The sequence below is a fragment of the Notamacropus eugenii genome, chromosome 5 (assembly GCF_028372415.1).
Source record: "Notamacropus eugenii isolate mMacEug1 chromosome 5, mMacEug1.pri_v2, whole genome shotgun sequence".
Lineage (NCBI taxonomy): Eukaryota > Metazoa > Chordata > Mammalia > Diprotodontia > Macropodidae > Notamacropus > Notamacropus eugenii.
Window position 1 is genome coordinate 283,062,756 of NC_092876.1, and position 72,089 is coordinate 283,134,844.

The window sequence follows — 72,089 nt, forward strand, 5'->3', positions numbered from 1 at the left end:
TAATAACAAGTAAAGGGACTAAAGGAGCCAGCAATAGAAAATTAGGCAAGGTCAAATGGTTCCTACTGCAGCAATAGAATTGAAAGAGAAAGGGGAAACTGGGTAAATGTAATACCGCCCTACCCTCATAAAGAGTGTATTTGTCTTAAATCACAAACGTGCAAAGGTCCTAATTTAGCATAGTCTTGACTTTACTTTTAGTACTACGGACAGAAAAAATTTGGGCTACTTCCTCTGAGACTGGGGGAAATATAGATAATGGGTGTGAAGACATATATTTTGAAGTATGGAGTCTTGCTCAGTCATGACCCCCATGGTCAGCCATTTCAACAATTCAAAACTTATTCCCACTCTACCAGTCCTTAACCCTGAGTAACTATTTACTAGTTCATCTCCTACAAATTCTTGATAGCCAACCCCAGATTACTTGCTGCTTTGCAACCTTTTTATTTAAATCAAACTACCTGTAGCATCCTCCACAATGATCCTTCCAAACATTTTCCTCACCAAATTCTCAGTCTCACCCTGTCTGTCTGTCACTCATAAGCAGATAATCTTTACTGAGAGGGAACCAATCTTGTGTGATCTACGTCAAATACCTTTCTTCCCATTTCTAATCTCTGTCTTTACCCATTTTTCCTCTCTTTTTTACCTTCTGCCTCCATAGAAGAAATATACCAGCTTCTTAGTAAAAAGATTTCTGTGCCTGTGTCCTTTGTACTAAACCTTCTTTCCCTCCTACTTCAGGACTTCCTTACTGTATCAATCCTCTCTCTCTCTCTCTCTCTCTCTCTCTCTCTCTCTCTCTCTCTCTCTCTCTCTCTCTCTCTCTCCTTCTTTCCCCATCTCCCCTTCTGTAATGGCTCTGTCTTCTTCCTACAAACCACTCCTCTGCTACCACCACCCTCAGCCTTCTCTCCACTCTTTTTACCTGCTTGAGCTATTTCCTATCCATCTTTCTGCTCCTTAGCTTTTAGAAAGAATAAACAACACTCCATCCTTCCACCTGCCCACTTCCCAAACCTCAGAAATCTTCTGTTCATACTCTGCTGACTTGAAAGGTCATTGAAATCTGATAGCTCCTTTTTTAGTCTTCATTGCCCTTGATCTCTTTGAAGCATTTGACACTGTTGACTACTTTCCAAAACTAACATATTCATTTTATGTATATAAAACAGTGTGCTAAGCTCTGAGGATATAAACAGAAAAGCACAACCTTCCCTGCTCTCAGGGAGCTCATATTCTAAAAGGGAGAGACAAAATATATGAGAACTTCAACTACAGGACAAATGGAAAGGTACCATGGATACATGGAATGTACAACAGCAAAATATTAGATTATGAGTCTTCATTCATGTCATTTCCACTGACAAAAATTGTAACTTCTTCTGATGTTGAACCTTTCCATAGTGGCAATGACTTTGGTGGTAAGAATTTTCTTTTTCAAATCTTTAGTAGCTGTGGCTGTTGAGGCAGGGACCGTGACCCTTGTACAAGAGTTTGCCACATTAGCACAAGGGTTACTTTCCTGAAAAATGACTTCAGAGCTGGGCTGGAAGCAGAGCAGTTGGTTTGAAGGTGCTGCTATTCCTTCCTGGATGGCAGGGACTTTCACTTTTTACCTCTGTATTTATCTCTGTAATTAGCATAGTACCTAACACATAATAAACCCTTAATAAATGTTGTAGATTGATTGCTAAGTTGACTACTTCCTTCCTTTTTGGTATTCTTAGTGTGTGGGATGGCTCAGGTCCCTACATAAATCAATTACTCAGAGGCCTCTCAAAGTGATGACAGAAAAGTGATTTATTCGATTCTCGAGAAGCGGGGCCCACCTGTAGGAGTAGGAAAGCCGAAGACAAAGAACAGGACAGTGATTTATATAGACCCTAACACAAGTCCCTCCTCCCCCCACTGACCGTTATCCTCATTAGCTGAGAATATGGTCTTACATTCTAGACATGAAATCTAACCAATCCCTTTTGAAATGAAGACATCGAGGAATTATGTAAGTTTTGTCCAATCATTGAGACCCTAATACACTACACAGTTTTATATCCTTATATGGAACTATTCTATTCTAAAAATATTGTAACCTTGAGCCTTTAGGCCTTACCTCACCCCTGGGAGAAAAATTACAATCTGAGGAGTCTTCACTAAGTCTATCCCACTCATTAGTATCACTAACACATGATTGACATACTTCATGTTTTAGATGCCTGGACATTTGACAGATGATAAATACAACTAACACTAATAAAATGTTAGAACTGGAAGGGACCTTCTATCATTTAGTCCAACCCTTTCAATTTTTAGATGAAGCAACTGATATCCAAAGGGGCTAAGCAATTTACCTAAGGTCATGCAAGTAGTGACAAAGCTAAGATTATAACCCAGGTCTTTTGACTCAAATTCTTGGGTTTTAAATATTATATCACACTGTCTTCTTAACTACATACCTTCAGTGAAAGCAGAAGAGTGGAACTCCCTTGGAAAAAGGACCTATTAGTCTGTGTTTATCTGTGGTCAGTAGGAAAGAAGTAGGAAATTGACTTGAGCCAAGCAGATTATAAAGTGTGTAGCCACTGCTGATGAAACCTGACTGTAGATTAAGCCAAGTTAACCTCTTAAATCTCTGAGACACCTCTTGTCTGTCTACACATCATACCTGGGAGAGAAGTATTCTCAAAATATACTTCCTTTACTTTTGCATTTCTCCCTCTGCCTCTCTGATCTCTTTTCTGTGTCCTCCATTTAGCTCATTTCACAACTTCCTAAGCTTACTGTATGCATTTTCCCAATCAGTTTCCCCTCCTCCATGCTTTGACCCCTTCAATTCATTCTTCACATCTTTACCAGACTAAATGTCCTAATGTGTATCCTCAATCTTATACCTTTATTATTAAGAAATCTTCAATAGCTTTTCACAACTTCTATTCAATAAAAGCTAAACCTCTCACTTTGGCATTTGAAGTTGACAGTAAGCTGGATCTAACTTTCCAGTTTGATTTCTCACTGTTCCCCTTTATGTACTCAATGGCTTTAGCAAGACTGGACTACTTACTATTCCATAAGCAGATCTGTAGATTATCTACTTTTGTGCCTTTGCCCATACTATTCCTTGTGCTTCTATCACTACCTACTAAAATTCTATAAATATTGCAAGACCCACCTCAAATGCTCTGTATTCTATGAAGTTTCCCTGATTTCTCCCAATTGTAAACAGAAATTAACTTTCTTTCTTTGAAATTGTCATATCATTTTCTTTCATCCTTTTCATCCTTATCATTTATAAAATTACTTATTTTATAAAGAAGGCAATATACATACAGTATTTCAGAAATGTTTTTAGATTATGTGAGTTGAAGCTATATGTGATTAACAAATTCAGACTAATGTATAATCTAAACATTTGCTAGCTTTTAAAATATGTACACAAAAGGGATTTATACTTTAGCCACATAAGCATTAATTTAAAAAAAATTCTACATGACATATTTCCAGGAATCATGGCTTCTTAATGCATATTTCCCAGTTTTCTCAAGTTTAGCTATAATGAATTCTCTCACCTGTGTAAGCATGAAGATTAAAAGAAAAAACCTAAATGTTCTTGATTGTATTCCATTTTCCCTTTAACCTGAAAATTTTAATCAAAAACAGATTCTGTCTTTTTTGGGAAAAAATCCTTATGATACCTTTAACCAGTAAAAATAATTAGTATTCATAAAGTCTGACATATAGCTCTCTTATATTCAGAGTTTGTTAGTTACTATCTCTCCCTACAAATACGTATTTCAGCCCCATTTTACAGGTGAGTAAACAGAGAAGTTAAGTGGTTTGCCCAGAGATACAGACTGAATCAGCAGCAGACCTGGTATTATAAGTTGAAACTCCTGAGTCAAAAATTAGTCCAATGAGCCATGCTGTTTCTAAAGTAATAAGCATATTAATTGTCCCTTCAAGCAGTAAGCAGAGCACTAAATAGAGCATGTCACATCCAGAAGACCTATGCATCTGAAGAGACCTACTTCCTTCAATTAGGAAAGGAGAATATGCCAAAAATTGCCACTCACCTTTTATTAGGGAAAAAAAGAATGTTATGGCCCAAACAAATTTGTGCAAACAACTAATTTTAAAGGCACAGAATTTTTTTTTACAGGACTAAGTGGTGGGTATGTTAATTTTTTTTCCAGTAGTAACTGTAGACTAGGTCTACATAAAAAGATAAGTGAAGTGAAAAATGAGTGAAAAATAAAATTGGAGGAGGGAACAGGAAGAGCCACCATGTTTCCCTCTTTTCAGGTTATTCAAAGAAAAACACGCCTCATTACCTATGTTTACATATATGTACATAGTTACATGTTTAATACATATTGGATTTATATGTTTACATATTACCTTTTAATTCTAATAATTGTTAGCTACATGTCATAATGTAGTCCCCCCCTCTGGGGTCATACCTGAAACTTACACTTATGGGTTGGGTTCCCAGAGTGCAAATTCCCTATTCTGCTCTGGGTAACCCACTTCTAATATGATAGCTCACAGGCCTCCATAGGTATACTTCCCATTAACAATCCGACAGTAATCACAATTAACTCTTACCAAAGGCATTCACTAAAATTGCATAGTAAAAACAGTTGCAAAACAATCCCCTTCAGAAACCTGGGGCACATTCACGATAAACACAATGTTCTTGGGAAGAGTAGGTTCAAACTTAGAATAAAATGATTTTTAAGTCCACATATAAGATATACATGTGTCAAAGACATTTCACATGTCTTTGAAATAATACTGATACAGCTTCTGTATGACCTGAAGTTCCTGGGATATATTGACACTGTAAACTTGGAAATTCTTTTTCTCTTCGTAGAGGTAACTCCTCTCAGATATATCATCTCTCTTGGAAGGATTGCACAGCTAGATTCCCAGGGTTTGCTCATCTTCATAGCTGGCTCTCTTCTCTGCTGCCAAAAGTCATAATGTTTCAAGTTGCTTCCTCCCTTGAGTGACTATCTCTCTCTGTATGTTGTGTTCATCTTTGCTCTTAGCTGAAGTATCTCCTTTTGATTGAGTAGCTCTGCTTCAAGTGACATGCCTTGTGGAGAGTAGGAGAAAGGAGAGAGAAACCCTGTCCTCCATGCCAAGAGGGATTTCTTCTAAGGGCCCTGTTTCTTCCTCAACTTTTGGCTTAGAACAGTATACCTCTAACTCCCCAAGGCCAAGCTATTTAAAACCCCTAGGGTGTGTCTAATTTGTTTGCTCAGTCAATCACATTGTTCCCTTCTGTTTTGTTCTAGGAACTTGTTCATACCTCATAAAGGCATGGTAGCAATTTTACAGTTAGTTTAATGCCTTGTTGCCACATTAAAACCTCATCATCTATGACTGAATCTTGTGACTCTATAACTGAGTTAGAGGGGGAATCATATACTCCATTACCCTAATAATACCTAAAGACTCTAAAGAGGAAGCTGCCTATGTATGTCCATGAAGATAGATACTGAATATCTACATTGTATGAAAAGAATACAGCTTTGTATGCTGGGATGTGCAGAATACACATATGCAAATATGCAGCTAGGATAACCAGAAGCTCTTAAGAGATATACTCCAAGAAAGCACAGGCAACAAATAAGATGAATTAGAGATGCTCACAATGAGAGAAATTTAATGTCATAGGTATCACTTGGTGGAATGAGATCCCAAATTGGAATATGGCTCTAGATGGTTATTCTTTATTCAAAAGAAAAAAGATAGATTAAAAAGGAGTGGGATGTCATTACCTATTAAGCAGATATACACTTGTAAGGAAATCTAGGGACGAGAGCAAGGAGGAATGATGGAAAGCATTTAAGTGAAGATCATTCAAGAGAGAAACGTAAAACAATTTTGTCATTGGAGTATACTGTAGAACAGCTGGTCAGAAAGAGAAATTAGTTGAAAGTTCAGGAAATATACCACAGACCTGGCAAAGAGGGATAATAAAATTTTGATAGGTTACTTCAATTATCTAGATATCTGATAGAATTTCTCTTCTCTCCTGTCTCTTTCTCCCTGCCTCCCCCTCCTCCTGTCTCTGTCTCCATCCATCTCTCTGTTTCTCTCTTCTTTGCACCTGTTTCTGTCTCTGTCTCCTCCTGTATCTGTTTGTCTCTGTCTCTACCTCTCTTTGTCTCTGTCTCTCTCACTCTCCTAGAAGAGAACAACTAATAAACTCTTAACATTCCATAATGATAATTTCATCCTTCAAAAGCTGAATATACAACAAAAAGAAGAAATAAAGGAAGAGAAATTCTATTCTTTATCTGATTCTTGCCATTAGGAAGTTGCTTTTGTAAAATTAATTTTTTTTCAATCAGTAAAGCCTGTCTGTCCCTCTTATTTCCTACCACCATTTGAGAAAATCAGGAAAACAAAACCCTTGTTACAAATATGTATAGGCAAGCAAAACAAATTTTCACCTTGGCCATGTCCATTATAGATTTCATATAGGTGTGTGTGTGAGTATGTGTATATATATATATATAGTGTGAATATGTGCATGTGTGTATCTTTACCATACCATTGTTGTATATATTTTTCTCGTATTTTCTCGTATCTGAATTCTGATCAGGAATGCCAAGAAAAAGTCACAGTAAGTCATTTTTCTAGCATAAGGAAGCTTAGGGAGACAAACAGGTTGCAGACTTCAGAGATGGGGGTCTGATAAGAGCATGCATAGCTTGGAGCATTCCAGTACACAGGAACAGAAAAAGTTCCTGGCAGAACACCAGAATAGGAAGCATCAGGATAGAAAGAGATCCCAGGGGATCCTTTAACTAGAGATGGGTATGGGAACAGGTGCTATCTGGCAGCTCAGTAGCCCTCCCAGTTCCAGGACACAAATGCTGAACAGAGAACAAGTTTGTGAAATGTGGCAGTGTGGCTCTGGTCCCAGGAACAGAGTATAGCAGAACCTCCCAATGGGCTGACAGTGACTGAGTCCAACAGTAGTAGCCTGTTGAAACTCTTAACTATGCACAAAACATAAGACTCAAATCTGGGTCAAGAGTTTGCTGAGTTCAGATTATGAAAATGGTCAACAGACTTCTCCCTGGATCATACCACTTTGTGAAGACTGAAAGCTTGTGAAAACAACCATAACATGTAAAAAGACAAAAATCTCACACCAGGTATTCCCGCCTGCCCTGCCCCAAGAAGTGTGCAGAGTCCAGTACTAATAAAGTCCAAATTCAAGATGGCTAAAAGAATGAATAAACAAGAAAAAAGAACCTAACAATTAAGAACTAGTACGGTGACAGGGAAGCTCAAGATACAAATTCAGAAGAGAATGACTGAAAACGTCTACATTTAAAACCTTGGAGAAAAAGTTTGTACACAAATGCAACACAAATTTCTAGAAGAGTTTTTTTTAAAGAGTTAAAAGTAATTTTAAAACCAAGTGAGAACTATGAAAGAAAGCTATGAAAAGAGAATCAGCAATCTGGAAGAAGAGCATGCAAAATCTTACTGAAGAAAATGACTCCTTGAAAATTAGAATTAGCCAAATGGAAGATAATAGTTCTTTGGAACATCAAGAAATAATAAAACAAAGTCAAAAGTCTGGAAAATGGAAGAAAATGTGAAATATCTCATAGGAAAAACAATTGGACTGGACAACAGATCAAGGAGAAATAACTTAAGAATCATTGGATTACCTAAGAGTCATGAACAACAAAAAAAGAAAACCATCATATTTCCAAAAATCATAAAAGAAAACCACTCAGATATTTTAAAACCAGAGGGCAAAGTAGAAATTGAAAGAATATACTAGTTACCTGTTAAAAGAAAATGCAAAATGAAAACACTTGGGAATAGTACAGCTAAACTCTAGAATTCTTAGGTAAAAGAAAAAAAATACTGCAAGTAGCCAGAAAGAAAGAATTCAAGTACTAAGGAGCCAGTCAAGACACAGAAAATTCAGCAGCCATCAGTTTAAAGGAATATGATATTCCAGAAGTCAAAGGATTTAAAATTTTCCATTGAAGAAATAGAGGACTTCTAAGCATTCCTGAGTAAAAAATTTGACATAAAAACACAGGAATCAGGAGAAGCATAAAAGGTACATATACATGAGAAATCATAAGGGGCTAAACAAGATTAAACTGTTCACATTCTTACATGGGGAGATTATATATATGTATATATATATGTATATATACACACACATACACACATGCACACACACACACATACACACACACACACACACACACACACACATATATATATATATATATATATATATATATATATATATATATATATATATATATATATATATATATATGTACATATCCCTGCAGAACTTCAACAGCAGCAGGAATCTTAGAGAGAGTCTAATTAGGCAGAGACTTTGCTTGTGATTTTATCATGCTTGGATGATCTCAATAGAAGAATGGAAGGGTGAAGAAGAGGGAATGCATTGGGAAAGGGGGAAACAGGAAAAGGGAGAGGAAGAATAGGGGAAATTATCTTACATAAAGGGGTGCATAAAGAGGAGTTTATACAATGGAAGATGCAGTGAGTGGGAGAGTGGGTGACATTTGAACCTCATTCTTATCTGAACCTGTTAAAGGAGAAAAGACTACATACATACAGTTGGATATAGTAATATAGTATGGGATATAGTAATCTTACCCAACAGGGACACAGGAAGGAAAGGAGGCTAAGGTCAAAGGGGGAATTAGAAAGGGAGCAAAAAAAGAAAGGCAGTCAGAAGTAAAATAGACTCTTAAAGAGAAGACTGGGGGGAAAGGAGAAGAAGAAATACAATAGGATGAAGGGACACACAAGTCTTTCCAGGTTTCTCAGAAATAATCCTTTTATCATTTCTTATAGCACAATAGTATTTCAACATATTTAGATACCATAATTTGGTCATCCATACCCTAATCAATGGGTGTTCCTCAAATTCCAGTTCTTCGCCACCTCAAAAAAAAAATCTATGAATATTTTTGTACTTCCTTAGTATTTGTTTTACTTAAGCCTAATTCCTCCCTTAATCTACTCTCCCTCTAACTCCTCCTTCTCCCTTCTCCCCTTTCCCTGCTATTTCCCTATTGAGTGAAATGTATTTCTGTACTCAGCGGTGTGAGCTCTTCCCTCCTTTAACCAATTCACATATGAAGGGTTATTCAAGTGTCACCCTTCCTATTTCCACTTTACCCTCTGGTTCTAGATCTCTATGCAGTTTTCTTTTCAAGTTTTCTTGCAATATGTCTTTCAGATGGGCCAATGATTCTTTTTTTTTTTTTTTGCCATTGTAAAAAGAGAACCACTTTGAAATCTCTTTAGACATTTCTTAAATCCACAATTGCCTTTCCTGAAAATACAATTTTCTTTCAAATTCTTATGCTAATTACCTTTGAAAGAAATCAAGTTAGTTCAATTCAAAATATACTTTGTAAGTGTAGCCAGCTGTTATTTCATAGAGAGTTCAGGTGAAGCCTGAACTATCTGTCTGTCTGTCTATATCTATATATGTAAGTTGGAAATCACTGGTATTCCAGCATATCAAAGTATATTACAACATGTTCTACTTTCATATAAAGCAAAATGTTTAGAATTGAGACATTGCTCACATGTTAATGACACTTGATATGAACTTGTAATAACCCCAAATATTTATTCATATTCATTTTCATTTTCCACATTTAACCTTTGTAAGAAAAAAGCTGAAATAGGAGCAAAAAAAAATATGAATGCATTTTAAAAAATATATTTGACAATGGACTTTACTCTTATGACTTTCTGTGGTTGACAAGAATGGCTTTTGACATACCTTCCCAGCAAAATGTCTTTGCTGGCCTGGCAGCTTCTTTATGTTTTGGAGCATCCATTGCAAAGTTTCTTCACAATTTTCTCTCAAACCCTTTACAATCTCCTGTTGATGAAATGTGGACATACACAGGTTTTCAGTGTTAAAGCCATTGGTGTTAAAAATCACCTTCTGGTTCTGAAAGAAAATCTTTTGGAAAATAAATTGTGAGTCTTCTGTTCCAAATAGTTTACCTCTTAATTTTACAAATTTGAACAGCAAAGTAATTAATTGTGTCTTGAATATTTTCCTGATGATTTGCAGATTGCTGAGGTGAGGGATTATTGGATAGAAAGGGTTAAGGTACCTTCTGTTGAGACATTTTTATCAGGCTGGGAAAGGCTGGCTTTTAGATAGAAAGGGGTAGAATGATGACCACTACTATGAAATTCGGGGTTGCTGCAAAGAATCTAGGTGGGTTGCATGTTAGTGGAGATCTGAGCTGTGTTGAGCCTCCCAACTTGCTACCGTGAGCCTCTCCTCCCATTTTTAGTCCAGTAATTCTTAATTTTTCTCTTCTTAATCTATTTTCTTTTTTAAAAAAATGTTATATTAGATGCAAATGCCAGAACACAAATACAGAACAAAGAACCAAAACATATCATAAATTTAAATATTGTAACAAATACAAAGTTAAAAAGAAAAAAGAGCATATCATAGTAGAGCATGAAAGGATTCAAATTATGTAACAATAAATTTTCATTTCAAGAAAACCTGTATGCTAAATAATACTTATGCTGAAAATTGTCCATCTTTTATTTGCTTTGTTGTGAGTTCTTTTGTTCTCTATTGTGCACTTTTTTACTTTGTTCTTCCCCCCTCCCCCAACCCCCTAGAAGGTTATAATAAAGTTTAGATATATTTCCCTATAACTATAGATATATACATACACATATGCATATACATATATATGTATATATAAAAGACATATATATATATACAAAAGACCTCAATCTATTTTCTGAGTCATTTTTATTTCCTATGAGATACTTTACATTTTCTTCTGTTTGGGTTTGGTTTTTTTTTTTAGTCTTTTGATTTTCTTTTACTATTTCTCATTGTGTCATGAGAATACAGTCTTTTGTTTGGTTTATTCTGGTACTTAGGAAGTTTGTTGCTTGAGCAAAGTTTTGTACCTCTTGTGCCAAGCTGTTAATTCTCTTTATAATTTTTAATAACTCACTTATTTTCCAAATATTTTCCTCTAGTGTTCTCACTTTATTTATACAAATATTTAACTGTTTTAAACAATTTCCTCCAAGCTTCTTCTAGTTGAATTTGTGCCCAAGCTGTGTTTTTCTTTGAGGCATTTCTTGTAGATGTTTTGAAACCATTCTCTGCTATATTTGTTTCTTAAGTGTCCCTATCAAAATAATAGCTTTTTTATAGTGGGATTTCTTTTTTTTGTTGCTCATTCTACCAGCCAACTTCCTATTTTATGTTATGACTCTGTGCACTTTTGGAAGGAATGTTTTCTGCTGCTTTCTTGTGATAGTGAGCGTTTTATTATTCCTGGTTCTCAGGAACCGCTCAAGCTGAGAATAAGCAAGCTCTCAGTATTTCCAAAGTGGCCTGATCTAGGACAAAGTTTGATTACTGTTCCCCTGGTTTGAGTTCTGCAAGTTCCTGGTCTGAGTTTGGGTCTGAGCGAGAGTAAACCTCTGCTAGACTTGTCTATATCAGTCATTTAGAAAGCTCTGCTGATTCAGAATGACAGAACTGTAGGATGTAGCAGAAAGAAGGAAGAAGGTGGATTTTTATTAATTTAAAAAATTATATAGACATCATGAAGAATGAAAGAGCTGACAGAAGACCGGACCAGTTTTTAAAAGGAAGAGAAGAGAATGGAATCTGTAAACCAAAGGTCCATGATCTTGTTTTCAATTCCTAGCATAATTCCAGAAAATAATTTTAAAGAAGAAAGGAAGTAGTGATCATAAATCAAGAACAGAGCATGCCAAGCTAAACTTACTTCTTTTTTATGAGGTTACTAAACTGATAAATCAAGGGAATGATACAGATACAGTTTACCTATATTTTACCAAATATTTGGCAAAGTCTCTTATGCTATCGTGGAAAAAATGGAAAGGTATGTGCTAAATGATGGTAAAATTATATAAAATTGGAATTGGTTGAAAAGTTAGACTAAAAAATTAGACACTAATTGTTCAGTGACACATTTCCAGTAGAATTACACATAGACTTATGCCCAGACCCATACTGTTTAACATTTTTATCAGTGACTTGAATAAAGTTATAGCATCCTTATCAAATGTGCAGGTGACATGAAGCTCAGTAGGATTTCTGGCAGACTGGATGACAAAGGAAGGATATTAAGAGAACCCTGTCATCATAAGATAAAGATAAAATTTAATAAAGACAAAGTACATTTTAGTTAGAGGAATCAACTTCATGATTACAAGTATGGAATACAAGATAGAGGGGATATAGTTAAAGAGAAGTAAAAAAGGTAGACTACAAGCTTTAAATTAATCAACAATGTAATATGGAAGCCAAAAGAGCTAATGAAATAATGAGCTATGCTAAGAAGCATGATTTCCAGGAATAAGAAAATAATAGTCCCACTGTACTCTGCCTTAGTCTGACTACATTTAGAATATTGTGTTCATTTCTGAACACTATAACTTAGGAAAGACATTGCTATGCTGAAGAGTATCCAAAGGAGGGAAACCAGGGTAGTGAATGATCTTGAGTTCATTCTGTATTAGGATTGATTAAAATCTCTAGTTTGGTTGGCTGGAGGAGAAATTCTGGGGAGACGTGATAGCTGTCTTCAAGTATTTGGAGGACTGCCTTGAAGAAGAGGACTTATACTCCTCTGTTTGACCCATAGGACAGAACTGGGAGCAGTAAGAGGGCTCAAAGGATAAGAGAGGCAAATTTAAGTTTGATTTCAGAAACAAAAATTTCATACTAATTAGATTGATTCAAAAATGGAATTGGTTTCCATTATTGGAGGTAAGATAATATGACCCTCCCCATAGGTCTTTATGGATTATTTGTGCCTGACCTGTGGTAGAGCTTTCTAAGCTCATATTGGTCTGAGCAGTCACAGTCAAACACATTGTTTTCTTGACTCAAACATAGTGTTGTCATTTTGGTCCTTTTTGAGAACGAAGGACAACAACCATTACGAACCATTAAGGAAAGACTAGATGACCACTTCTCAGTCTGTCATAATGGAAATTCCTTTTAATTTGTGGTTTGGACTAGATGGCTGCTGAAGTGCTTTCCAGTTCTGAAAAATCATTACACTTTGAGGACATCCATTAGTCCAACTCAGATAAAGAACTTCCCCAAGTTTTACTATGTAGCTTAAAAATAAAGCTGCATCTCTGGGTTACAAGTGAGGCCCAGAAGAGGTTGTAGAGATAGGTCTCTGGGTACCAACTCTCTCCTTCCTTCCTGAGTTTAACCACTTTGCAAAATTTTATCCAAAGACAGAAAAGCTGCACATGCTCAATTATGAGATCATATGAAATATCTGCTCGACTGTCTCACTAGCAATATATTAATTCAAGTGTATAACTAATTCTTCTACTGGTACGGTCTTATGTTGTTCTATTAGCATGACAACAGGTTTAGAGCATTAGTCTCTTCTATTGCTTCCTATACTTTCATTCCTCTTTCAATTGCTGCCTACTTCTTCAACCAAACATCTATATAAAGTTTTAGCTTTGTATCAAAACAATTTCCAAAGCCACCTGAACCTCCAGCTTATTTGAACTTTGTTCCTAGTGCTCAATGACTAGTATTTTCTTTATTCTGGGAAGTTACCTGAGACCCTTTGATCTGAGATTATCCTTGGTTTTCTGCCTTCACACCCTTCTGCGCTACAGTGTTGTTTCTTCCTCTAAAAGTCTGTTTACTCTCAATTTTCCTGGACCTCTACCCTCCCCCTAACTCCAGCATCACTGTCCTATTTGAGTAATCTAACTTTTAACCAAACACTTACTTCTTTCCCACCCCCACAAAAACAACAACAAAAAACCAAACACAATACACCTCTCCTTCTAAGCCATTAAAAAATAATATCACAGAATATATACAAGGCATTTTAATTCCTATGCTTCTAACAGTACTAGATATAACAAAAATGGTTGGAGAGGAACAAGTTTTGTTTTGACCATAGTGATCCAGATGAATTAGATGCCAAAAGCACTGGGAGAGCTGGTAAGATACTTCCTCAGGGAAAGGAAAAATTGTTCATCTTTTTAAAATTCATTTAAAACTGTATTCATATTAATTCCTCTTGATCCAGATTCCCCAAGACCATTTTCTTCTCCATTCTAAAGTAGACTTTTAGAAAAAGTGAAAGAAACATGAAGACTTTCAGTTTCCAAATTGTTCTTCTATACCTTCTCATTTGGCTACCCCCAAAAGGGCAAGTCTTAGAACAAGGTGCCCTTTGAAACAGTTGCTGAATGCAATACTTTAGTATAGGTAAATAGGTATGTTCTTTCTTTTATCATAGTCATGATATATCCTTCCATTACATTTATATGTAATCAGTTCATGAAATCTCTGGAAAAAATTTTAGATGTCTCAATCCAGCCAGATTAGGGTTTGGATGAGTGGAGTAGCAGCATTTTGGATAGGAACTTCTCTTCTGTTGCCCAGGTAAACAAGACAAAAAGGTATGAAAAAAATTGACTATACTACTGTTGCTTAGTTAAATGGGTAGTCAGGGTTTATAGGTGAGAAAATTACATCAATGGCTCATGTCAGCTTAGGAGGAGGAATGTAAAAAGTGTTATCTATCTTAAAAGAACTAATCCTCAGGCCTTTTCTATAAAATATTGATAAACTAGATAAAGCAATTTTTAAAAATTCTCATTAAAGCTTCCTTCTACAATTCAAGGCCCTGGGGGTGAAGCCAAGATGGCAGAGTAAAAAGATGCATATACTCTAGCACTTCTCCCACAGCCCACAAGATACCTGTAAAAAATGACTTTCAACAAATTCTACAGCAAATTCTAGAAGCTACAGAACAACAGAGTGAAAGAAGTATCCAGCTAAAGGTAAGCTGGAAGGCTGACAGGAAAGGTCTATCTCATGGGATGCTGAGCGGAGCAGAGCCCAGCCCTGGCTGCATGGCACTGGGAGGAACAGGACCTGAATAGACCTCAGGGCAGAACTCCCAGCAGGGAGGGTCCCAGATCCCTCAACCCATAAGTGACAAAGAAAGCTTCAAAGGTCAGTGTAGGAGGGCTTTCCCAGCTGGGTGAGAAGGGAGCGGGGTCCCTCCAGCAGAAGCAGCAGCAGCAGCACCAGCCGGTGGCTACAGTGGCAATGAAAGCAACCTGGGTCCATTGTCCAGGCAGCTAAGTGCTAGGAATACAAATGCAAGCAGAAGCAAAGACAATGCTTGCACTCAAGGAACTTACATTCTAAAACAAGAAGAGGATACATAAAAGGGAGTTAAAAAACCTGTGAGGGGAAGGAGAAGGAAACCACACAGGGGCACAGTAGAGAAAGTCTGGAGTGTCAGGAAAACAGCTCAGGGGAATGTAACACGGTTAGCCTAGGTACTTTCCTTAAAATGGAGGTTCTGGGAAGAATATACTAGTGAGAAGTGTCACAGGACAGAGTGAAAAGGGGGACCTTTTAGGGTGAGAAGGCTACTGTGGAATAATAGAAAAAGTTTGGAGGTCAGTACAATAGTAGAGGCCAGAGAGGAATGTTTTTCCCTTCAAGACCCAGATCAAGTACTGACTTTTCCATGAAATCTTCTGATTTCTCCATTTAAATGTGGTCTCTCCTAACATTTTTTGAGAATACTTTGATTTAAGTTTTTCTTTGTCTTTATCATATTCTAACTTGTATATATATTTAGATATAAATATCCTTTTCCTTTTTGAGATCAGGGACTGTTATTTTTCATCTTTATATCCCCAGTTCCTACATGTATCATACACATAAAACTTATTTAATAAATGTTTGTTGAGGAAAATTGATAAATTGTATTTTTAAAAGGGGTCCTACTTAAATAGTATGGATATTTAATATATAGATATAGATAATAGTATAGGGACAAGTGGAAGGTGATACACTTAGATACAAAGGCATAGATAGCATCCTGATCAAACAGAGATGACAGAATTGAGGAGGATTGCTAGCACTCTGAATGACAATAAGGATTCAGAATAGAGGATGTTAAGTAATCAGATGGTTTTCATTAGTCAGAACTTGATTAAAATATCACACTCAGTTTTGGTCATCAAACTTTTAAGAGAGTGAGAATAAACCACAGAATTCCAGAGGAGAGCAACAAATAGATATAGAAAATAGCTCTCATTAGGGAAGATGAAAGAATTATGGTGATTTAGCCTGGGTTAAAAACAGCCAATTATGAGATATAGAGAAACGATTTCATTTCAACATAACTGACTTTTTTTTGTATTGTTTTAAGGTTTCTAAAACTTTATATCTATCAGAGCTGTAACTTAGATGAGGTGGTTGGGGCTTGGGTACAAGATGCATGAACTTGGAAAGCACTAACAGCACTTAATGGAACACTAACAGTTGAGTTTAACACCTCATTAAAAAGAATAATTGCTTAAAATAGGAAGGTATCAGAAGTCACTCTTCCTTATTCACACCCTGAACTGAACTTTTCCCATCCTTCTTTTCTCACTTTGGATTTAATTCCTCTTGCTCCAGAGTCCCCAAGATCGTTTTCCTTTCTGTGGCCCTGCCCCCATGACCAAAGTCTTAAATTTTTTATTTGAATACACATTCCCAATGCTCATAAACTTTATCCTTGACATATGATGATAAACTGACAGAAATTCTATTCACAGATACTCAAATGGATCTGTGACCTCATCAATAGACATTTTCCCTCCAACAATGAAGTGAGCCATGACTGTTCATCTTTTGCCACTTGTGTTCATATCTTCTCATGTATTCAACACAGGACCCAAAATGCTGGGATCTTCTTTGCTTTTGTATTGTTAACATATTTTTTGCTTAATTTGAAGCTCTTTCCCACCTATTTATAGGTCCATGTGACCTGCTTAAACCACATGGAAGCCAAAGTCACATGTGGTGGGAGGAGCTTGCTGAACAGGTGGAATAAGAGCAGGGTTGAGCAGGAAGGGTAGAACAGGAAGAGGCAGAGCTGGAGCAGAGCTGAGACCAATCAGAGCTGGAGAGGACAGAGGAAGCAGGCAGCTGGCTGTGAGTGAGAGAAGGGCATTTTACTTAGGGGAGCCTGTTTGTGGGAAGGCCTGATAATGTGTATAGACTTTGTTGCTATGATGAATTTGGTTTTCTGGTGTTGGGATTCAGCTTTCTGATGTCTGAATAAATGTTTTTCTTCTGTCTTCTATGTGGAGAGTCTGTTATATTTTGTGAATCTGAACTGTGCTAGTATATACATAGCCACTATAGGCTCTGTGCATTGGTATAATGTTAATGTAAGGTTAATGGTGGGTAGGGAGGAGAGTTAGAGATTTTCCCCACACGTTAATAGGCCTCGGATACCTTTGGTTAATTTCTAATAAGGCCCTAGGTCATAAGGGTTGTGCCCGCTAGCTCTGAGGTGAGGTTTTGCTTTGGGGGTTATTTTTTGGAAGAAAGTTCATGTGCTAGATGAGACTCTGGGCAGCTGCTAAGGAGCCCCCCGGCCTTGAAAACCCAGATGTTGGTGCTTCTGTCTCTGGTAACTATGTATGTGTTGTCTATGATGAGACAGTTGGGAGCCCTATCTTTTGGTCTTTCTGTTTGTAATTTCTGCTTGTAACTTCTGTTTGTATTTTCTCTGAAGTTCAGGGTGCTGATTTTTTTCCCCTGAACTAAGTGAATGATATATGTGCTTGATTAAAGTAGACTGTTGACCCCTCAAAAGTTGCTTTCCTTTTCAAAAAGCACATCTAAGAACCTGTACAGCAGGCCCTCCTGTGTATCCTGGGGTCCTTGCTGTTACAGTTGGTGCTACAGCTTTCTATTGTTATTACAAAGTTACAAGTGGAGTATATAGAGCGTCCATTGTCTCATTCTTGCCACTCCATCTTCTTTTCTAATTATACATTTCTTTTAAAATATCTGTATACAAGAAAAGGACTCAACCATCACTTTTGTGGTAGAATTTGTATTTACTGTGCAGAAGCAGATTTCAACATGTTTGTGGCAATAGCATTCATTTCTGTAATCTCTTATCACTCTTTGACCAATAGAGATATCCTTTGTTGATTTTTAGGACAGGAGTTTAGTTTGGCTCTTAGTGTGACTTTCATCAACTTGGTTGCCTAGTTCTTTCCCTTTTCCTATTTTCAACTCTGTAAGACAGTATAATTCCTTATCTATAGACATGTATTTTTAAAAAATAGTATATATTGGGTTGGATAACATAGCATAATTTCTACCAGCAAATGGAGATGCAAATTTTTTTACTTTTGAATAATGTCTTGCTGACTTTTGAGAAGGGTTATCCAATTGCCTCCTGCCTGCATATACAGACTTCTGATTGCTGAATTCTGCCAAATATATATACATATATCTCAAATTTATTTGAGACAACTAACCTTAAATTATATTGAGACAACTTGTGTTCTTTAGGTGCTTTCTAGGATATTAACACTTTTTGAGGCTAGTAATAAGAAAGTTACACCTGTCATCTAAAATCTCAGTATTGTGCTAAGAATTAAATATGAATTTTTTGAATATTGTGGAATCTTCATATGTTGGGTATATCACAAATTATACTTTGTCTTTATCTGTTGATAAAATGAAAACCACATGTAATAAACAGTGTGTTGATGAAAAGACAATAAAATACAGCAAACTAAACATAATAAATTATAGATTTACAACTAATATTACTGAAACCTAGTCTTTTATTAAAGAAAGATAACAGTGTTCAATATAAAAAAATTAATTAAAAAATTTGAATATGGTAACATTACTGTGGAATTAATAGATTCTACAAACCCAAATCCTCTTCCACCTTAACTTTTTGTCAAAAAATCCCACAAATTTTTAAAATATCTTGAGGAAACTTTGAGGGGTCTTTTGTGCTTCCATTTCTATCTGAAATTTTATAATGCATCACAATGAATAATGTAAAACGTATTGGAATCTTAAGATAAAAGGCATTACGTACATTGGAAACACTGGGAATAAAAGATAAAGTTTAGCAGGTTCTATTCTCGTCTATGGTGCCTTTAGCCACTTAGGGAAGACTGTTGCTATGGAGAACAATGAGGGCAGTGTTGGTGGGAGCTATCCAGCTGAAATGAAGTCAGAGGAAGCTGGAGAACAGTGGCCACATCATTACAACAACAGACATCAAACTAATAGAACTCTTTGTGGTCTCCCTCAATATCAGATGTCGATGGCCTGAGCCCAGGCCCTGTTTCTCACTACTCTTTTCATAGTCACTTGATCCTGGTTTTGACTAGACTTCTACTACAGATAGGGTCTTCTGCCTCTGACCATGCATTGCCACACTCTGAATTCTAATGTCACTTTTCATACTACATTCCTGTGCTCCACCTGCATGAGAACTTTTTGGTTACCAGTCAGTTAGTCAGCAAACATTTATTAAGTGGCCACCATGTGCCAGGCACTGTGCTACCATCGTTACCCACTTTCCAACCCCAGAAAGTTTCAACTGTCACCATATAAGAGCTAAGCTGTAAATTGTAATAGGTACTCCAGCCTGAGGATAATGTTAGATGGAAGAAAACACACACTAGAAATACATATAATTATTCCAAGTATATTATCTAAAATATAAACATAATTTGCTTTCCCTAATAATAGGGAAATGTTTATAGACTTTAAAGCTAATTTACTAACTTTATTAAAAATTATTTTGTTATATATTTTAGAAGTTTTCATGAGATAGAAACCCTATGGAGATGATCTGATGCACTGATTATACCTTATTTGTTAAGATATTGGAATATTTAACTTTTTAAATTTGTTTGTGTATGCTCATTTTTTTAGCCTTACTTGTGATTTTATTATTATAGGGAATATATGATAAAGTAGGTTTCTTTACTAATGGAGACTGGCATTTGTCCCAAAAGGTACTTGGGACATTGAGATAAGTAATTGGTCCAAGGCCACAAAACAAATCTGTGTCCAAAGCAGGACTTGAACCTACATTTTCTTCCCTAGAAATCAGCTCTCTCCACTACAACACAGTTACATTCCAGTCTCTTGCTGATGTGATTTAAAAAGCAAAAAAACAAAACCCAATAAATTTTCTGTTATCGTTTTGGAGATGTTTCCTCAAATTTCAATCCGTGTATTTCATAAACTCATACAGTTGGAAGGAGCCTGCTACCATATCTCTGACGTATGGAGCATGAGCTGACTGACCACTTTGCTTCCATCTCCATCATGTTTATAGATTTTATGTGGTTAAATATCTTTGTGCCATATAGTGATATTATACTAAACCTTCTATCAACTATTTATCTTGGATAAATTATAGCTCTTATTGCCATATTATGGACATAAATAGTATCCCATCATTACCTATGAAGTAATATTTATCTTATATTAAGACCTCAAATTCTCTTCATTTATATTACATATATCCTGAGAGAGGGATTATTGTAGGGTAGGAACTTTGTGCAGTTCCATAGCTGTATTGATGCAAGACCTTATTATCCAGGAAATTCTGCTTTGCAGTGTCTGTGATGTCCTCCTCAACTGGACCCTTGTTTGAGTTTATGTTTCTCCCCATGGATCAGGTCCTCCTGTGCTGGTGATAAGTCTTTGTGGTTTGGGGAAAATGGATATCTCAATATAGGATTCAGGGGAGGAGAAAGGAGGAGATGCTACACTATGTCTAACTTTGTATAGGATGAAGGAACCGGCGAATTGATATGAGCTGGTCATGATTTCAGGAATAACAAATATTGATGAAACTCAGCCACAAATTATGTCAAATTCTTGCCTGAGACCATTGGTCTGAGGTTTATCCTGTCCATTCTACAAAGGGAAAACACCTCTGGAAAAAGATAGAACCCTCTCAATAACTACCTCTCTACTTCCCATATCCTCCTTTCTTTTTTAAAATTCTGATCTTCAATTAAAAAAAGATATAAAAATCCTGCCTGTACTCTGTCCCCCACTTTCGGTTTCCTGCTCACAATTCCATTGTTGCAAGGGATGCTTTGCACGTTTGTTCCAGTAGAATAATTCATCCCCAAACGAATCTTTTTAAATAGGCAGCAGTACATTGATACACTGCTGGAGTATCTGTGAATCAATTCAGCAATTCCAGAAAGCAATTTGCAACCATGCCTCCAGAGTTCCTAAACTATGTATACCTTTTGCTCTAGCAATACCACTGCTTTGCCTGTACTTCAAAGAAAGAGGAAAAGGACCTATTTGTATATAATTATAGTAATTCATTTTGTAGTGGCAAAGACCTAGAAACAATGGAGGTGCCCATCCACTGTAGAATCACTGAGGCAACTATGATATATGAATGTAATGAAATATAATTGTGCTGCAAGAAAGGATGAAGGGGTCAGAAACCTAGAAAGACTCTTATGAACTGATATGGAATGAAGATAAGATATATACTTTATATGACCAATTTATAATCTAACAACAACATTGTAAAGACAACTTGTAATATGTAAGAACTCTGATCAAAGCAATGACCAAATACAATTTCAGAGCATATTTCCATGAAACCTGCTACCCACCTCCTGACAAAGAGGTAAAGAACTCAAGATGCAGAATGAGACAAATTTTCTGACATGGCCATTTTGGGAATTTGTTTTTTCTTGATTGCATATTTGTTACAAGGGTTTTATTTTTATATCTCCCACAGATAGGAGGGAAAGAAAGTGTTTGCTAATTCAAAAAAAGGAGCTTAATTTAGACTAAGTGGCAGCCAGAAGATTTAATAAGTTTCGACAGACTCTCCATCTTTCCATAGTTATACCTCAGAAAGACAGTACACTCCAGTGGGCATCTTATGTCTACCTATTATCATGTCTTCTAACAGGAAGTTATCTCTTTCTTCTGGATCAAATGAAATAATATTTGCAAAGCACTCAGCACAGTGCCTGGCATGTAATAGGCATTTAGTAAAGGTTTATTTCCTTCCTCCCAGTAATATATTTTCACACTTTGCCATTCCAGAACACAAGATGCTATTTTTTCCTCAGAAGGTCCGAAGCCCCATACATATTCTTTAATTCCAATTGTTCAATTTCTTCTTTCCTTTTCCTTTTGTGTAAAGTTCTCATACTCAACTAGAGTCCTATTGACTCTAGTTTCAATTATGCTGTACCTCCACAAAAATATTTTTATTCCTGAATTATTTCTTACATTCTGAGAACTCTCCATCCTCTTTGATAAGCCAAATCATAGAAGAGTGAGCCTCAGAGTCCTCTCATCTTCTTCTCAAGGGAGATGAAACTATGTTGGTCAGTGTCTCTGGCAGGAAGACAACTATAGCACAATCAATCATTGGGCTGAACCACTTCCTTTGGTTTACATAAATCCTTGTATGAAAGAGTTAGAGTTCTCAGGTGAGACCACATTCTTTATGATTCCTGCTGGAAATTAGCCTTTATAAGTGTTGAGGCAGTCTGCGCACGCCTCACACTTGTCAGCTACTGCCTATTTCCAGTTGCATAACACACCCAGACTAGAATTCTATTGGCTTTTCCTAGGGCCTAGTATGTACTATAACTTTTGCACTTTTTTTGGCCCTAAGCAGTTATCAATCATTTTAAATAAAGATAATTGTAGTGAGATTTGCATCTTGCAGGAATGTCTGCAGGTTTCTAGGGAAAGATGACTCAGGGAAAGAACATAAATGTTGCCAACTCCAACTCTCTCCACATGGCCAGCAGAAGGGAACAAGCAGCTGTCTACTTTCATAGCAGGCAGACACTCTACTGTGTTGTAGTTTGTAGAGCATAGCGAACCACATCCAATAATGGTACAAAAGACCTTGGTTTTTCCTTAAAAAACAAAAACAAAAGTCTTATGCAGTTCAATCTTTTGGCCAAATGTTGAATCAGTACAATAAATACAAGTCAGACATCACCCTCACCCCCCAACCAAAACACACACACACATTCTTTTTGCCCTGCCTTTTTTTGTGTAAGGGATATGGAGAAGTAGTGTTTTCTTGTGTAGTTATTTTCTCATCATTTCTCCATCCAACTGAGCAGTCAGTATTGCTTTTCTAACCTCTTGATCCTTGACATGGGATCTTGTGTATTTTCTCATAGAAATTATAACATAGTTACTGAAAATTCTTAGAATCCTATGTAACAGAATACCCCTTTCTAAAAGGATATGTGCACCAATCTTTAGTTTAGTTTTTTTCTATTTAAAAATGAATAGAAATTTAAAACTTCATGTTTTTGTTCATATAGATAGTTTAATTTTTGTGGCTTTCACAAGTTTTGAAGATTTTAATTACCTATTAGTTTTATGGCAGGATTTGTGTTTAAGGATATGAACAGGTTGCTTTACCTTTGTGCATTTTGACATTCAAATGGTTGTTTTAAACTAAACTGCTGTTTTGGACATAGTGTTTTTGGGAAACCCACTTGAATTGACCTTTCCTGATCTACACCCACAAACAACAGAATCTTCGGATCCTTCCTTCAGAAAAATGACCTTTAGTCAGCACCTACTTAGTATAAATGATTGCACTAGCTATTCTGAAAGTTTGCAAATAAGTTATTAGAAATGCTGTCTACTTTTGAAAGAGCTAAGAAAATCTTTTAAAAATGTTAACACAAATGTTAAATATGTAAACATGTATGTGTAAATAGCCCAAATTAATTATATTTAGATATCCTAACTCTAGAAACTTATTATCCATAAATCACTTCACCTCTTTGAAACTCAATTTCTTTTCTGTAAAATGAGCAGGTTGAACTGGAAGTAGAGTTTCTTAACTTAGGGTTTAAGAATTTGTTTTTTTTAAATTGTATATTTTGATGACTATTTCAATATATTTGGTTTCCTTTATGATCCTACCTATGTTATTTTATGCATCTAAAAGCATTATTCCAAGAATAGGTTTGTAAGATTCTCCAGTCTGCCTAGGTGTTCTGTGGTGCACAGAAGGTTAAGAACTTCTAAATTAGAAAATCTCCAAAGTCCTCTTCAGCTCTTAATCTATGATCTGTGACTTAAGGGTGTACACCTCCCCAAACTGATCTGATCTGTTGTACAACAATGAGTGAGGTACCTTCTCTGAACAAGTAAATTGAAGAGAACAAGAATAAAAGAGGTGTTTCTGAAAACATAGCATAATGTTTCAAAAGAGTGGCTATTATGACCTACACACGAAGTTTAAAGAAGGACTTGGATAGATGATCTTGGAGAGTCAGGTCTGTTTTATGACTCTACAGCTCCTTCTGGCATAGCTTTACTATTGGCCTGATAATTCCCACTCATCCCTCCCAACTCTGTTCTCTCTCTTTGTTGTTCACATCTAGTGAGGGATTCACATTACAGAAAATTTAACAACCAAGAACCAAAAAGTAACAACATGAAATGTGACAGCAAGAAAATGTTCTCTTGAAATGTTTCCCAAGAATAGACTTCCTTAGCTACACAAACTACCTTCAAATATATGTTTGTTTCATGGTCCTAAATGCAGACCTTTAGAAACATACTCCTGAGCCAAGAGGGAAAAGTAGAAAGAAGTACAGCAAGCTTCCCTCTACCCACTACCCACATCATATCCCAAGACTTTTCCAAACAGATTTAGGAAATTTAGCAGCAAGAAATTTGCTTGGGAAATCCCATAAAATATCACAGTGAGTCATTTTTCTAACACAGGACAGCACAGAGACATAATGAGATCTGTAGATACTAGGGAGGATCTGTTCAGGAGCACATCCATGAAACATTCCAGTTCCTTGGGACTGAAAGAAGACCAAGGTTGTACCCAAAGACAAGACAAGGTCCCAGAACTTTACGGAGGAACTAGAAAAGAAATGATAACTGGAAGAAAATAGTTGGAGGGGAAGTAACAGTTTGGCAGAAGAGGCATAAAACCTTGCCCAAGCACTAGATTCCCTTAAAATTAGCATGAACAAAATAGACACTAGTGACTTCATTAGACAACAAGTAATTTTACAACAATTTGAAGATGCTGAAAACAATAGAAAAAAGTTAAAGTATCTCATAGGAAAAATACCTGACCTGAAAAACAGATCAAGGAAAGAAAATTTAAATATAATTGGACTACCTGAAAACCATGACCAAAAATGAATCTAAATATCTTATATCAAAAAGTCACAAAAAGAAAACTGTTCAGATCTGCTTGAACCAGAGGGCAAAATGGAAATTTAAAGAATCTACCAGTCACATAATCAAAGAAACCCCCAAATGAAATTCTCAGGAACATTAAATGCCAAATCCAGAGCTTAAGTGTAAAAGAGAGAAGTTAATAAGCATTTCTATAGTGACTACTATGTGCATTCTAAGTACTTTTTACAAATATTATTTCATTCAATCCTCATAACAACCCTTGGAGGTAGGTGCTGTTATTATTATCTTTATTTTACAGTTAAGGAAACTGAAGCAAACGGAGGTTAAGTGACTTGCTGAGGGTCACATAGTAAATATCTGAGGCTGGATTTTAATTCAGGTCTTCTCGACTCTACATTCAGGACTCTATCCCAAAAGAATTCAAGTACCAAGGAGCCACAGTTAGGATCACAGATGATTTAGCAGCTACCACTTAAAGGAGCAGAGAGCTTGGAACACAACCTTAAAAAAGGCAAAGGATATGGGCTTATTACCAAGAATAACTTATCCAGCAAAATCAAATATAATCCTACAGGGGTAAAATGAATTTTTAATGAAATAAAGGACTTCTAAGTATTCCTGATGAAAAGACATAAAAGGCAAACATTTTGAACAATCATAAGGGACTAAACAAAGACAAACTGTTTGCATTCTAATATGAGGAGGTGATTTATGTGTCCTCTCTGAAAGCTATTATCATTAGATTCCCAGGAATCTAATTCCTGGGAAAAACATGGAAGTAGTTCTGTTATTCCTTGATGATCATAAAAGAAGAATGGAAAGGGAAAAGAATACAAATATGTTACAGTAGAAAGGAAAGGAAGGTTAGGGAAAATTATCTCACATAATCAGATTATGTAAGTGTTATTAGTCTATACAAAGTAAGAGGAAGAGTTGGGAGAAATGGCTGTATTCAGATCTCCTTCTTTTATGAACTTGTCAAAGGAAGAAAGAATACATACATATACACACAGTTGGATTCAGAAATATATTGTGCTCAGCAGGGAAATAGGAGGGGAACAGGAAAGAAGAAAAGGAAAATTAGAAGGAGGGTAGATTCAGGGAAAGATTAAGCTTATAATCAATATAAACAAATGTAAAAAGTATTTATAACTGTTTTTTGTTAATGGCAAAGAATTGGAAACTGGGAGGAACTGAGAATTGGAACTGAGAGGTCATCAACTAGGGAAGGACTGAACAAGTTGTCATTTATAAATGTGATGAAATATTATTGCATTGTAAAAAATGATGAAAGGGATAAAGTGAGAGAAACCTTCAAAGATGTATATGAACTGATAAAATGAGAAAACAAGGGATACAATTTACACAAAGAAAACAATATTGCAGAGTTAACCAATTTTGAAAAATTTAGGAATTCTGATCAGTGTAATGATCAACCACAATTCCAGATGACTAACGATGAATAATGCTGCTCACTTCATGATAAGGAAGCGACTCGGAATGCAACATAAGACTTTTTTTGACATGGCCAATGTAGAAATTTGTTTTGCTTTACTATAGATGTTTGTAGCAGGATTTTTGTTTTTCTTTCTCAATTGGAAAATGGAGGTAATTAAATCAACAACACATGCCTATTAGCAGATATTAGAATATAGTAAATTCTAAGTACATATTTTATTTTATTTTTTAAATAGTATTCTATTATTTCCCAATTACATGTCAGGACAATTTTTAGCATTCATTTTTACAAAGATTTTGAGTTCTAAATTTTTCTCCCTCTCTCCTTCCCCTTTTCCAAAAAATGATAGGCAATTTGATATAGATTATACTTGTGATAACATGTAAAACATTTTCATATTAGTCACAGTTGTGAAAGAAGAAACAGATCAAAAGAAAAAAACCATGAAAAAGAATAGGGTAAGTGAAAAAATATGCTTTGATTTACATTTAGAGTCCATAAGTTCTTTATCTGGATGCAGATAGCATTATTTTTTGTGGTTCCTTTCTACTTGTCTTGGATCATTGTGTTGCTGAGAAGAGCAAAGTCATTCATGGCTTATCATCACACAATGTAGCTGATACTGTGTACAGTGTTTTCTTGGTTCTGCACATTTTACTTTGCATCAGTTCATGCAAGTCTTTCCAGATTTTTCTTAAGTCTGTTCATCATTTATTATTGCACAATAATATTCTATTGTATTTATATACCACATCTTGTTCAGTCATTCTCCAGGTGATGGTATGCCCATATTTTTTGAAGTACTTAATATTCATCTCTCCCAGATTGTTTTATTAAAACTCACTTGGATTATAAGTTCAAATAAGAGAAAAGCTGCAAATGGAAAGGGGAAAAAATCTATGTGGAAGCTGTGGGAAGACAGTGTTGAGGAAATGTGAGAAAAAGAAGCCTGAAGGAAGTAAGCAAGCCTGAAGTGAGGAAATGTGGTTATGTGACCAGGAATTCTCTTTTCGAAATGAAGTGACCAAAAAAAATCGAGCAAGTTCAAGGGATAACTTACATGATTAGTTGAATAGACAGTCGTAGAGAGTATGGAGTATAAATTGAATGCTCTCCCATCCTCCATAATAAATCTGACTTCGGTGGCTATGTGGGCCATTTCAAAAACTCAAGTGGGGATGGGACAGTTATTTAGGTACAGGGGAGAAAGGAAATGGTGAAGAGGGGGAGCTTTGAGGAGGGAAATAGATAGAACTCACATTCATTATGCTCTTTGAACCTTTAAAAGCCAAGAACTAGAGTTGACATTGTTGGATATTAGGATGTCCCCTAAATTGTTACTGTTATCTACAAAAGTTTACGTTTTCTGTATGCCTATCCAAATGTATTGTTCTGTAAGGTAGATATCTGTTGTCTATGCAACGTTTGTGAAAGTATTTCTAAGTGAAATTCCAAGTTCATCGAAGATTTTGGTTCTATTTGACCTGTTTTGAAATGCTTTTACTGCCTTAAAAATATTCATGTTAATAATAAAAAGAAATTTTGGAGAGAAAATTGTGAAAGGTGGCAGTTGTTTTCCTCCAAATGTAATTCATGTTAGATTTCTGATGTCTCGAGAACACTGAACCAAGATTTTTTCAATACATGCAGTACCATACACACATTCTATTTTAGTTTCTAATCAGTATTCAGGTGTGCAGAGGAATACATGAAATTAAATGCTAATGCTGTTTCATTTGTGATTTAACATGTAGTATATCATAGTACTAACTAGTGCTATGTGCTGCATTGCCCTGTCTATGTATATTAGATGTTTCATGTTAAATCTTTTATCGTTTTGTTTGTTTTTTTTTTTTTGCTATACCAGTATCTTTGTACAGTTACTTTAGAAAGACTATAGTTCTAAAGGTATGACTTGATTTAATGGTTTAATTAAAACAATTGTGCACATTAGTTTTAAAAATTCAAGTAACATGTTTAAATATCAGACCACTACCTCCCCCTTTGCCAAAAACAAAAACAAAAAATCAATAACCAAAAAAAATCTACAAACAGGTCAAATAAAATCAAAATCTTGGAAGAATTTGGAATTTCTCTTAGAAATACTTTCACAAACATTGCATAGACAATAGATATCTACCTTACAAAACAATACATTTGGATAGGCATACAGAAAATGTAAACTTTTGTAGATAACAGGAATACTCAACAATGTTGAAGAGAGAGTTTTGGCTAAATAATCCATCTGTAAAGAAATTATATTTCTCTGTAAGACTAAGCATATATTTTGTTTCACCCAATTATTACTATTATTTCTGTACAAGATTATGAACCTCCATGGAAGGAATTTTACAAGTATCACACACCATTTCATAATGCTTCATCTGTACTTCCATTATCAAGTATTTTTATGTTAAATCTTCAAAGTTAATGTGTTAGGAAGTAACTAGCTACTTTAGTTAGTTAGAGTTCTCTTCCCTGAAGAAAATTACTATAATGGTTACTTTTGCTAAAATGCAATTACTGTCACAGTAACAATCAATCATATTTTTATATAAGAAACTTTAGCAACTTTTGAATGCATTAACTAAATCAAAAGGCTCAGTGTGAAATTAGACTAGAAACCAAGGTGAGGTTTTTTTCCTCATAAAATTTGGTGAAAATACCAGACAGTCTGTCTTGTAACCCAGTTTTAGTACCTTACATAAGATCACTGGAAAAGTTGCAATGAAGTAGTTGACAAGCTTCTTCAAACAGCTTCCAAGTGTTCTGCATGTACAACAGCTGTAACGTCTGAGATGACTACTGCACAATCTTAACGAACATCATTCTGGATTCTATTGGCTTTTGAAAAGGACTCAGAAATATGCTTTTTTGAAATGCTTAAAGTTTATTAAACTTTATATGTGAAAAATAAATAAGCACATTTTTTAAAAGGTGAATTAAGAGGTAAAACTCAGTCCTTTTTTAACAAAGAGATCATCAGCTCAGGCCAGAAAAATGTTGTCAAGATATTGTACATTCATATATATCATAGATGTTCATTATCTTCCCTCCTACCAAATTTTCGCAACATATTCCTTATGAAAGTACAATACAAAATAAAACACATCTTTATACCTCTTGGAAAACTCATTTGATGATAGACATGTACAGAGTAACCTGGTCTACATTGTTTATTTAACAGCATTGAACTGACAGAAACTAATGTTATAAGTGATGTGTCTAAGTATGTGATCACAGGTGATAGTATGATCACGGTTTACTCACAGATGTGTAACAAAAGTAAGAGACATTCAGAATCTTTAATTGTCTCTTGTTTTGAACTGACTGCAGTATTCAGTTTTTGCTTACTGATCCTTGAGGCGTTTGGAAATAAGACCATAAGGCACAATTTTGCTTTCATTATCAAATATGTGTGAAATTACTGAAACTTTAAAAAAGTTAACTTTTACCAATATACCTAGAGTCTAATTTTTCAACTGGCTATCCTTCATTCTACAGATGTTTCTTTATGTCTTCTTGAAAAAAATTAAAATGAAGTTTAATTCTAGGAAGTCATGGAAAAATAGAATTGCATGCCACTCTTATCTCTTAATAAAACTTCCCAAACAAAACCAGACAATTGTAGAGGATCTGTTGAGCATTATATTCTCCATGCCAGCTATGAAACTGAAACTTGTTTTCAAACTGGTTTGCTAGAAATTTCTTGCTTGTATTTTAAATATATAAAGGGGAAAAAGATATTGATCCATGAGGTCTCCATCCTGAGAGAATGTGCAAAGGGGTAAATGTACTTTTAGAAGTATATATTGGAATGGCTGTGTGTTGCCCTAGATTCAGAACAAGCTTATATAGGTATTTAGTGATTGTTTCCTTATACTTAATGCATGGTAAACAGGAGCCTTTTGGTTGGCTAATGAACTAGAACTAAGTGTACATTCAAAAGACCCCAGTGGAGAAAACTTACCCTCTTTTCTTCTTGTTGTCCACAAAATATAAGAGCAACTCCCTGAATTCCAGAGGTTGGAGGGAGGGGAGAAGGGAGAGAGCATTACAAATACAGACAATAGCACAGCAGTGGTATCTAAGAATGCATTTGGTTCTCTTGTAAGTATGGGGACTTCTTTATTTTGGCTGTTTCTTTTGTCATTGGAAAGCTAATAAAAATGATTCTTTATACTTCCATAATGTTTTCTAGGAAAGATGAAATAATGACTATGAAGGAATTACATAGCAACACATAATAGGTAACATTCTTATAGCGCACACTATGTGCTAGGCACCATGCTAAATGTGTTGGAATTATCATCCCATTTGATCAATACAATAATAAAAATTGTAGCTAACATTTATGTAGCATTTTAGGGTTCACAAAGCACTTTACAAATATGTCATTTTATGCTCACAACAATCCTGGGAGGCCCATACTGTTATTATCCCCATTTTCCAGATGAAGAAGTTGAAGCAAACAGAGGACAAATGACTTGTCCAGAGTCACACAGCTAGTGTTTGTCGCTGGATTTGAATTCATCTTCCTGACTCCAGGCTTGGCATTCTATCTACTGGGCCACCTAGCTGCTCCCAAATAAGAACAAAGTGACTTTTTTTGTCTTGAAATTTTGTTGAGATACATTGTACAATATAAATCCTAAATGCTGGGGTCTAGGTGTGAATGCCAAATGTAGTCTTTTCTCTAAATTTAGCATCAGAGATGAGCTACTCCAGAAAAGCGGTGGTGAAACATGGGGTGGTGGCCATGATAGTATGATCACAGGGTTGATGCTGTCAGTGAGTCCCAGAAGCCACCTGGTCCAACAGACACTGCAGCTCATGTTCCTTCACTTGTAGCTTTAGTGTCAAGAAGTTCCTTCTGGATCCACAAGTCCCAGCTCTTGTGGAGGCCTCAGAGCAAAGAATAGTTCTTGTGCTCTAACTTTCTTGTAAAGCACAATGGAGCACTTATTTCCCACAGAGGCAGGGTGCTAGATCTCAAGTCAGAAAACCTGAATTCCTTTACTGGCTCTGCCATTTATTAACACTGTGACCTCAAACAAAATCACCAAACTACTAAGACTTAGTTTCCTTATCTATAAAAATAAGAATAATCATACTTGAGAAACTTACCTCAGAGTTTTTGGGAAGAAAGTACATTGTAAAACTTAAAGTGAAATATAAGTGTGAATTGTTATTATCTTAGAGTGCCTGTTTCATTAGTTGCCCTGTACTTCACAAAAAACTATCAATCTATTCATAGTAAAAAAAAATATCTAGTGATCTCTTTCATTAGGAAGAAGCAATAAGATAATTTAATCCATTTGTTCATTACTTTATTAAGTCAACAAATGTTACATAATATATAATATTGCATTATAAAATATATTGTGTGTGTGTGTGTGTGTGTATTGTGTATTGCATGGATGCCAGTCAAGCCCTTGGGATGTCCATTGGTTGTCCCTTAATCTTACTTTGTAGCTAGCCCATTATACCTTACTCCAGCTTAAGCATTTCTCTGGTGATATTTTTTGTATGACTTCTCCTGGATAATTCTTTATTTGGAATGTATTGCAGTCTCACAATAACCATTATAACTTACTTTATTGCCATTTTGATGATCATTAACTTCATTTCTTTGGAAACTAATATTACATAACTCAAAGCCATTCAGGAAGAATCTTAGAAACTATACCTCTCTTTAGCATTGACTTTCTTGACTGCCATGTCATACTATTTGTATATATATATTGTTACTGCTCTCTGGAACCTCACATTCTCATGAGGAAACAACACATATGGAACATTTCAATTACAAGTTAGATAGAAAGGTCTTATGACCCTTAGAGAACTATGGCAAAACAGATGACAATGCCTCATTTAAATGTCATCTCCACTAGTAGAATTATATGAGTTCCCATTGTTGAACTCTTTCGCAATGCCAAAGATTTTGTTGGCAAGAACTTTTATAGTCCACCTAAAACTCATATGGGATAACTAGATGGCTCAGTGAGTAGGGTGGTCTGAAGTCAGAAAGACCTGAATTCAAATCCAACCTCAGACACTTAATAGCTGTGTGACCTTGGACAAATCGCTCAATCCCTATTTGCCTAGAAGGCAGCTAGGTAGCTCATTGAATAGAGTGCTGGGCCTGGAGTGAAGAAGACCTGAGTTCAGATCTAGCCTCAGATACTTACTAGCTTTGTGACCTTGGGTTGACTTGATCCTCTGGAGAAGGAAATGGCACACCACTCCAGTATCCTTGCCAAGAAAACCCCATGGATATTAGAGTACATGGGGTCATGAAGAGTTGGCCATAACTGAAAAACAGAAATTAAAAACCTGTATATCCTTTTTCTAGGACAAGTTGTCTAGCCATAATTGTCCCATATTGTACTTATGAATTTTATTTTTTGTACCCAAGTGTATAGTTTTACATTTATCCTCATTAAATTTCATCTAATATGATTCATCCCATCCTTCATTCTAGCCGATCAAGGTGTTTTTAAATCCTCACCTCCTATCCAAGGTATAAGATATCCCACTTGGCTTAGGGTCATTTGAAAATTCAACTAGCCTAACTTCTGTGGCTTCCTCAAAGTTATAGTTAAGGATAGAGTACAACATAGAACTGAGAACAAATCTCTGAGCAATCCACTAGAGACATTCCTCATTAACAGTCCTCTATTCATTAATGACTGACTAATCTTTGAGACTGGTTAGTTGTTGAAACAGGAATGAATTTGACTGACGTACTGTCACTTAGCCCATATCTCTTCCTCTTGTCCGTTAGGATAGTATGAGACACATAGTGAAATGCTTTCTGACATTTAAACATGACATGCATGGAATATATTCCTAATTTACCGGTCTACTTAGGTTGAGAAAAAAGAAATTACTTTCATCTGGTATATCCTCTTCTTAATGAAGTCAATGGTGGCTTATAGTGATTGCAACTTCCCTTCAAAAGTGTGTATGAACCCCTCTTTTGATAATGTATTCTAAATGCTAATAACTGAGAAAACTAATCATTCAAAGTTCTGTGGGAAGAATAACATACTAGTTCACTCTTTGGAGGAGCCATGAATTAATTCAATCATTTGGAAAACAATGTGGAATTATGGAGGGAAAGTTACTAAATTGTTTATACCCTCTGACTCAAAGATTCCACTATTGGGATTATATCCCAAGGAGTCTTTTGACAGCAAGAAAAGACCCATATGTTAAAAATGTTCTTAGCTATATTATCTGCAACACATTATTTATGGTGTTGTATGGGATCAAAATATATACCCAACAATTTGAAAATGATTGAACAAATTGCTGCCTATGGATTATCTCTATCTATCTATCTATCTGAACAGTATATGAAATATAGATTCATCATAAGGAATGACAAATAAGGAGAACTCAGAGAATATGAGATTTCCATGAAGTGATACAGAGGGAAGAAAAGCCAAAAGGAAGATATAAGCAATGACTAAAACAATGTAAGTAAATTTAGAGAGTTAACAAAATTCTAGCCATATACGGTGGCCAAATTTATTTCTGGGATGTCAAAATTAATGAAAACATCACTTTGTCAATGATTTTAAAATAAACCTTTTAAAAAAAAGAGAAGCGTTCTTTGTAAGGGGCTTTATTTAGGTGTTTATCGGGAAATGTCTGTTGTGTGACAAAAACGTATCCATAAATTTGAAAGATAATGATAACGTAATAAGGGATTGGTCAATGAGATCACAGGTCTTATAAAAATACATGATCTTGGGTATACCACTTGATTTCTCTGGGCCTCAGTTTCCTAATAACAATAATACCAACAATAATAATTAAAGATAGCATTTTAAGGTTCTCAAAGCACTTTGCAAATATGTCATTTTATCCTCACAACAGTCCTGGAAGGTAGGTGCTACTATTTTCCCTATTTTACAAATGAGGAAACTAAGACACAGGTTAAGTGACTTTCCTGAGGACAAATAACTGCTCAGTATCTGAGTTTGGATTTGAACTTAGATGTTACCAACTCCAGACCCAGCACTTGAGCCACCAAGTCATCTGACTGCCTTCATATGGGTAATGGAGTCCATCTTTTTCCATTCCCACAGAACATGTACATATCTTCTCTGCCTACTTCCAATAGATAATATGGGAACTCTGGGGGGTTGGCTTCCAACCATATATGATTCACAGTTGTGTTGAGTAACCTGATTGTCTGCTAAGCTAGAACTCAGTAACTAGCTACAATAAAGAGGGCAAAATTCCCCTCACCTGTTCTCTTCCTAATGGCTTCAAGACATGAGGATGACCCTGAGCTGTCTAGAGGGTCAGGTGGGGATATGATGACCTTGGGAGCCAAGGTCATTACATTTTACCGTAAACCATGAACACAAGCCACCTCTGTTTGAGCTTGTTTTTTCCTTATCTTAGATGAAGGAGTATCCTGACATGAAATTGTTCATAAGGCAAAATTGTGATCTTCAAAAGGTCCATATGTCCTCAGAGGCCTGTGAGGTAACAGCTGAGGCATCCACCAGAGTGGCAGGGGCTGATCACAGAAGTTGTAGCACCTGCAACGATTTGGTAAGATAGTCACCTGTAAAATGAGGAGAGGTAAGGGGAATTTGGACCAGACATCCTCAGAGATTCCTTCTGCCTCTTAAAAGTATGTTCCTATGGTTTTATGAAAGCTTCCAAATGGAGATTCAGCAATCACACTGCTTGTTCTTTCAGGATATAGTTCATTTTGGTGTGGGGGCTTGAAATCATTGAGGGTAAATGGATGCTACCTTACCATTAACAAATTTATCTTAGTGTAGATATGTGTGCTCATATAAAATACCTATTTTTATATGGATTGTCTAAATGTATAGATGTGTGCCTTATGAATGACATGGATAGACATTTCTAGAATACAACCCACTCCTCTCAAAGGGAGATAGTGATTCTGCTGTGAGGAGTGTAGGAGTAGGGAGTTATGGCTGGGCATTTGCCCTTTCATTTGTCTGTCTCCAAGGGGCATATTGTATTAGATTTGTGTCTATCTTCTCAAATATCTATGATCTAAGGGTGTGATTTGTAGAGGTTCAGAAAGAAAGCTGCTTCCCTGGTGTCTCTTAAAGGGAATGGTAACCCCAAACTTACATTACCACCTTGGTATAAAAAAATATATTGGAGAAATTATGCATGTTAGAATATCCCGGAAAATGAATGAACTCTTTAGATAGAAATGAGTCAAGATCTCAACTCAAACCAAGAGAGAGCCTGATCTCACTTATAAATTCTCCCTGGGGAGGAAAGCTGGAAGTGAGTGACAGACTTGACTTGCCCTTCATCTCTGTAGTTTCCATGTGTCCCTCCCTCAGCAAGCTCTGACATCATCTTCATCCCTTGCATTGATCCATATGATCACTCCAGTATTCTCTCCACCATTTAGGGGTTATGTCTCCTTTAGCATACACAGCCACACACAAAATGCCCCAGACTTGGTTGGAAGCCCAGATATCTCAGGTTTTTATCCCTGATAACCATTGTTATCCTATCCCTGACATGGGAAACAAAAGTAAAATAAGAGTCAATAAACATTTTCAGAGATTTACAACTAGAAGAAACCTTAGAATCCATCTAGTTCAACTGCCTCACTTTACACATTTGATCTAGAGAATTTAAATGATTTGTCTGTAGATACCACATAGTTAGCAAGCAGTAGCTCAGGAAGTTGCACCCAGATCCTCTGACTCCAGCTGTGCATTGCCCACTATACTGTGAGTCATTTAATTTTCACCATCCCATTTGATCTACCCTAAGCAGTGGTCCTGACTCTTTAATACTTTTCTTGGCCCCAATATATCATTTTAAAAAAAGCCACAATATTTTCCTGTTTTTAACATCCATCATTGACCATTTATTACATCATTATTCTTTTGTATTCACACCGAGCTGCTTGTCCTTGATTCCTACTTCCATACATGTGTAAATATTACAAAGACCTTTGGCTAGGTGGCAGGAATGGAGGTTAAAGGTCACCAGCTCTGCCTTTCCACCTTAGATATTCCAAAGTAACTTATTAGGCTTATAGAGGTTTTAAGTAATTTACATGGTTTGGGAGGGGGCCAAGAGGCACATCTGATTAGAGCTGGAAGGGAAAATTAAATGTATTTTATCCTTAGCCAAAGAAAAAATGTATCAGGAATTATGAACTATGTGTCAAACAGCCTGCACTAACCCAACCATGAGGAAGGCTTGAAAGACAGGTCTTTCTGTTCCTTTTCTGAGTTGGCTGGCTATGGTATAGTCCTATCAAAAAAACCCCCAAAACTGAAAAAAAATGCACTGATTAGCCTTGAAATATGTTGCTCCTGAGCAGTCATGCTTCTCTTCAAGAAAAAAGGTAGCTAAAGGTGTAGATGACTGCAGCAGTTTGGTTAAACAGCAGCAACAGCTGTTTTTGAGATGGAGAACAGCAGATGATGCTCAAGTCAGAGAGTCTTCCAGCTGTAATGAAACTTTTGTTACATAAGATCATGAGTTTCCTGGGAATTGTTCCCCACCAGAACACAATTCTATGGGGAGAGAAGGGGAGGGAAGTACCAGTTTTTCTATGGGATCTTCATTTTTAAATTTGCTTTGCTATATTGTCATAATTAAATGTGTTGCTATTTATAGTTTCTGTCTCTTCTATTGGTAGAGAATGTACTAGATAAGTTTGAGCTTAGTATTAGGCCCCCTACTGAACCTGAGTATGCTGAAGAGTTGAGTAAAATATATGTTATACATCTTTTAAAAATGTAAGTTTATCAGTGAGTTCGCAGTACAGCCAGTTCAATCTCTTTAGGCAGTTCTCTCCTTTCATTCTTTCTTGGAGTCTCTGTGAAAGAGCTTTTAAAACACAATAAAGCCTATAAGATCAATGTAATTTGAGAAGTTTGTAAGATAGATTCTAACTGTCTCAAATGGGATTAGACTCAGTAAATAATTATTTGGTACCTACTGGGTGTTTAGTGTTGTTATATGCCAGGGGCTCTCAATATGAGGTTTGTGAACTTATTTAAATATATATATATATTATATATAATACCTTTTTTTTTGTAATTGTAATGTAATTGGTTTCATTTGTAATCCTATGTATTTTATCCACTTAAAAATGTTATTTTGAGAAATTTATAGGCTTTACCAGACTATCAAAGGGATCAAATACAACAGTTAAGAGCCCTTGTCCTAGGAACTATGAGTATATATAAAGGATCACAATGTTTTCTAACTTAGGGCTTTTAGATTGCAAATACACCTCTACCTACCCTCCCACCTATGAAAATTTTACTCCCAAAGAGTTTGACTTCCACAAACCTATAAAACAAGTATTGTAGGAGACTGTCCCATCTATCATCCCTCCTCCACACTCAGTGCCGATATCTCACCACCTACTGGTTCCTTCCTCGTTAACTATATACAATTCTAAGCCTTTCCTATCCTTAGAAAAACCTTCCCTGACACTGCCATCTCCTATCATCCAACAACCTTTCTCTTTAAGTGTCATGAATTCCATACTTGTCTTTACTTCCTTACTACCCACTTACTCCTCGACCCTGAAGAATTTGACTCCTGACCCCACCATTTATTGAAATTGCACTTGTAAACATTGCCAGTGTTGTCTAATGACTAAATCCAATAGCTTTTTCTCAGTCTTCAGTTTTTACTTCCTTTCACCTTTTGGCATTGTTGCCTATCCACTCCTCCAAAATAAGAATTGTCATTTGTTTTTTAAATAATATTTTCTTTTTTCCCAATTTCATATAAAATCAAATTTTAACATTTGTTTCTTAATATTTTGAACTCTAAATTCTCTTTCTCTTTGCTTCCCCTCCCTGAGATGATAAGCAATTTGGTATAGGTTATGCATGTGCAATCACGTAAAACCTATTTCCATATTGGTTGTGTTGTGAAAGAAAATACAGATCCTCTCAAAAAACCATGAAAAAAATAAAGAAAATGAAAAAATAGTATACTTTGATGTGCACTCTGACTCCAGCAGTTCTTTCTTTGGTGGTGGATGGAATTTTTCATCATGAGTCCTTTGGAATTGTTTTGGATCATTGTATTGCTGAGAATAACTAAGTTATTTATAGTTGATCATCATGTAGTATTACAATGTTCTCCTGGTTCTGCTCACTTCACTTCTGTATCAGTTCATGTCTTTCTAGGTTTTTCTGAAATCATCTTGCTCATCATTTCTTATAGCACAATATAATCATATACCACAACATTTTCAGCCATTCCCCAAGTGATGGACATTGTCTTAATAATAATTGGCATTTGTATATCACTTTTAAGTTTGCAAAACATTTTACATGTGTTATTCCATTTGAGCCTCACAAGGAACCTATGAGATAGGTACTACATGTATTATCTCCATTTTATACATGAGAAAACTATATATAAAAGAGTTTAATTGGTTTGTCTTTGATCACAAAGTTAGTCCATGTCAGAAGCAGGATTTGAACCCAAGTCTTCTACCTCTAGCTTTAACATGCTCTTCTGCCAGTCCATATTCCAAGTGATATCTTCTCTTTTGACTTCCATGACACTGCTGTCTCCTGAGTTTCTTCTTATCTGTAAAACTACTATTTTCCTTTTCTGGTTCATCATCCATCCCCCAACCCCCACCCCAAGCACAGGTGATTGTTAAGATTCTATTATAGGTTTTCTAGATTTCTTCTTCAAATCTATCCTTTAATCTAGTCCATTCACCACACAACTACCAAAGTGATTTTCTTTTAATACACATCTAGCCATGTCATTTCCTTATTCGAAAATCTCTAGTGGCTCCCTAGTGTCTATAGAATAAAATATAAACTGTTTTATTTGATTTTTAAAGTCCTTTACAACTTGACCCCTACATATCTTTTCAACCTGATTATATACTACTCCTTATCTTACACTCTCAAGAACTTTGACTTTGACTGTGCAGCATGGGAGACAGTGGCACAGGACTGCTCAGCATGGTATGCCCATATCAGAAAGGGTGCTGTGCTGTATGAGCAAAGGAGAATTGAGACAGCACAAAATAAACATGGGATGCGCTAATTTAGAGTCTCCACCCCAAATATTCATGCGAGACTATCTGTGCCCAACCTGTGGTATAGCATTCCGAGCTCATATTGTTCTGATCAACCACAGTTGGACACACTGAAATTTCACTTTATCATGGTGATTTCATTTTGGTCTTCTTTGAGAACTAAGGACAACAACCAACCAACCAACCAGTTTTACACTCTATGATCCAGTCAAATCGAACTTCTCTCTACTCTTCCCAAATAGGATAATATTTCCCATCTCTGTGGAATACATTTCCTACTCACCTCCAATTCATGGAGTCCCTAACTTCCTTCAGGATGCAGCTGGGGGAAACCACCTTCTCTATGATGCTTTTCCTGATCTCTCTGCTTGTGAGTGCCCTAAGTGTGTACTTCATATTCGCTTTGTATTTATTTTTCACGTATTTATATATGTATGCATCACCTCCCAAAATAGAACATAAGCTCATTACAGCAGGAGCTCTTTCATTTTAGTCTTTGTGTCCCAGCACTTAGCACAGTGCATGACAATGAATAATTGGCACCTAATAACTTCTTATTGATTCTTTGAGTCTTCTTTCTCAACACTCTCCATAGTCATGATCTCTTCAATGGTTCAATGACCATCTCTACCCAAATGTCTTTAAGATCTATATATCTGACTTTACCCTTTCTCCTGAACTCTAGTTCTACATTTCCAGCTGTCAGTTGGACATGTCTACCTAGATGCCCTTTGATACCTCATGTTCAGGTTGCCCCAAACTGAACTCATCATCTTTCCCTTCCAAGTTTCCCTATCTCTGTTTTAAAATACCAATATCTATTGCATCTATCAATCAGATGCAAAATCTTGGATTCATCTTTGACTCTTACCTTATCTACTTTACTTCTAGTTTCTAATCAGTCACTAATGAGTTGTCCGTTCTGTCTTCACATTTCACATTTGTCCCTTTTTTCATGCTTTCCCTCCACTGCCATTGCCCTAGTCTACGCAATTGGTTTTTGTCACTTGGATTTTTGTAACCATCCAACTGGTCTTACCACCTTCAGTCACTCTCCTGTCCAATCTAGCCTTCACCCAGCCACCAAAATAATCTTCCTAAAACACAGGTCTAACTAGGCTTCTCCCATGCTCAAAAGTCTTCAGCTTACATTCAAATGTATGTATAGAATAAACACAAAGTAGTTAAATAATAATATAGAACTCCTTAGCCTGCCATATGATATACTGATTTTCCCTCCTAATTTTATGTCTCCTTTTCAGGAGATTAAAAGATGTTAAATAACACAGTGCCAAACACAGATCCCTCAGGCACTCCTCTAGAGACATCTTTCCAAGTTGAAATCAGCTACTCACCCATAACCTTCTCCATGAAGTTTTTCCTGATCCCCCTTCACTGTTAATGCCTTCCATTTCAAAGTACCTTGTATTTAGCTACCTTGTGTTTATTCTGTATATGCATTTGAATGTAAGTCCCTTGTGAGTGAGAATTGTTTCATCCATTGCATTGGTATTCCCAGTGCCTAGCACAGTGTCTAGCATGTGCTCAGTAAATTTGTTTTGTAGTCTTTTTCTTTTCAGTCATGTCTGACTCTTCATGACCTTATTTGGGATTTTCTTGGCAAAGATACTGGAGTGGTTTGAAATTTCCTTCTCCAGCTCATTTTACACATGAGGAACTGAGGCAAACAGGGTTAAGTGACTTGCGCAGGGTCATGCAGCTAATATCTGAAGCCAGATTTAGATTCATTAAAAAGAATCTTGCTGACTCCATACCTGGCAGTCTATCTACCTAGCTGCCCTGCTTAATAAATACTTATTGATTAATTAATACTTTTTGGGTTTGGCCATTTGACCAGTTCTAAATCCACTTAATCATATAATTGTCTAGTCAACATATCTCTATTTCATTCATGAGAATAGAATTTGGAACTTGTCAAGGACTTCACTAAAACCTAAGCAAACTAAATATACAGTATCACTTTGTGTCTACTAGTCTAGGAACCCTGACAATAAAAGGAAATGTATTTAGTCTAGCATGACCTGTTTTTAATAAAACCACGATCTTTATGGTTGCTATTTCCTTTTCTAGATGTTTACTAATACATCAAAGAACTGTGATTTTTGTCAGTGTGGGAACACCACTGAGGCAGTTAGCAAACAATCTGTTCCATCGTAGATAAGTGTTAGATAAGCATCTAAGATTTAGAGAGATTAAGTGACTCATGCATGGTCACACAACTAATAAACCAGAAGTGGGATGTGAAAGCAGATCTTGTTGATGTTAGGTACAGTATTATGCCTGCTGTTCATCTCTTTAATAATATATTCTAGAATTTTTCCAGTCATGCTTACTAAGGTAAAATTTTCAAATTTCACTCTCTATTCTTTTCTGAAAATTAAGATTTTTGCCCACCTTTCATCATGAGGAACCTTTCCTGTTCTCTAAGCTACATCAAAAGTTCCTAACCATGGCTCAGCTATTACATCTGTTTGTTTTTTAAACACACTGATTTAGCTCATCTTGGCCTGATGATTTGAACTCACAAATAAATTAGTTCATTTATTGTAAAACTCATTTACTGATGAAGATACTTATGAAATCTTATTTTATTTTGTAAAATCACCTTTTAGAAACATGGTTAGATACTATTTTGTCTGGTTTTTTTAGTGGGCTGCAAGGCCAATAAGTGTCAGCAGTATAACACAGCAGCCAAAAATGTTAACATAATCTAAGGTTGCTTCAAGAGAGCATGACAATCTATTGTCCTACAGTTCCACTGACAATCTTTATTACTGCCTAGACCAAAGCTCCCTTCCCAGGACAGTTCCTCTCCTATCTCTCTAACAAAATGTGAGCCACTTGAAAGACTCATTTTCGTATTTGCATGTTCAGTAACTGGCATACAGTGAGCTCTTAAGTTCTAGTTAATTGATTGAATAGGGAGATAACAGTCACACCTTACTCTGCCTCAGCCAAACTATGTCTGTATCTGTGTTCAGTTAAGGGCACCCTGTTTTAGAAAAGCCATTAATAATCTGGAGAATGTCTACAGGAGGGCAAACAGATTGGTGAAACCCTTGGGTTTGTAATTAAGCAGAATGGTGTTGATGGACTGAAGCTATGTAGGATGGAGAAGAAAGACTTGGGAGAGTCATACTAGCTGTCTCCATCTATTTGCAGGGCTGTCATGTAGCAGAGGGATTAGGCTTGCCTGACTCTAGAGAACAGAGTTAATATGGAAATTATAGAGAGTTGAGTTTAGTTTTGATAAAAGGAAAAATTTCCCCAAGATGAAAGTTATCTAAATTTGAAGTTGGTTGCCTTTGGCATCCTAGATTCCTCTTTTCTGAAGTCTTCAAGAAAAGGCTGGATGACCATTTGTCACCTCCATAATCTAGTTTGAAGCTACCTTTGTATCTTTCTTTTCTTTCATGTGCCGAAGGTTATAGCCAAACGGAACTATTAGCTGTTCTCTGAACTGAATGTGCTGACTCCTTCCTCTGGGCGTTGATACAGATCATACACAATTTCTTTCCTTCTTCACTTCTTTTCATAGCTCTTATCTGTCTTTAAGGGTATGGTCCTCCATATAGCCTTCTTCAATTCCCTCAGCTCAAATTGTTCTACCTCCACCTCAAACATTCCCAGAGCAATTTATCTGACTCTCCCCTCTACCTTCTATCACTCCTTATCTTGAATTATACTGTTATAAGAAGAATAGCAATTCATATTTATATAACGCTTTAAAATTTTCCTTGTGATGTAGGTAGGGCTCATATCATCTCTGTTTTACAGAGGAGAGACTCACTGTGTTCATACCACACATGGGTGCTCCCCCTCCTCAATAGAAGGTAAGCTCCTTTACGGCAGGGTTATGTGATATTTATCTTTTTACCTCCAGTGCCCTGCATGTACTAGGACCTCAATTAACATGTTTTAAATTGTTTTGGAAGAGATGAATGTATAGGAAACTATTTATTCTTACTGGAAATGCAGGATGATAGCTGGTCACTGTTTATAACAATTCCTATATTTGAAGACTGCTGGGTACCTTTTGAGTCTTTCCTTCCTTAGGCTAAATAATCCTTTAGTCGTATTTTCTAAACCTTTTATCATCTTGGTGGCTTTCTTCTGAGTTATCTCCAAAATTGCACTTTCCTCATATTGTGTAGAAGAGAAATAGGTACACCATTTTGCTAATGATCTGGTCAGTAGCAAGCACAGCAGAAGGATTGTATACTAGTGCCTATATGGCCTGGTACTAGTTATGCCCTTGTGCCAAAAGCTAACATGATTATTAGTGGTAGGATTTTTTAACAGCATCAGTGCTTCACTGTAGATTGATCATGGTTCAGCTTGTCATATACTTTCCCCAGTATGTCTTCATCTGCCATTTTGGCTAGAGTAAAAGGCAGAGCAGAGATTCTCCTGTCATTCTCCATATAGCTCTCCCCAGTGCTTACCCCCTACCTTCTGCCATGGCATAATAGCTCAGAACCCCATCCATTTTGGGATTTGGAGCTCCCCAACTTCTAGGAAATATTCAAGGCCGCTTTATTGGGTGTCTTTGCTATTTGAAGACTAGATTGTGATAAAACATTAAAATATAGTAAATATTAGTATATAAAATATAGTAAATATTAGTATATAAAATATAGTAAAATATAGTAAATCTCTAAGGGGGGCAGCTAAGTGGAGCAATAGAGAGAGCACTAGACCTTTACTTAACCCTGTTTGCCTCAGTTTCCTCATCTGTAAAATGAGCTGGAGAATGAAATGGCAAATCACTCCAATATCTTTACCAAGAAAAACCCAGATGAGGTCACAGAGAGCTGGACATGACTAAAAAATTATTAAATAACAGTTCTGTAATTCCCTAGGAACCAAAGAATTTATTCACAAATCAGAATACTTATCCTGATTTGGTTGAAACTGAAAGACAAATCACTGAATTTGAGTTTGATCTCAGTGGTTACCTTCTAAAGTGGAAGAATTGCCTGTTTTGCAGCTTATGCCAAGGTGCAGTTAGGTCTGGGAGGATGGTGATTATCATGCAATATTGTACTGGCTTTGCTGCCCTTGCCCAGTACTTAGCATTTAGTGTAAGGGTTTATCATTATTGAAGTAGAGAAGGAAGCTGTAGGATGAAAGTGTAAGAAAGTATGTCCAGTTTTTGAAGATAAGTTTAGATATGGCCAAATCATCTGCTAAATTTTATTTCTTTCATCTCAAAACAAAACCTCTAAACTTGCAAGTAGTCTTTTCCATATAGCAGGGGAAACGAGTTGTCTGTGGACAATAGAAATTGGAGGCCCGATAAAACTGACATTAATCTTGTTGAAATTAGGAAAAAAAAAAAAAAACATTGTCAGAGTGGATTTGCTAGCCCTAGACTTCATCTTGCTTCATCTTCTTCAACTATGATGTCAGAAGTTTCAAAGAGAGAAAGTAAGATGATGGAATTTTAATGATTTCAAAGATTCGGAAAATCATACTTCTTTCTAACAATAATACAAATGTATAATTTGTAGTACTTCACAGGATTTTTTGAGACAATCTTTTTGAGGAGAGGGAGTGGAATGGTTAGGAGCTAAGTAAACAAACGTGTTTTATTTTTTAACTTTTATTTTTCAATTAACAAGAATTTTTTTTCTCTGCTCCCTCTTGTCTCTTCCTCACCTCCCAAAACCAAACCCTTATGTATATAGTCAATAAAAATGAATGTTCCTATTGTCCATACTAGAAAATATGTCTCATTCCACATATTTAGTTCATCTCTGTTAGGAGTTGAGTAGGTAGCATTCTTTATTGTAAGTTCTCCAGAATCAGCATTAGTCATTGCATTGATCAGAGTTCTTAAGTCTTCAAAAATTATTTATTGTAATAATGTTACAATTTATTTTTCCTGATTCTGTTCACCTTAGTGTTGTTTCATTTAAGTCTTCACAAGTTTCTCTGAAACCTTCCTTTTCACATTCATATAATGTAATTTGTTCAACCATTTCCTAATTAATGGGCACCCTCTTAGTTGCCACTTCAAAAAAAAAGCTGTATTTTTGCATGTATAGGACATTTTCCTTGTTCTTTGATAGGCCTAATATTGTTATTGCTGGATTAAAGAGTGTGCATAGTTTAGTAACTGTGGGGGTTTAGTTGCAAATTATTTTCCTGACTAGTTGACTTTTTGACTGACTCAAAGATGGACTAACCTGACTTTTAAAGTCCAACCTAGGTACAGGTTTATTCTCTTTCAATTGCCTACATCCTATGGCCTTGTAATTTTTATCAAGCTGTTTGTATTCTGTTATCAGCTTGTTTAGATAATTCTTTTACATCTCTTTATCAGGTTATTTAGGAAAACTCCTCAATTGGTTCGAAGACTTTCCTTACATTTATAACTGACATTTTAAAAGAGGAGTTAAGCATTTTGAATTTGTCACATTCTCCTAGGCAATATGAGGTTTACAAATTTTAGTTAGACTCAAGCCCTGTCAGACACAAAGCTTAGTGTCCCCTTGATTTTAAGTATACATGTCTGGTGGTATACATGGTTATTTTGAGACATTTAAAATTACCTCAATGACCTGTGACTTTATTCATATATGTATTCCTCCACAGATGCAAAATATAACTCTTACAACTTAGTAGAAGATAATCCAGATTTGTTGGGACCAATAATGTCATTACCTTGCAATCAACCTGATAATGAGCCTCTCTAATCTCAGCTAGTTGGTCTTTGAATTACATACTTTCATTCTTGTCACCAGGCCCATTCTTAAGTTTGGAAGGATGTCCTGCCTTCTACTTCAAGAATCTAGTCATCTCCATGTCAAGATGAGACATTAGCACTGTGCTTTATCAGAGAGACCATTTGGTAAAGACACTGTCTGCAAAAGCAAATCTTTAACCATACACTAAGTTAAATTCTTAGAGTTGTCTATGAGCACTGAAAGCTTAAGTGATTTGTCCACATAGTCAATAAGTATATTTAATTCAGATGAACTGAAACAACTCCTTCCCCAAGCTTCATTTCTTCTTTAAATTATTAGTGAAGAAATTTACATATGGAACTTTAAATTAGGTAAAATCATTGTTTAGGGGGTGTTAATAATCTCTCCCCAAATGCCAAATTAAAAACTCAAGGATTTCATATGTGATTAACATCATTTGTGAATTATTAACTTCACAATTAATATTAAACATAAAAGCAATTTTGTTTGAAATTATCTGTGACACTTATTGCCCCAAGTCCTACTGATGAATATCCCACACAAGATTACCTACATCTTTCCCTTTGGGCTTAAGAGATACTCCTGCAGGACAGTAGGGTGTCTTTCTAATGTTACTGGCTCAAGCTGAAATTCTGGTATACTCTCCCCAGTAGCAATCACCCGTACCAGGTAAACTCTCCTAAATACTGGCAATGCCGTTAATCATCACTCAATGTCATTTAGTCAATTAACATCAATTAGTTTTTACAGGGATATTTCCTGAGAAGATATAGCAAAAACTGAAATATAAAGCTTCCCGTCAAGCAAGGAGAACCCTTCTCTAAACCACCTTAATTCCTGAGAACAGTGGGCTCAAACTTGAAGTAGTTACTCTAAAGCATTTACTCCACCAATTTCATTTCTGAATGCAGCATAGCCTGTGGATGAAGACACCTAGAAAGCAACATCACAGCTGCTTTGTTGGGCTGGACCCTATAGGTCTCTCTTCACTGGGCTTAGCTGTCCACAAGCTGTGGTGTGTACTCCAGTTCCCGAACCTCTAGGGGTTCACACTGACCTTTCCAAGCTCATAAGATCTCAGCTTTCTCCCACATTCTTTCATCTAAAGATAAGAAAGAACAGATACAACCAAGACAGAAACAACAGTGGGACTGTGCATTCTCAGCCTGGACGAGAGAGAGCCTGTGACTCATCCCCCACCCAGAGGAGTTTATTTTCTTCACACCAATGTAGCTGGGGAGGAAGGAGACTAAGGTTAAGTCACTGCAGCCCTTTGTATGTGAACCTAGTTCTAATTTGGCAGTCAACCCTAAATCCCAATTTTGAAATGTGGTAAATGAACAGTATACAGCACAGAATACTGTGCATGCTCCAAAGTCCACATAGAGGGACTGCCTCAGGCACAGCATACTCATGAGGACTGGTTTCCCCTCCCTTTTATGAAAAAATTACTATCCCTGGCAAATCGGCTGGGGTGTATTTCAAACACATTGTTCATATATCTAACCTAGAACAGTTCTCTGGGATGCTGGGAGATGTACGCATTGTTCTTTGACTTGTTCCCCTCATGACATACAGGGATGAGTCTCAAAACAGTCCATGGGACACAGATCTTATACAGTCTGACATGTACAGAGGAAAATTATAATTGCCTGAAATGCAGTTATACAACTACAGCAAACAAAGAACATTTTTAAAAATTACTGCATAGCTGGGTATGATGATGCATGCCTATGATTTCCTGATACTGTGGAGGTAGAGGCTGGTGGGTCCCTTGAGTCTGGGAGTTCTGAGCTGCAAGAGGCTAAACTGACCACATGTCCACAGCAATATGATGAGCTCCCAGGAACCAGGGACTACCAGGCTGCTTAAGAAAGAGAGAATTGATTCAGGTCAAAAGCCGAGCAGGCCAAAGTTCCCCTGATGATCATCAGTGGGTTCTGGTCATGGATGGCTGTTGCACTTCCAGATTGATCAGATGAGAGACCCAATCTCAAAAAAAAAACAAAAAAAAAACAGGCAAAAAAAGCAAAACAAAAACAATTATACTTAGTAAGTTAGCAAGGGATTATCTTGGTTCTGAAAATGGTTTTCCCCAACTCAAAGGTAATAAAGGAAAAAAAGGTGGAGAAAATTGAACTTCCTATCTCAAAGAAAATCCCTGTGGAGTTTCCCAGACTTATTGGAGATCTCCCTTATGGGATTTAAGATCTGGGATAACTGCAGTCATCCTCTAACGCTCAGGTTAGAAACCAAACATATTTGGCTTGGTGCTTATAAAGCAAGCTTGATTGGATAGGTGGTACAGACTGTGATGGAAGTGGAGAACTTCTTAAATTCCAACTAAAATCCCACCTTCCCCAGTGCCTTCTCTCTATATTATTTCCTATTTATCCTCTACATGGCTTGCCTTGTATATATGTATTTACATGTCATCTTCCCCATTAGATTGTAAGTCCCTTGTGGGCAGGGACTGTCTTTTGCCTCTTTTTGTATTCTTAGCACTTGGCACAGTGCCTGCCACATAGTAGGCACTTAATAAATGTTTATTGATTCCTCTCCCTCCTCCTCTAAGCACCTCAAATTCATAGAAGGGTTTAATGTTGCAAAATTCCTCTGGTTCCCTACAACAATATAGAGGACTCCAGTTTTTCTCCAGAGATCTCTGAAACACAGAGGAAATCCAAATAAAGATCTAGAAAAATCTATACCACCAAAATTCCCTGGGGTTCTGAAATACTGTTGGGTACCTAGATTCTCTGAATAGATCCTTGCCACTACGTGGACAATGGGAATAGGATTCTGCACTTACCCAACAATGCGACAATCAGACACAGCATGAGAAAATCAAGATCAGGTAACCCTTGGACAAATGTGAGTCTCACAAAAAGGTTAAGCACTTAGGGATGATTACTTGGAATTTCTAGGCCAGTAGACAAATCTTTACCCCATGCATCTCAAAATAAGGTAAGTAGTCTAGGCCTGTTTCAAAGCAGAAGAAAAAGTATTCCTCAGCTAAATACCAGGACTTCATGGGTACAAAAACCATGGTTCCACTCTTAAATATGGTTTACCAATAAGTATTATAGGGGTCACAATCTAAAACATCCTCCCAAAGGGAGGTCACTTCATGGACTTATATTTAGAGATGTCTGAGAATATGTTGGCACCTAAACATTCTATACCCTAGTGTGACAGTCCAGACATTTTCTCTGTTGAGGTGGGGTTCCCTGTGGACTCACTTGAAGAAGGCTTGCTGTGCTCTATACTCACCCCTTCCACTACCCATCAGGGAAAATGGCATGGGATTTTGAGTCAGAGGACCAAGGGCTCACTTCTGACTCTTACTTTCTACCTGAAATGAGTTCCTTCAACTTCAAAATGAGGGTATTGGACTCAGTGACTCCAACTCTAACTCAATGATCCTATAACTCCTATCCTGCTCTTTTCCATAATCTTTCATTCCTGAAACTAGAAGCTTTCATCTCTTTCATGTGTCTATATAATTGGGGCTTCTTCTAAGCAGTCTCTAACATATCCCCATCTGTGTCATAAATCTTGTAGACTGACAACTAATCCAGATGTACCCAAGCAGGAACCACCCTTACTCAATATAAAACCCATGACCTTTACTTATGTTAGTGAGTTGCCCTGGTGTGGAAGAAAGGGCAGTCTTATACCTCATACATGTACCTTATGAGTGACTGACCAAGTGCAATGATGACAAGAACCACTGATGACCCCTTCCCTTACTTCTAAAGGTCATTATGTCTGAAGTCTAACCATACTCCCTCCTACAACTAAGACTCAGAGCTAGTTCTCTTTCCCCCTCTGTAGAGTGACACCTGAATGTATTCTTTTCCTGAATCCCTGTTCCTTTGCCTCCTGTTTCTCACTGTTCCTCAATGTCTGATTTTAGATTCTGAGACTTTCTAACAGCACAAAACCATTACTGACTCTAGGGGGAGTGGGATATTTAACCCTGTCCCTCTCTACTAGGGAGCCTTTCTCAACTCCCGAACAATAGGCTCACACTAGGTTCAGTCCTCCAGGACTTTTTCTCATTATCTCTAGCTCTTTACACCCCCATCCTGATGCCCCAGAGAGAATTACTTAAAGCTTAGGTTTGGCTCATGTCTAGGGTGTCCCCGAGAGAATGGAAAAACAATCCCTGTTTAATTGAGTACATCAAGAATAGCATATTTATTTATTTTCTTTGAAGAAAAGAAATAGTTAGATATACACATGTGCATACACCGTGACCACCACTCAACAACAGAAAACTTAAACAAGCAGAAGTACCTTGGAACTATTTTTACACTTACCTGGAAAACTGATACTTAAATATGAAAACATTTTTGGAGACTGCTGAATTGGCACTATAAAGCAAATCCTTCCAGGTCTTCTGGCAAGCAAAGCCAGAGGTTAGGTGCATCCACCTAGGTGGTCATCTTCTCTAAGAAGTGCTATAGTAGTTGCTAGGGGGTTTTCCTGGAGAGCAATCAAAACTGTCTGAGGCCCTACAAGTTCCCAAACTCTTCAACTGAAAACATTGCTTCTAAGGTTGAAATATCGCTTTCAGGATCACTGTTTGGGTACTTCTACCCAGGAAAGAAGTAGTTAGTATTTTGAAATAGAGTTTTAATATCACTTAGGCCCACACACATGCTAGCTGCCACATGTAAGCAATTTGCCATTTCTAGACAAACTCTCTCCAGAGATAGGTTCCAGGAATCCTGAGGCAGGATAGATGGGAAGAGAGATGGTCAGAAGGCAGTCACTCCCTTTAAGGTCCACTGAGTGGGCCCCTCCAGACCTAGTGGCCAAGACCTCCTGATACAGACATACTTGAGAGCTGATCAATAAAGGGATTTCTCAGTATCCCAAAGCACATAATCCTTCAGCAATGGCCAACACACATCACCAGAAGTTGCAGTAGGAGTTCAGTTCATGTTCCATTGAATGGCCCTTGTAGGCCCATCTTTACACATGCTCCCTGAGGCATACTTCAACTTAGCCATTGCATTTACATGAATTAAAATGTGGCATAATGAAAGCATTGCATATTGTTGGTCCATTTGATCTTTTGTGAAACCTCTAAGTCTTCACACTATTGGTGTGGACATACTGGACATGCTGTTTTTGCTAATAATTGCAGTTTCAGAATTTTATACTCAACACATCCAAATAAGAGTGTTTTGATGAACTTAGAAAAGATATTTAATTCTTTCTCTCATGTGAGAATAAGATACATTCCAATTAATACCATTAGCTTTTTATTTTCAAATTATATCATATGATACTAAATAATTATATATTATTAATACATATATTGGGCCTCTGTTAATATAACATGAACAGAGGCCCAAGTTCTAGAATGCTGTTTTGTTTCAATAAAATTTTCAGAATATTTCATCAATATTTTCTTTGTGTTATGCACAAAGACAATTAATTAAAAAAAACCAAAAGATCCTTTTCATCAGTATCACTAATATTCTGGTGAGCCAAAAAATAAAGTATTTAATATGCACTTTACAGAAAGCATATAACTACATAAAGGGACAGAAATATGAAATAATCCTTTTCTCTCACTCTGAAAGGAGTTGTGAGGGTTAATTAGTTAACATTTGAAAAGTGCTTTATGGATTAAAAATGCTGCCTAAATGCTAAAATTTCATTGTTTGCAACAAAAGATCAAATTTGAAAGAACACATTAAGCATATTTAACAAAGGAATTATATTTCATTGGATTTCTGTTTTCTCTTTTAGCTTCTTAGAAACTTGCCATTAGAGTTTATTCCCCTAAAAAGATCAAGCTGATAAAGCACTCATTGGAAGTCTATGACTGCTAATCTGATGATTTATAGTGTAGCTTTGAGTCAGCCACCGAACAGCCTCCTAGTTCTTCAGTATTCTTAATAGTGTTAGGAAGATAATGTCTAACCTCTACCTACTTAATGCAGATATAAAAATGAATAGAACTTCTCGAATGCAATCTGAATTTCTTAAACATCAAATATAATAATAACTTTATTCCTGTGATGTATCTCCCTCATCTGCATAGTGAGGGAGATACAGGATGTTGTAGGGCTGTGAGTCTTCTCCAGCTGTATTGTTTGGGAGAGCAAGTGGGCAGATGAGGCAGGAGAAAACGGGAAGTAGAAGAATCCTGGAATATCAGAACTTGAAGCCACTTTAGATCACATCCAGCTGAAGTTTATACACAAAGAAACTGAAGACCAATCACTTGTTTATCACATAGCTAGTGGCAATTGTTCCATTAAGCCAAGATTGAAACAAATGGTAACCTCTTGAAAAAGACTAATTTAAAACACATGAGAGGGAAGAGAGTTGTGGTGGTGAGGGAGGGGAAGAACCTGAGATATTCCATGTTTGACTCATTGAATTAAAAAATGATACTTTTTTAGGGACAATGGAAGGCTGATAATGGAGGGAAGATGCTCAGAATTTCCTGTACAGAGCAGGACGTATGTTTAACTAGAGAAAGCAACAATCTACCTATAAATTATGATTTCAGGGGCTCTTCAAAAGTCTTGCTTACACACATACAAACCTAACCCCACCAAAAGACAAAAAAAAAACAAACCAAAAACCCAAATAATCTCTACCTTTGATACAGCTCCTCTTTTCCAAGTGGGTCCTGTTGGTAAAGATGATCAGGTCTCATACTCAATTCAAGGACCATCTCAGCTGCAGAAGAACCATGGTATGACCATGGCACAAAGGCAACCAACCTTGCAATTGAATAATGGTAGTAAAGGTAGAACTTTGGAGTTACAGAAGATATTATGTCTCAGTCTTAAAATTGTTATCTTTGTTCCATCAGTTTCAGTTGTGTCTGACTCTCTATGACCCCATTTGGGGTTTTCCTGGCAAAGGTACTGGAGTGGTTTGCCATTTCCTGCTCCAGGTCATTTCACAGATGAAGAAACTGAGGCAAACAGGGCTAAGTGACTTGCCCAGGGTCACACAGCTAGGGTATGGCTAGTGTTGAATTTGAACTCAAATTCAAATGACTCAGACTGGACCTCTGCTGATCAATCAAGAAGCATTTTTCAAGTGCTAATTATGTGCCAGGTATTGTGCCAAGCATCGAAAATATAAATAGAAGTAGAAAGAAATACAGACTCTGACCTCAAGGAGTTTATGTTCTAATGGGGGAAAATAGCACATAAAAGGGAGCTAAACAGAGTAGGGGGTATGGTAGAGAAAGTACTATCAGGAACTGATGATGATTGAATACAGACTGGAGCATGCTATTTTTCACTTTTTTTCATTTTTGTCTTTTACTCCAATTTTCTTGTACAAAAAGGAAGAGTCAGTAGGGGTAGACTGAGTGGGACGTAAACATTTCCCTTAAATTGGAAAGCCTGGAAGAAACCAGCTAATCAGAAGATGAGTCCAGGGGGAGGTGGGTACTCCCAATATTCTTCAGGATTGTTGTGAACCTCAAATGAAATAATAATTGTAAAACACTTAGAACCATGTCTGACACATAGTGATGCTATATAAATATTAGCTATTATTATTATTAGTATTCTAGACTAGGCATCCAGATAAGCACAACAATCTGGATAATCTATGAAGGATGCAAAAGGAGGTGACACATCCTGAGATTCTCCATTTTTGTGGCTTGAGAAAGAGAGTTTTTATGGTCCCCTAACCTGGAAGGGTAGAACTTAATGTATTCAGTCTCAAACTCACAAGAGATTGTCAAAAATAGAAAATTATTCGCCTTTGTCTTCATTTTAAAGATTTTATTTTCCCCATGAAGGTGGCAGTATTTTTTTTTCTATTGGTAGCACCTTTTATAATTTTGTATAAATGAATTGCTAGTCTCAGTGCTTAGGAATGTATACATATCCTAACACCAACTTGTAAATGTATGAGTTTTCTGGAATTAAATTACATCATTACACCCACATAAATATGTAAACTTCCACTCTGCATTTATTTAACACAACCAAAACCTAGTTACAAAAACATCCTTTGTTCCATTCTCTTTCCATGATATAGAATTGTTTAGAGAAAGTGTCAAGTCCAAGTCCATAAAACATTGTCTAACTAAATGAGGATTTTATAAATGGATGCATTCTTTTCCCCATCCCTGCTGGGGTCCCCAGTTTGTCCATTTGTAGCATTAGAGAAACTACGCTTCTGTGAAGAAGCTCAAGGGTCAGTAGGGAGCATTATGTTCCATATGGTATTGTAAGGAAGGAAAGGGTATCTTTTATACACTCATGTAACCTGTGGGGGTGGAGGGGGAGGCAGCTAGGTGGTTCAGTGGATAGAGCTCTGGGCCTGGAGTCAATCTTGCCTCAGATACTAACGAGTTATGTGACCATGGGCAAGTCACTTAACCTCTCTTTGCCTTAATCCACTGGAGAAGGAAATGGCAAACCACTCCAGTATCTTTGCCAAGAAAACCTCATGGACAGTACAGTCCACGGGGTCATGAAGCGTCAGGCATGACTTAATGACTAAACCACAATGACAGGTGGAGGAGAATTCCTTCTCTCCTCTTTCACTCTCCCCCTCCTCCCCACACACATATACAACACAGGTGCAAGGCTATATACCACAGGCCTCTGTAGACCTCTGAGCATAGCATAGTCTGCTTTAGCTCCCAGCCTGTGGAAGGGAGGAACCGTAGCCCAGGAGCCCAGGCCACATGACTAAGAAGGGTACACAAAGGGGAAGCAGAACCAAATAATGATCAGTGACCCTTTCGGTTCTGAAGTGTTCTGGCCGGGCTTTCCATTTTCCTTCAGTGGAGACCAATGGATTCCTTTCAAATTTTGCAGCTCTCTTTCATTATTCCTAAAGCCAAAGAGGTTAACAGAGGAAGGGGCAGAGGACTAGTGAGAAACTGGACAGGGCAAATCAGTGGAGTTGTATTACAATTAGTTGCAAAAATGATTTCACATGTATAATTGATATCATATTGATTGGGTAGAAGACGGGTGGTAGGGAGAGAGACAATTTGGAACTTAAAATTTTTTTAAAAAGAATGTTAAAAATAAATAAATGAAACAATTGGAAAAAACCCTACTTTCAGTCCTTTCTTATGGAAACTAGTTTTATGCATTTCTATGCTTGTCAGTTATAACGAGCTTTGAGTTTTCTTTTACTGTAATGTTGCAAAGGACTTGAACAGAAAAATTTGTGACAGCAAAGAAGGCACTAAATAGACCTAGCCAGAAGATTTTTTTTTTAGGCATAGTGCTTATTAATTGCAGGTGGTCATAGGTTTGTTAAAGCAGAAATTGACAAGGCTGTCAAAACAGATAGCACAAGTTCTATTCACTTTTGTACGACAAAAGCTAAGGTCCTTTGAATAGAGTTAGATGTCATTTTATTTAATTCTATAATTAACAATTAGTCATCTGGTCGTTTTAATACCTATAAATGCATAGAAAAGTTTTATTTTGCACCCTTTATAGAAAACAAGGAAAGATAAAGAGATGAGACCTTATCACAAGTCATATTAACAAAGAAAAAGTAATTTCAAAAATGATTATTTCCTTTTTGGGCAAAAAATCGCTTTATTTTCAAGCGTGACTTGATTCATATGAATTATATTGTATATGAACATATAACATTTGATTCTTTCCCTTTACTTTTTTTTTCAGTTGTCTTCATCCTAATTAAAGTTGGTGGTGATTTATAATTGTTGTTGAATTGTTTTCAGCCTTCTCTGATTATTCCTGACCCCATTTGGGGTTTTCTTGACCAAGATATTGTATTGGTTTACTATTTCCTCCCCTAGCTCATTTTGCAGATGAGAAAACTGAGGCAAGCAAGGGTAAGTGACTTGCCCAAAGCCAGATTTGAAGTCAGAAGATGAGTTTTCCTAACTGCAGGCTGCCCTATGTGATGCTCTGCTTAAATCCTTGATTTAAATACATTTATATCTAAATTCATAGTTAAATGGAGAAAGAGTGATTAATTTTATGTCTAGGAATATAATGGAATCTTTGAAATTAGACAGCATTTGTACTTTCTACCTACGTTCCTGGCCAGTTTAATGATTGTTTCCTATGGTTCCCTGAATACTTTGTCCTATCCACCTATACATTAGGTAAGAGTTTCCTATAATACTGCAGATTGTTTAATGACTTAGTGGGATTGCCAACAGGAATGGGAGGCGACTATTTACATTGATATCTGAAGGGGTCTGGGTGGTAGTTGCAGAGTTGGAGAAACACTGTAGATGACCAGAAGTGGGGGAAAGAGAACAAACGTGTATTAAGTGCCTACTATGTGCCAGGCATTATATTAAGTGCTTTATAAATATCATCTTGAAACTCTTACTTTTTCTGAAATCTAATGGCCAGTGCATAAGTTTTCCCAGCAGGGTAAAAAATGTTTAAGTTCCTTATTAGAAATGTTGCTATGCCAACTGCTGCAAGGGGAACCAAAAGGTTTTTCTTTATCTACTTGGTAGAAGCTGAAAATTCAGTAAAAAAATGCTGAATTTGGAGTAGGATAATATTTTACAATTCTATGTCTGTCACAGTAGTAGCTGTGTTATCATAGACACATCATTTCCTTTCTCAAAGTCTCATTTTATTCATCCTATTAGATTGTAAACTCATTGAGAGCAGGGATTGTCATCTTCCTCTTTCTGTATCCTTAGTGCTTAGCATAATGCCTGACCCATCTTGTTGTTGTTCAGTTGTGTTCTACCCTTTGTGACTCCATTTTGGGGCTTTCTTGGCAAAAGTACTGAAGTGGTTTTCCATTTCCTTCTATAGCTCATTTTTTACTGATCAGGAACCGAGGCAAGCAGGATGAAGTGACTAATACAGCTAGTATGTGTCTGAGGCTGGATTTGAACTCATGACAATGAAATCATTTTGATTCTAAACCCTGCGCTCTATCTACTGTGCCACCTACCTGCTCCCAATGGGCACGTAGTAGGTTTTTAATAAATGTTTATTGATGGATCGATCCATAAAATGAAGGGCTTGGGTTTTTTGTCCTTTGAAGTCAATTAACATTTACCAAGTACCTCCTATGTGCAAGTCACTGTGCTAAATGCTGAGGATATGGAAAGAGGCATTCTGATCTAAATTTATGATCCTATGAATCTAAAAACAAATTCTGGCTTCTAGCTTATCTAGAATATCTCCAGACTAATTCTACTAGACTTGGAAGCTAGAGCTGAATATAGTATTAGGCATGGGTGAGCAAATATGTTTTTTCCTGATGTTTTTCATAAAGGCTTTCATTTTAATCTTTCATATTACTCCTTGCTTATACAAAAAAAAAAAAAAAGAGCTATAGAGTGATGACAAGCCAGGTGATTTTTTTGCCCAAATTTGTTTATTTTCTTATTCAATATCAAACCAATTTACTGTTAGAACTGAAAGCTCCCCTCTAATAAGTTGTTTATCTGTTTATCCCAATCTTAAGCAAGCTACAGTTCTTTATTCAAGCTGTATTTTTTATATCAAGTAGCCTGTTTGCTTCAATTTAACTGTTTTATGTAACTACAAACTAATTACTCAGGAATCTCTAACCTCAATACTCATTATTTCCACAAATTATTCAGTTTATTATGTTAACCTCCTAAGTGACTTTTTTTTCCCCAAGAATTATTTTTCCTTCTTTTATCATGCTGCGTGCTTCTAAGCACTCAGGGCTAACTTTGTATCTGGCAAAATGGACAAATCTCTCCTGGCAGTTCCCTACTTAAGCAGTGACACATATTAAAATGCAAAGCCTATATGGGAGGAATTAGAAAGGAAGCCCCTTGAGGGCAGAGACTGTCCATTTTTGTGTTTGTTTCAACTTAGCTCTTTACATAATGAAGGCTTAATAAATACTTTTGCAATGATTCTTTCATAAAGCTTTATGCCTTGGTCCTTCTCCAAAAGAAATCTTTATCCAATTTATTTCAATGCCCAAAGGGCATAGGAAGGAACTTTGCTTGGAGTTTGGAGGGAGGGTGCCAGTAAAGTTCTGAATATAGGATAGTACTGTGGGGTCTGGTTTCAATAATATATTTCCATTTAACATTTTTAATACATTTAATTTTTCCATATATCCTCGAGAAAGTGCAATCAAAATTCCTTTCCCTTTGTATAGAGAAGATACTATTCCTACTCTTATTTTCTATATTTTCTATTGAAATGGCTAATAGCATAGTACTTCACAAGTAGTAAAAGCTTAATAAATATATAGGTCATAAGATTTAGCTGGAAGGCTTCTTTTAAGTGGCAGAATACTCAAGTCCCTTATTTGATTAAGTCCTCCCCTGTTTTTAACCCTTTTCTTCAGCCTACCCAACCAGAAATCCCAAATATCTATTTCTTTGAATTAAAGCACTGATACTTTTGTTAAAAATGAGAATGTTATGTGGAAGGTAAACTATAAACACCTTGAAGGTTTGGAATTTTTATTTTTATTTTTGTTTTTTTGCTTTTGTCTTTACATTCCAACAAGTACTATGCAGTGCAGATTTCAGTCAATCCAATTGAACTGGTTAAATAAACCCTAAACTGTGCCTGCTGCTGCTTGAATTACTGGGGATACAAAGGCAAAAATGAAGAACTCCTCAAGTATCTTATATGCAGTCAGAGCTTAATAAACATTGGTAGAGTTCAATAGAATTGAGTGGAGCACAGTAGTGACACCCAGAAACACTAAAACATAGCTGGTTTTCAGCCATCATCTCTTCTAAATGATCCATGGAGCTATGTGGCCTGGATTGTGCTAAGGTATGATGCATGTGAGAGGAGAAAGGATTATTAATTACACTTATTTTCCATTCCTCTTCTCACTCCCACAAACTCAGTTCTCAACAGATCCTAATCAATATTTTTGAGTATTGACTTTGTGCCTAGTACCACTATTATTATTAATCTATCATGTTCATATATTTTCATGTATAAATTATCTCCCTCCCTAACTTTTATCGTATGTACTTTCCCTCCCCAAACCCTATGAAGTAGGTAGTTCAAATATTGTATTCTTTTTAAAGATGGGCAACCTGTGGCTCAGATGTGAGGTACCTTACCCAAGATAATAAATGGCAGAGCCATTATTTGAACTTAGGTCTTGATTCCAAAAACAGTCCTCTTTCATTGACACCACTCTACTAAGAGATGCCAAAGAAGTAACAGAGATAGTTTGGAAACGTAAGAAATTTAGTTGGGGAAAAAAAGATTATAAAAATCCATCAATTCGTAGGCAAGATAGTATACTCTTCAGGGCTTCTTAAACTTTTTCCTTATGACTCCTTTTTCCATTTCAGCAGCATTTGTTGGCATTATGTGGCCTGAGGGCACTTGCAGTGCAAAGTGTGCATGCTTTGTGTTCAGAACCAAGGCTACAGTGAAGTCGCATGATGTAACATGGAGCTACTGCTGCCAGAAACATCGTGAATTCCTTGCCTGTTTGATTTTTAATTAATCGCACCTTCAGAAACCTTTTGCTGTTGCCAAAATTTCCACCACCCTGTATGGGGTCTTGACCCAAAGTTTAAGAAGTGCTGATTGAGATCACCATTATAAACAGATAAGATAGTTCATTCCTAAGTTTTCAGACTTCTTATACCTACCTTACACAAACAACCTTTCTCCCTTACCTATACTCTCTCAGATCTACCTACAAGCATTTTGTGGAACAGGAATATTGCACCTTTGCATTCTCACTGTCCTCCATACCAGGAGAGCTCTACCTCATTACATTGCCTCTTGATTTCCCTGGCTTCCTTCAAGACCCACCTGAAACGTCACCTTCTCCAGGAGTCTTTCTTTCTAGTTCTCTCAAGACCCAGTTGCCCACTGCTGATGCCTTCTTTCAGATAACTTCACATGTGATAGATAGATAGATAGATAGATAGATAGATAGATAGATAGATAGATAGATAGATGTAATCTCCCCCATCCTTAACAGTGTGCCTAGCATATTTGTTATTGTTCAGTCATTCAATTATGTCCAATCCTTTGTGGCCCTGTGGACCCATATCCATGGGGTTTTCTTGGCAAAGATACTGGAATGGTTTGTCATTTATTTCTCCAGTGGAGAAGTCTCTATCACATATTTAGGGCCTAATACATACTCCACTTTCCATCTGCAGCTCTGCTGGGTTTCAACTCCACAGAATAAGAGGTCCCTCCCCAGGATAAGCCTTTTAGGTCATCATCATGCAGTTAACTCAATCAAGCCTTCCCATCTCCCTCAGCTCTTTTCTCCTCTGATTGGAGGGCCAGAGGGTGGAGTATTAAATTCTTTCAAAAGCTCTCCTCTGTACAACACTGGACCTGGACTCTCCAGCTCACTTTCCGCTTTCCATCTGCTGTTCTGCTTGGTTTAAATGCCATGGAACAAGATATCTGTTGTTTTCTGCTTTCCAGCTTCCTTTTTTTGCTTTACTTTCCCCTACTGGGGCTGACCTGGAGTTAAAGCTGGCCTCTGACACTTACTAGCTGTGTGACCCTGGGCAAATCATTGAACTCTGCCTCAGTTTCCCCTATTGCAAAATGAGCTGGAAAAGGAAATGACAAAGCATTCCAGAGTCTTTGTCAAGAATACCCCAAGTGGGGTCATGAAGAGTTGGACATAACTGAAATGACTGAACAACAAGATTCGCCCATTAGACTGTAAGCTCCTTGAGGTCAGGGACTGTCTTATTTTTATCCCCCCAGGACAGTGTCTGACACATAGTGGGCACTTAATGTGTATTGTATTATTTACATTATATTGTATTGCTTGTTGACCGACTCATTTTGTGGGAGTGGAAACTGCGTATACCAATTCATATGCTACCCTTTTATATAGTATTGGGGAATTCTTAGACAGTTGCCTAATTCTATGGGATTAATGATAGTCCTAATTTTATAGCAAGTTAAAGTGTGAATGTGAATCTAGAACTGAGTCCAGTTAAAGTTAATGCCGCAAGCACTGATTTGTGTGTTGGACACAGAGGATACAGAGACAAAGATAAAATACTGCTTGTCCTAAAGAGCTATAATACACATGCACAATAAATGCAAAGAAATGGTGAGGGGGAAGATGGTGAAATAATAAAGTGGAGAAACCAGGAAAGGGCTTGTACAGTTGGCACTTGAACTGAGTCTTGAAGGGAACTAGAGGGTGATCATGAGGCAGTGGGAAGGGAAAGTACTCCCAATCTGAGAGACACCCTGGTAAAGGCTTCAATTCTTCATTTAACATACTATAGCATGGTATTCAAAACTGTAAAGTAGAGACAGTAAGAGATAGGGCAATGGAGTTCAAAGCTTCAGTTAGCTAGGTGGCACAGTGGATTGAACACTGGATCTGGAGTCAGAAAGATCTGGGATTAACCCTGAGTTCAAATACTGCCTCCAACACTAGCATTTTGCCTGTGAGCAAGTTGCTTTAACCTCTGCCTGCCTGAGTTTCCCCATCTATAAAGTGGGGGTAAAAATAGCACCTACTTCCCAGGGTTGTTGTGAGGATTGAGTGAGATAGCACTAGCCATGTTATTAACAAAGTGATGCCAATCTGATTCAGACAAACAAGGGTCAAAAGTCTTAGAGTAAGGTGAAATTAGTATGAGTTCATGTCATCAAGGAAGGCTTTAATGAGGCAGAAAATTTACCCAAAATAACAGCCACTGAAGACCTAGAATTCCTTCCTCTATACCCCCCAAAGAAGTCCTTTGCTGTTACATAGCACTAATTCCTGGGGGAGAAAGTGACCTCCTTAAAACAGGTAACTTGTTCAAGGTCCTCCCTTGAATTGTTTTTGGCATGTATAGTGACCTTTCCAAAGGAGAAAACACAAAGATCATTGGCTATTCAATGTACAAGGGCATACAGGCTTAGAGAGAAGAGATAACAAAGGTACTTTCATCCTGGCTCTGATTGCATCAGTCAGCCAGCTACCTAGTCAAGTGTGGGAAGTGAGACAGAAGAGAGCCATTAAGGATCTCACCCTCTTTGCCCTAGACCTTATGCTTCTGCACAGACACAAGAATGAAAACCAGTAATTAACTAGCTCATAATACAAATGAACAAACAGATGAGGCAGGACTGTGATTGCTAAAGGCACCACTGAGTCCTCCTCTCAAAGGTGAACTGGGAGAGTTTTATCCACTTTACTTTCATGCTAAGCATTAGAAATGGGTAAACCTTTTGATATTTTACTTGATGCTATCTATATACAGGATGATTTAGGAAAAGAGGGAATTACAATGGGGATACCTGAATCCATGATGAAAATTTAGATTTTTTGATTCCAATGAACATTTGCCTTTCCCTCCTCTGATCATGATGTCTACCATTTCAAATAATTCTGCTTCTTGTAAAGAGTTCACTACTCTTGTGAAACCAGATCTGATCTGTTTCCTAAGTTCTGTTATAATCAGCACAGCAGATGTCTTGAGTCTGTCATTGGAATTGGATTGTTTCATCAAAGCTAGATATTTCATCTCTTTTTTAAGTCAGAATAGGACACTATATGCTGTTCCCCAAGTTCATATTCATTTTGCTTTCTCTAATGAAGCTGATGTCACAAAAACTAAAGAATATCTAAGGTCAATTTCTTTTCTTATCTTTTGCCTCTGGAAAATCTGTCTTTTCACCATATGTGCAATCTATAAAGCAGAGACATAATAACTACAGAATTACACCCAGGACTTTGCCCCACTGTGTCAACATCTGGAAGGAAAATTCCCTTTTCCTGTCAACCCCAGGCTAGTTTCATACAGTGGAACACCAAGATGGTCATAATACTCAATTATCTTGCCATGCATATTCTGCTTGTTTCTCCCCCTTCACCAAGAGGTTCCCCAGTATAATTGTACTTGACCTGGACAGTCTGCCCCATTACCCAAAAGAAAACAATCAATACAATTTGTCCAATGCACCAGAATTCCCAGTTACGGTTCTGACTGGTACACAGGATCATTTTTACCATCTTTAAAGAAAAAGACATAAGAAATTATACAATCCAGTGACAAAAGTTTTGAAAGATAACAAAAAGTGGAATTAAGAAGCATAATATGGAAATCAGTAAATGTTGTTTTCAGTGTGCATTGTTGAAGTAATGGAGTTACATAGAAATAAATGAGAAACTATTCTAAGTTACCTGTTAATATACTAAGTTAATAGCTGTCTCCAGCTGGTCAGGGGGATAGAGAAAAGAAACTACGAGAAGTAAAGATTATATCTGAGGCTGGAAAAAAAAAGACATGCAAAAGAGGGTTTTTTGAAAAAGATATTGAGAGGAATTTGGAACTGTGTGCTAATATGATCCAGGAGTCAGTGCAATTGGCAAAATGCCTGGCACCTATCTCATCAGCCTCAATAGGTGGTTGTTTTTTAGAAATCATTCAGGATAAAATGGTTTTTCATCATTATTGTGTTATTTTGTCCAGTATATTTTCCCTAAGGTGTGATTTACATAACAAAGTTGATAAAAATTATCTAAACCTAATTATTATCTTCAAATTAGAACCTGGAAATTAGCCATTAGTAGCTGAAGATTGCAGATTTCTTAAAAAGTAAATCTTGAGTCCAGCTAAAATATTAGTCTCATAAGTAGATGGAACTATTTTGCTATGTCAAATGCCTTCTTAGTGCCAAACAAAATGGCTATCCACAAAAAAGATGGATATGTCAGATGCCTGGATGAATCAACAAGAGAATGTCACCTTTTCTTTTGTAAAATAAAGTCAAAGCTAAAAAATGTTTTTTCCTAAACTACTTCTGATGATGATGTGTACTTGTGGAATTAAGTCAATCAATAAACATTTATTAAGCACCTACTATGCGCCATACTCTGTCCTAAGTGCTGGGGATACAAAAAGGGGCAAAAAGATAGTCCCTGCCCTCAAAGAGCTTAAAATCTAATGGACTTCCATTTTAAATCATCCTTTAGTTATTGAAAGTTTTGGTCATTTTGATAATGATCATAAAATGATTTAAATAAGACATACATCCAGTGGGTTGCTTCATATTCTCTTCATTAAAAAGTTAACAAAAGTCCTTGCAAACAATCATCTGCTTCCAGTCGTCATTCTTTGTCCCATTCAAGCTACTTGAAACAGACTCAAGGACATATTCAATCCATTTTCCTGGTTCCTCCAACTACCTTCTCCCTCCAACTCATATATGTATGTGTGTGTGTGTATATATACACACACACACATACATGCATATACACACATGTATGTATATTGTATACACATGTACATATACACATGTATTATGCATACATGTATATATATGCACATATATATTGAAAAAGAAAGAGAGAGAGATATCTTGTATGTATTTATTATCTAATCCAGGTCCTGATGGCTGCCTGCCGGCCCACAGGTTTAATTCTCCCTCCTTTCTCAAGGAATTTGGTGTTTGACTCATCTTTCTCTCCTTGCCAACTTCTGTACTTTAGTAAGGGAATTTCAGCACACATGTAATTGTTCTTTCAAGCACCTTCACTTCCCAGTCCCAAAACTTCCTCAGAACCTATGATCTTTATTCTACCTTAGACACACAGAGATAGTCATACCCTAGATTTAACCCTCAAAGAGGAATGTTGCACTTCCATGGTAAAAAACTGACCATAACCTCCTATCATTTTCTTTTTCCTCATACCTTACCCCTCCCAAAACTTTTCATCATTATCATGACTTCTAGTTCTATTACTGCCTTCTCAGACCATTATTTCTCCTCTGACTTAATTTTCTAGTTCTCAACTTCATTTCTGTAGTTAACCAGTTCAATTACATGTTGTCTACTACTCCTGAATTCCTTACTCCTTTATCCTATCACTTCTCATGCCTTGCCAAACTCCCGCCTCGGGTTTCATCCACCTTCTCCATGCCTACTTACATGCTATGGTCAGTCAATAAATATTTATTAAGCACCTACTGTGAACCAGGCACTAAATCCTGGGGATTCAAAAAGAGGCAAAAGTTAGTTCTGATCTAATGGGGGAGACAACAAGCAAATAAATTTTGCAAATTTATCATCTGTCTATCTATCTATCTATCTATCTATCTATCTATCTATCTATCTATCTATATCTATATCTATCTATCGATCTATCTATCCATCCATCCATCCATCCATCTGAAATAATTGACAGAGCGAAGGCACTAGAAATAAAAGGGATTGAGAAAGGCTCCTTATGAAAGATGGGATCTTAGTTGGGCCTCAAAGAAAGCCAGGAGATATACTCAGCATTGTACTAGAAATGTTAGCTATAGCAATAAGAGAAGAAAAATTAATTGAAGTACTTAGAATAGGCATTGAGGAAACAAAGCTCTCACTCATTGCAGATGATATGATGGTATACTTAGAGAGTCCTAAAGAACCAAGTAAAAAACTACTTGAAATAATAAACAAATTTAGAAAACTTACAGGATGTAAAATAAACTCATATAAATCATTGGCATTTCTACATATTACTAACAAAGCCCAGCAGAAATAAATAGAAAGAGAACATCTATGTAAAATAACTGTAGACAATATAAAATATTTGGGAGTCTACTTGCCAAAACCCTAGAACTATATGAACACAATTACAGAACACTTTTCATACATATAAAGTCATATCTAAATAATGGGAAAAATTATCAGTTGCTCATTGGTAGGCTGATCTAATATAATAAAAATGACAATCCTACCTAAATTAATTTACTCATTCTATGCCATACCAAACTACCAAAAATTATTTTATAGAGCTAGAAATAATAATAACAAAATTCATCTGGAAGAACAAAAGGTCAAGAATATCAAGGGAATTAATGAAAAGAAATTCAAGGGAAGGTGGGCTTAGCAGTAAAATTTCTAAAACTGTATTATAAAGCAGCAATCATCAAAACTATTTGGTACTGGTTAAGAAATAGAATGGTGGATCAGTGGAATAGGTTAGGTACACAAGACATAGTAGTCAGTGACTATAGTAATCTACTATTTGATAAACCCAAAGACTTCAACTTCTAGGATAAGAATTCACTATTTCATAAAAACTGCTGGGAAAAATGGAAAATAACATGGCATAAACTAGGCATGACACACATCTTACACCATATGCCAAGATAAGGTCAAAGTGGATGTGTGATTTAGACATAGAGGATGATACTATAAGCAAATTAGGAGAGCAAGGAATAGTTTGCCTCTCAGATTTATGGAGAAGGGAAGAATTTATGATAAAAAAAGAGAGAGAACATTATAAAATGCAAAATGAATAATTTTGATTACATTAAATTACATTAAAAAGGTTTTGTACAAACAAAGCCAATGCAACCAATATTAGAAGGAAAGCAGAAAGCTGGGAAACAATTTTTATAGTCCGTATCTCTGATAAAGGTCTCATGTCTAAAATATATAGAGAATTGAGTCAAATTTATAAGAATACAAGTCATTCCCCAATTTATAAATGGTCAAAGCATATGAACAGTCATTTTTCAGATGAAGAAATTAAAACTATCTATAGTAATATGAAAAAAAGATCTGAATCACTATTGATTAGAGAGATGCAAATTAAATACCACCTCACAACCTATCAGGTTGGCTAATATGACAAAAAAGGAAAATGATAAATGTTGGAGAAGATGTGAGAAAATTGTAATACTAATGCATTGTTGGTGGAGTTTTGAACTCTTCCAACCATTCTGGAGAGGAATTTGGAACGATGCCTAAAGGGCTATCAAACTGCGCGTACCCTTTGATTCAGCAATACCACTACTAGGTCTGCAAAGAGATTATAGAAATGAGAAAGGAACCCACATTTACAAAAATATTTATGGCACAGTTCTTTTTGTGCTGTCAAATGATTGGATATTGAGGGGATGCCATTAATTGGGGAATGACTGAACAAGTGGTATATGAATGTAATGGAATACTATTGTCCTATAAGAAATGATGACCAGGTGGGTTTCATAAAAACCTGGAAAGACTTACATGAATTGATGCTGAGTGAAGTGAACAGAACCAGGAGAACATTGTATGCAGTAATGCACACATGGTGCAATGACCAATTTTGATTGACTTAGCTCTTCTCAGCAATACAATAATCCAACAATTCCAAAAGACTCATGATAGAAAATGCTATCCACATCCAGACAAAGAACTCTGGAGTCTGAATGCAGATCATACAGTTTTCTCTTTTTTATTTTTTTGCTTTCTCTTTCTTGTGGTTTTTCCCTTTTTTCCTGATTCTTCTATCACAACATGACTAATGTGGAAATATATTTAATATGACTGCGCATGTATAGCCTATATCAGATTTTTTTTAAATTAATTTTTAACATTTATTTTCACACAATTTTGGGTTACAAATTTTCTCCCCTTTTATCCCCTCCCCCCCCAAACCCGAGCTTTCTAATTGCCCCTGTGACCTATCTGCTCTCTCCTCTATCCTCCCTCCCTGCCCTTGTCTCCGTCTTCTCTTTTGTCCTGTAGGACCAGATAGCTTTCTTGACCCATTAACCTGTATTTCTTGTTACCCAGTGGTAAGAACATTACATTTGGTCCTAACACTTTGAGTTCTAACCTCCTTAGCTCCCTCCCTCTCCACCCCTTCCCCTTGAAAGACAGGTAATTCAATATAGGCCATATCTGTTTAGTTTTGCAAATGATTTCCATACTAGTTGTGTTGTATAGGACTAATTATATTTCCCTCCATCCTATCCTGTCCCCCTTTACTTCTATTTTCTTATGGTCCTTTCCCTCCCCATGAGTGTCGACCTCGTATTGCATTCTCCTCCCCATACCCTCCCCTCCATCGTCCCCCCCACCCTGCTTGTGCCCTTGTCCCCCACTCTCCTGTATTATGAGATAGGTTTTCCTATCAGAATGAGTGTGCATTATATTCTTTCCTTTAGTGGAATGTTATGAGAGTAGACTTCATGTTTTTCTCTTGCCTCCCCTCTTTATCCCACCACTAATAAGTCTTTTGCTTGCCTCTTTTATGAGAGATAATTTGCCCCATATAACTTCTCCCTTTCTCCTCCCAATATTTCTCTCTCACTGCTTGATTTCATTTTTTTTTTAATATATGATCCCATCCTCTTCAATTCACTCTGTGCACTCTGTCTCTATGTATGTGTGCGTGTGTGCATGTGTGTGTGTGTGTACTCCCACTCAGTGCCCAGATACTGAAATGTTTCATGAGTTATAAATATTGTCTTTCCATGTAGGAATGTAAACAGTTCAACTTTAGTAAGTCCCTTATGATTTCTCTTTGCTGTTCGCCTTTTCATGGTTCTCTTCATTCTTGTGTTAGAAAGTCAAATTTTCTTTCCAGCTCTGGTCTTTTCATCAGGAAAATTTGAAAGTCTTCTATTTCATTGAAAGACCATTTTTTCTCCTGAAGTATTATACTCAGTTTTGCTGGGTAGGTGATTCTTGGCTTCAGTCCTAGTTCCTTTGACTTCTGGAATATCCTATTCCATTCCCTTCTATCCCTCAATGTAGAAGGTGCCAGATCTTGTGCTATCCTGATTGTATTTCCACAATACTTGAATAGTTTCTTTCTAGCTGCTTGCAATATTTTCTCTTTCACCTGGGAATTCTGGAGTTTGGCCACAATGCTCCTAGGAGTTTCTCTTTTTGGATCTCTTTCATGCGGTGTTCTGCGAATTCCTTGAATATTTATTTTGCCCTCTGGTTCTAGAATCTCAGGGCAGTTTTCCTTGATAATTTCGTGGAGGATGATGTCTAGGCTCTTCTTTTGATCATGGTTTTCAGGGAGTCCCAGAATTTTTACATTGTCTCTCCTGATTCTATTTTCCAGGTCAGTTGTTTTTCCAATAAGATATTTCACATTATCTTCCATTTTTCGAATCTGCACGGTATGTTCTGAGATATCTGTCTTTCTCGAAAAGTTCTTAGCGTCCATCCGTACCATTCCAGTTTTGAAAGATCTATTTTCTTCAGTGAGCTTTTGAATCTCCTTTTCCATTTGGTTAATTCTGCTTTTGAAAGCATTCTTCTCCTCATTGGCCCCTTGCACCTCCCTTACCAGCTGAGTTAGGCTAGTTCTCAAGGTGCCAATTTCTTCAAGATTTTTTTGGTTCTCCTTTAGCAGGGAGCTGATCTGCTTTTCATGCTTCTCCCTCATCCCTCTCATTTCCCTTCCCAGTCTTTCCTCCACCTCTCTAACTTGATTTTCAAAATTCCTCTTGAGCTCTTCCATGGCCCGAGCCCATTGGGTGGGCTGGGACACAGAATCCTCGATTTCTGTGTCTTTGCCTGATGGCAAGCATTGTTCCTCCCCATCAGAAAGGAAGGGAGAAAGTGTCTTTTCTCCGGTAAAGTACCCTTCAATAGTTTTATTTCTTTTCCCTTTTCTTGGCATTTTCTCCAACCAGTGGCCTGACCTCTGAATGTTCTCCTCACACCCACCTCGCCTCCTGGTCCTCCCAGCCAGCGTTTGGGGACTGAGATTCAGATGCTGCTTCCCACCCTAGGATTTTTGGCGGGGGCAGGGCTGCTATTCAGTGTGAGAATTAAGTTCAGGTGGTCAGGGGCAGGGCCGCCTCTCAGGCATAGTTCCTTCTGGGGGTTTATGCACAGACCTTCCACAATGGATCCAGGCTCCTGCCCATTTGGGGAGCCCCCGTCCGCAGCCGCCTCTCAGCCCCCACCTCCCGGGGGGGCCCGAGCCTTGGGGGCACCCCACTCCCCTCTCAACCCGCCAAAGAGACTCTCTCACCCACCCCCGTCAGTCACCTGTTGGTGGGGGGGGCCCGTGCCGCCGCTGAAGATCCCGCCTCCGCCTCTGGAGCCCTCTCAGATCTGTGCCTCTCGGAGCCGTGGCCGCCGCCGCCGCCGCAGGTCCAGGCTGGGCTCCGCGTCTGCAGCGTGATGGATCTTTTGCGAGAGGTTTGCAGGTCCCTCTGTGGGTGGGGGGACCCGTGTGGCCGCTGGAGATCCCGTCCCCGTAGCCCTCTCGGACCTCCTCCCCTCAGTGTCGCGGCCGCGGCAGGGCCGCACTCCGCTCCCCGTCCCGGCGCCCAGTCCGCGGCGCGAAGGACCCCCCGCAAGAGGTCCGCAGGTCTCTCCGGAGCAGGAATCTCCCTCGCTCCAATACTCTGTGGTCTCTGGGTGCAGAATTCGCCCTGGCTTGGTCCCCTCTAGCCGTTCTGTGGTTTGTGTGTTCGGAGCTATGTGTATGTGCGTCTTTCTACTTCGCCATCTTGGCTCCACCCCTAGCCTATATCAGATTGTTTGCCCTCTTGAGGAGGGAGGGAGAAAAAAAATTGGAACTCAAAATCTTATAATAAACTATCTTTACGTGTACTTGAAAAAAAATACTATTAAGTGGAAAAAAGGAAAGCCAGGGGATACTTTAAATATTTTCATATCCATAGGTCATAAATAGTTTCTTTGTGAAGACAGTCAGAAGGTGGTAGACATAAACAATATCACAAGAAATGAAATTCACCATATTGCTACTGATGGGAAACAACTATTTATTCTAGCAGTCATTTCTGAATTAGCCATCAGGTAGATCATGTACTAATGGCAAAAGATTCCAAATTAAAAGAATGGATGAAAATGGAAGGGAGGAGGAAGATGACTGCATGAAATTTTATAACAGCTCTGACTTGACCTATTCAAAGAAGCCATAGATGGTGAAGAATGGGAAATAGATAAAAGAATATACATTGATTCTGATTATCCTCATGTCTCATAAAAGTTTGATGAATGTAAATCATGTAGTCTAATGAGCTCAGAAACCACCTTAGAAAAAACCAAACTGAACCAAACCAAAATAAAAACTCTTAATCCCCTTTCCACTAATTTTGCCATGCACTACATCATAGTGCATTCTGTCGGTTATATATAAATTGGACTTCAGGTACTTTAGTAGCTCATTGGTATAAAGATACTAAATCTTTACATTTTTTTCCTGAAAATTTCAAAGGGCTTTTATTAGTTTTTTGTTTCCAGAAATCTGGGATGGCAAGTTGAATATCTCTAAGGCTACTGAGACTTCATCTATATGACTAAACCAAGGAACAAGATTCTATACTAATTGCTCTATCTTTTGAAGAAAATTGGATACGATTTTTTCTTTTTTTATGCAACTTCTATTTTATTTTTTAAATTAAGTATTTAATTTCTCTTTCTTCTACCTCCCCAAACTGAAAAGAAAGGAAAATAAATACTTTAAACAAATATAGTCATGTAAAATAAATAAACAAAAAATCCAAATTCTCACACATTGGTTAAGGTCAAAAATGTACATCTCACTTTGTATTTTGAGTCTATCCCATCTCTGTCAGGAGGTGGATAGTATGGTTCATCATCGGACCTCTGGAGTCTTTGTTGGTCATTGCCTTGATATTATATACACGCATAAATACATGCACATATATATGTGTGTATGCATGTATATACACACATATATACACATACATTTCTTTCCCTTTTGGTTACGGAGGACCCAGCAATGCCTCCTCTATCTTGTTATTGTTTTGTTTCAGGGTGGCTTAGCTTGTGCCTCATAAAATCACTGTAAATGTGATAACCAGAGCCATCCCTAAAGTACAGTAGATTCAGGGGTTCACTCATGTCTCTACAATTTGGGGACTGAGGGGAACTTAATTATTTTGAGAACTGGATAGCAAGAATTATGGGTAGTGACCCAATAAGTGAAGAAGAAAGAGGTTCATTGCCAGGTGGTGCTAAGAAAGCCCTGAGTTTCCTACCCCAAATAGTCTACATGTAAGAGTGGGTGCTGATA